The sequence below is a fragment of the Centrocercus urophasianus genome, unplaced genomic scaffold (assembly GCF_019232065.1).
Source record: "Centrocercus urophasianus isolate 14NV4802_14NV808 unplaced genomic scaffold, USGS_Curo_1.0 seq_14, whole genome shotgun sequence".
In the NCBI taxonomy this organism is placed as follows: Eukaryota; Metazoa; Chordata; class Aves; order Galliformes; family Phasianidae; genus Centrocercus; species Centrocercus urophasianus.
The window spans coordinates 44,717,017-44,777,964 of record NW_024884586.1 but is presented as its reverse complement, the minus strand read 5'-3'; the positions used below and the strand labels follow the sequence as shown (position 1 = coordinate 44,777,964).

At 41.3% G+C, this 60,948-nt stretch overlaps 3 protein-coding genes across 3 annotated transcripts; all 3 read right to left on the bottom strand.

Annotated features, from left to right (window-relative positions):
- Window positions 1-3,581: 3,581 nt before the first annotated feature.
- On the bottom strand, window positions 3,582-5,377 carry SIVA1 (SIVA1 apoptosis inducing factor). The gene is made up of 4 exons (XM_042814822.1): window positions 5,246-5,377; window positions 4,966-5,157; window positions 4,309-4,465; window positions 3,582-3,814 (listed from the first exon to the last, which is right to left on the bottom strand). The coding sequence occupies exons 1-4, from the start codon at window positions 5,361-5,363 to the stop codon at window positions 3,757-3,759; spliced, it is 525 nt and encodes a 174-aa protein (XP_042670756.1). The 5' UTR covers window positions 5,364-5,377; the 3' UTR covers window positions 3,582-3,756.
- Window positions 5,378-14,212: 8,835 nt separating this feature from the next.
- On the bottom strand, window positions 14,213-39,407 carry ADSS1 (adenylosuccinate synthase 1). Its single transcript, XM_042814098.1, has 13 exons — window positions 39,219-39,407; window positions 27,924-28,026; window positions 26,758-26,820; window positions 26,348-26,398; window positions 25,978-26,044; window positions 24,751-24,858; window positions 24,328-24,409; window positions 23,407-23,533; window positions 22,169-22,323; window positions 21,066-21,190; window positions 19,022-19,119; window positions 18,373-18,522; window positions 14,213-17,228 (listed from the first exon to the last, which is right to left on the bottom strand). Exons 1-13 carry the CDS (start codon window positions 39,405-39,407, stop codon window positions 17,176-17,178), a joined length of 1,371 nt encoding a protein of 456 aa, XP_042670032.1. The 3' UTR covers window positions 14,213-17,175.
- Window positions 39,408-49,229: 9,822 nt separating this feature from the next.
- Window positions 49,230-58,804, bottom strand: LOC122157669 (inverted formin-2-like). The gene is made up of 11 exons (XM_042813618.1): window positions 58,324-58,804; window positions 56,652-56,788; window positions 56,112-56,173; window positions 55,021-55,123; window positions 54,787-54,872; window positions 53,684-53,784; window positions 52,692-52,762; window positions 52,489-52,596; window positions 51,820-51,890; window positions 50,169-50,289; window positions 49,230-49,439 (listed from the first exon to the last, which is right to left on the bottom strand). Exons 1-11 carry the CDS (start codon window positions 58,802-58,804, stop codon window positions 49,230-49,232), a joined length of 1,551 nt encoding a protein of 516 aa, XP_042669552.1.
- Window positions 58,805-60,948: the final 2,144 nt, after the last annotated feature.

The following is a 60,948-nucleotide window of genomic DNA, read 5'->3' as shown; positions in this document are numbered from 1 at the left end:
CCTGCAGCATCCCCCTGTACCTCTGCGTGTAGCAGCCTCTCTGCATCTGGTGCCTTAAGAGAATCGTGCTGGCTCTGCTCTTGCTAACGCTGCCCAACGCAGCTTTGTGCCGCGTGCGATGCGTCCATCAGGACAGCCGGGTTCTTTTCTGCAAAGCTCTTTGCTGCCGCGCTGCCCCCAGCCTGCAGTCCAGGAGTTGCTCTGCCCCCGGTGCAGGATTCGGTGAGAACCTATGCAAAACTAACAAAGTAATGCCACCGTGTGGACGTAACGCAGAACTTCTTCTGAAAAGCTAAGAGAAAAGCAGCGTCCAACCGTTTCACCCAGAGGCTTCTCGTGCACTTTCAGGATTCTCACCTCCCAAACCAGAGGCCCAGGTGAGTTACATCACTCGTACATCACAAATTCAGCAGGCTTAAAACATTCCTAGACCGCTGCTGTTTCTTGGCATCTCCTGACTAGCAAACATAGCACAGAAGCTGTATCCATAGGCCAGTCCTGAGCAGGTTAGTTCATTTTAAGACACAAAACTGGGCTCTGTGACACTTATTTCACTAGTAATAACATACAGGCTTTAAAAGAAGTTCTGCATCCATCCAGATCATTACTGCAGCCTGCATTCACCCATCCATATGGTAGCTCCTCAAAGAACCACCACTGCTCTGAATGCCACACAAACTACTTTTTAGTACTTTGCATTGAACAAGAGGTGAAGAACATACATTAATAACTGTAAAGCACAGTATAAAAAATGTTTTCCTGTCCAATTATAATAGATTATTTCTCTTTCTCTACCACTCATTGCACAACATCCAGCTCGATGGCCACTGACAACATGAAAGTGTTTCTGAATAGGCATAAAAAAGACAAAGGAGCTCAGACCTTCCAATTTAAGATTCTTCTCCTCCATAATTTGTTGTTGAAGGCAAACAAAGATTAAGAAAAAAAAAAGTCACCAGTCCTACCTCACCTGGTCATCTCAGAAGAGCCAAACAAGAGCTGGAGCTTTCCTCTGTGATGAGAATTTGAATCTTTTGAGACATATAAGCACAGGAAAAGCAGTTTTTCCCCTACATGTTCTGAATCCAGGTAAGTAAATTGGTAATCACAAAATATATATATATTTCCTGCCTGCACAACACATCACTCCAATGCAAAAGCGTCCCTTCTCCTTCCATTCTCTTCCTGGTTCTACTCTTCCTGCTTTTTAATTCTTCCAGCTCCTCACTGGGCATTGGGTACCTGTGCTAATGAACAGACATCCTCCAGAGGGCCACAGGGTAACAAGTTCCCACCAGGAAATCCAAGCCAATGGTTTAGAGAAGACAGCTTTATATGAAACACAGTCGTGACTGAATGAGTCCAAAAAACACAGCCATCAACTCTGCTGAAATACAAATCTCTAAAATAGAACAAAATCTCTAAATAAGTCTCATCTCCCCACGAGCATGGAAGCAAAACACTGCCTTCAGTCTCAGGAAAGGATGGAAAAAAGCAGACACACAGAAAGGTTTCAGCCTGAGAAATATGCCTGACTGAAAAACATTTCTGCCACCGCTTAGAGCTTCAAGTGAAGCAAAGTCAAGGCATAAAATTCTTCCCCCAAACTTACATTTCAACACAGTAGCTACAGATTCTTAGCGCTCATAAAGCTGAACTCTGTATTTTAAGATGACTGCCATAGGAAAAAAAACCACATTTTTACTTGCTCTATGAACGATGACAACTGGGCACCGCACCAGAGTTCTGCCATCATCCTTCATCTGTTACTGTTCTGAAGGAATAGGTAATACTCTGGAGTTACTGCACGTCTGCAAATGCTGTCACTACTAGCTCGGTCAACGGACTCAAACTTGGTTACATTTTGTTTTGAAGGGCAAACACTCCTGAGAACCAAGACTGCAGTAGGAGCTAGTAACCAATCTCATTCCAATAGCTACAAGTTATCCAAACAAGGAAACAAGTTACACCATCAGGAAGATCAATGGGATCCCCTCCAGAGGACGCAAATGATTTCTAAGCCTCACCACCAAGTTACATGAGGTATTTGCACAGAGTCTGGATTGTCACTTCAGGTCTCCCTGTGGATGTCATGTCCAAAGCCAGGCCACGTGCAGCTAGGAAGCATCACTATACAGCAGCTGCTAACAGCCAACCCTGCGTTAGAGCACTTGGTCAGGTAGTTGCAGCGCTTGGAAACTGTGAAAATCAGCAGCACCTGGACTCCAGGGAGACCCTACTGCAGCCTTTCAGTACTTAAAGGGGCCTTCTGAAAGCAGAGATTAACTTTTTATAAGGGCATAGGACAAGGGGTAGTGGCTTTAAACTGAAGAAGTGTGAGTTTAGATTAAATAAAGGAAAGAAATTCTTTACCCAGAGGGCAGAGAGACCCGGGACTGCTGCCCAGAGAGCAGTGGGTGCCCCATCCCTGGAGGTGCCCAAGGCCATGGATGGGCCCCGGGCAGCCTGAGCTGGGGGGCATCCAGCCCACGGCAAGGGTTGGGACTGGGTGGGCTTTAAGGTCCCTTCCAACCCAAGCCTTGTTATGATTTTATGACTGTTTTCAACAGCATTTGAAATAAAGATGCTCCCCGTAAGACCAATAAGTTTTTCAGCTGAGCCAGCATTGCACAGGCTTTTCATTTCCCCAGACAGAAGTAACAAGAGTGGAGGGAAACAGGTAAGAAAAGGTTATTCCATGCAGAACATACTGATCGTAGTTGAGGAGACTGGGAAGCATAAGTGGTAGACTTTGCTTTGGGAATTCAGGGCAAATATTATGGGACATAATATGGAGCTTTAGTTATAAGTCTTTTCTCTCCTACAGCTGTTGCGAAAATAGTAAACAAAAACTATTTTGAGGGGACTCCCAGTAGTGCTTAATGACAGACACACCCCCATAGCATAAACTGAACTAAGCAAGCTGGTCTCTGCTATGACAGCACAGGAAGATGAGGAATGGCAGTTTGTGGAGATGTGACCTTGAGTGCTGAGCACTTTTCAGACCGCTTTCAGCTATTTCTGGCAGCTATTCAGGACAATATTAAATTCACAGGATAGATGATCAGCTCATGCAAATAAGCTGCTTTCTAAAAAGTAACCTTATGAGGAGGTACAGCAAAAGCAGTTTTTGACACTCAACTATTGTGTTTTCTTTAGTCTGTTTTTCCCCCTCAAGAAGTCCATAGTACCACTTCTCTATCAAAGAGATTATTGAAATAACAATTAAAACCATTCAAGCTAGCAGTAATAATAAGATGTGCAACAGTTTATGAAAACCTAACTGGACATCAGCAAGTTCTCTATCTGGAAGTCCTTTCAGGCATGGCTGACTACCCTAACTAGTTCACTAAGTGTTTTGTGTTCAGAATAGACTTACACTCACTCACCTGGAAGCACAAGAGGAACACATGATTTCTATTCTGATCCACAAAAAGAATGTCCTGATACGAGCAACAACAGGAGAGACACTGAATTCTGTGTGACACAAGGAATAGAAGGTAAAAGCACAAAGTAGCCCACTGCAGACAAACATGTCATAACCATGAACAAACAAGAGTTGACTCAAGATAATGCAGAAATCCTCAAAATATAAAAGTTTATTTAACTACAATATTAAAAAGTACAATATAAAGATATAAAACATAGAAATCCCATAATTAATTCACAGGCTAAAAGGATTAACTGACCAGCTGTAAGAAGGAGACTTCATGAAATTTACAGACAGCTTAGTTATAAAGGATATTTCATCAGGTTTCAGACTTGAAATATCGAGCAGCCATTGCAGAGAACTTGCTCACCAACATCACCGTAGCTAGGAGGGGAAAAAAGAAGAAAAAGAAAGAAGAACAGAAGGTCAGAGCGCATCTACTGTACTTGGAACACAAAAAATAATGCTATTCTACTCCGTTGGGAAGAGTAACCACATGACTCCCAGCACAACACTTTCTTTACATCACAGAACCCTTAATGACGATATGGAAATTTTAACATCACTCCTTGGGAGTGCATTTGCTCATCACTGGCCAGAACTGCTGTTGAAACAGCAAGAGGAATATCTGCCACCTGGAGCAATATTTGCCACCTAAAGCATTTAAATGAAAAGCTCAAGTAGGCTTTCATGAAGATCGATTAAACTACCATTTCATTTTCTACATTTCACACAGTTTTACTGCTCCTAATTCAATATCCAAGAATTTGAGAAAATTGGATGTATGAGCTAAGACAACTGCTGAGGCTTCACAAACTACAACAGATCGTCAGGGTGCACTGTGTTACAGGAAGCCTGAGAACTCCAAAGGCACTTACTCAGTGATGGAGCACAAGGAGCAGGTAATGGCATTACAGCAGCTGCAGACCCTGCTGCAGCTCTGGCACATGAACCGGTCGCACTGCGCACACGCTTCCTTCACATCGGCAGCTCTCACGCAGGAGGAGCAGGCTTTGGAAACTCCCACTGGTGGAACTGCTTAGAAAAGATGCAACTGAGAAACTAGGAAAACAGAGAGAACCAGAGAGCTCTAAGAACGGCAGGAACTCGTCATCTCTGCTTGGTGTTACAGCTGAGGGCAGCGGCGCTTTGAAGCAGCTGACACCACTGCTCGCAGCACTCACAGAACGGCTCAGGCTGCCTTACCTATCGCTGAGCTCCACCCCGTGCCTTGGACCGGCTGCCCCCACCAGCTCGGGCTGCCCAGGTCCCCACCCAGCCCAGCCTTCACGGACGGGGCACCACAGCTCTCAGGCGGCAGAGTAAAGCCCTCCGAGTAAAGGGCTTCTACCAAACACCAAACCTAAACCTTCCCTCTTGTACTTCAAAGCCTTTCCCTCTCGCGCTACCGCTATCAGCCCGCGGAAGCAGTCGGTCTCTCTCCAGTTTGCTCCCTTTGGGTGCCGCTCCTCCTCTCCAGGCTCCCTCTGCCCGGATCCCGCCCCGCTCCCAGCTCCCACCCTCGCTGCACTCACCCCTCTCCGCGGCGGCCGCGCACCTCAGCAGTTTCCCGTCGGGCCCGATCTGCAGCTGCGCGCTCCGGCGGCGCCCCGCGCTCTGCCCGCCCGACTCCGGCTCCGGGGAGCGGCTGGCGGCGCGGGGCGCGGCGGGACAGGCGCCCTCCATGCACGCCCGAGCGCCCCTGAACAGCAGCCGCCGGGTGCGCTCTGCCGGCGGACAGGAGAGGCGGGTTTAACGGGCGGCCGCGGCCCCTCACCCGCCCTTCCCTTCCCTTCCCCCTCCTCTCCGTCTCACCGAAGATCTCCCGGCGGTACTCCTCGCCCCGCACCCCGTTGCTCAGCTCCCTCAGCCCCACGCGGGTCTTCAGCTGCAGCGGGGCCGCCTCCCCGAAGGGGCACGAGCGCTTCGGCATCGCCTCCGCCAGCGGCGCCGGGCCCCGGCTGCGACGGCGCAGCAGTCGCGTCACCGCCGCGCGCGCCAATGGAGGAGCGGGGCGGGAAGCGCTGAGGGGCGGAGCGGGCCGGGCGGCGCTGGCGGGCGGCGTCGTTCCGTGCTGAGAGTGCGGGGCTGTCTCACTAGAATCATCGGGTTTCCTCAGGTTTTCTGCTTTCAATGTGCAATGTTGAAGTACTACAATTTATTTCCTATTTCTGCATAAACCCGCTATACCCGTCTACTTATCGCGCTATACGTCGCATTCAGTTCCACGTATTCAACCCTCCACCTGTACACACACAAGGTTTCTGGACCAAAGCACAACCAGAAGGGATTCCTCCTTCGATGAACACCAAAGCCACGCTCCATTGCAACTCAACCGCTGCTAAGCTGCACATCTGCTCACACTGATTCCATACAGACTAACATGGATTGTTTCCACAGAGCTGATCAGCCCAGGCTTGTGGAAAGCTGGAAGCTGCAGCTGTAACACGCAGCAATTCAAAGGAATGCCCTGTGCTGCAAGGCCTGGCTGCTGCCACATGCAGCAGCAAAGATTGCTACTTTGGCTTTTTCTGCATGTACTTGTGAGCGTACAGATATCCAACTGCACATAGCAAACCTGTGGTCTTTTCTTTATTCCTCAGGAATTTTCTTTGTGAACATTCCTTAAGTATACACTGTGATGCCCCTGAAGCTCGCTGAGGAACATCTCATCTGTAAGCTGAGCAACATAAGTCAGTGGAAATGTCAAAAGGGTCATACAGTGTCCCATCAGGACAGAGAGCACTGGATCGCATGTGTTCATGTCAACAGATGGAGCTCAACTGTCTGAGAGCTGGATAAGAAAGAAAAAAAGCACTGCTCTGCTTGGAATGCTCTGAAACTCTAATGGGAAACACTAATGGGAAAGAGATCTGAAAGTGAGCAGCATGTGCAGTGATGGTGCTGCTGCAGCTGTCACCTCATGGTACATTTACACTTTCTCGAGGGCTGTTACATTCGCAACCTGCCATCACCAGCCCATCTCAGGGCAAACACAGAAAGCTGTTGCTGCTGAGTCGGCTGTGGGTGTTGACAGATCTTTAATTGCTCTGTGAGCCTCAACCGTAATAACGTCTGCTACTGATCAGATATTTCCTATTCGTAAGCAATCAAGGCAAAACAATTTGTTATTTTCAGTATCAATGTCTCATAGCATCTTACAGGGAGAAAAGCGTTTCACCTGCTGATCCACTGATGCGCTACCCAACAGGATGGTTCCCAGTACTCCATTAATTTCATAGCAGTTAGCCTTGAGGAAGATCCATTGGTGATTCGGAAGCAGAAAAAAAAGCTGAGGTCTGATCTGGCAAAGATTGTTGGCACTGAGCTTTCATGAAAATTAATGCTAACAATCTCCCAGGTTAGTTAATGACTTTGCATGTTGCTACACAGCTTTGGAATATGAAAAATCAGCCCAAAAGAATCCTAAACCATTAGTAGTAACTGAGAAATATGATAGTTTTGGTTTAACCTTGAAAACACATTTGCAAGAGAAAGCAGAGAATATAAATGACAATATTTCTCTCGCTACTTTGCTTCTGTTGTGTTTGTGTATTACAGACAAATTGCTTGGCTGATAGCTTCCTCTCGTACACAACAAAAATTGCATTTCAATTTCTTCAATGGTTTCCATTTCCAGTAAGCAAATTTAAAGAACAAAATAGAGTAGTAGGCTATGGTCACCAAGTTGGTCTCTTCTAATATTCCATTTCTACCAGCACTCTGAGAAAGTCAGGGCATGCACAGAGGGATTCTGGCCATTGCTCACCTTCACGGCTTCTTGCAGTTTGGAGTCTAGAAATTTTCTGAGCCAAACTTCCCATTCGGATCTTAATACTTAGCAGTTATCAGTGGGCCCAGTTATTTTTCCCCCATGTGTGTTACTGCGTCCTTACTGACATTGCCAATTTATTGTTTGCTAGGTATAGAGAGCGCCTCAGAAATACGCAGCTGGAGCTCTTCCCAATTTGGCTTTTAGATTTGACTTCAAACAACAAACCGACACCTCACTGCTCATCCCCCTTTCTCAGGTTATCTACAAATACATGAAAACGCACAGACATCTTGCCTGAACCTGCCTGAGGTCAGGCCTCAAAGCCACCATCACCTCTTTGTAAAGCACCACGTAAGTCAGTATCTCACATCTGCACCTGAACTCCAATAGACTTTGCCTACGAAACAGGCAGATTGAGATTTTCAGTACTCCTGTAAGCTTTGAGAGATTTTTGTTTCTGATCCATCATAATACAACAAAGGTAAATGTTTGACTGTCTGCCAGTGCTTTCAACTATTCCAAAATACAATTTTTGGCAGTTAGGAACAATCAGGTTGAGTGGAATACAAATCAGTGTAAATTACAGACATTGTAAATAAGGATTACATGTTTTCTTAAACAGAAAAGAACTTTGGTGCTTGGAGAATAACAAATTGAGGAAAAAATCACCTTTTGTTTTAGGCAGAGTGCCAGTCAAAATATTTATAATAGCTGATCTGGATGTGAACTTAAATATTCATCAACTTTCAGTCTTCCTGTCCATGCTTTGTTTTGCAAGCAACCTTACCATAACAAGTTAAACATTGCATTTTAGGAACAGGTGGCAGAAAAATAGCAATCCAGAAGATCACACTAGCTTTTGAGTTGTTCTACATGCCTGGGTAGGCACCTATGTGCATTACATCAGAAGGCCTTGAGAATATCTTATGCTTCTTGTCCGCTCCATTTATACCAAAGGGCTCTTCCCCATGTAACTCTAATTAAAGTTCCTCATTTATTCTATTAGCACATTCTTAGGCCATTCAAAGAGAAATTAGAGCGTTATACCTAGAGGTGGGAATCTGCCTTCTACAGTATTTTATATCAGGAATTTCCTCTTAATTTGTACTGATCTAAGCAGTAGATTATGGCCAATTCTCTCGTTCTGCTCCGTTGTTTTCATGATAAAATAGTGACAGGAAGATTTTGGAGAGTCTTTTAGGTAGGTAACACGTACAGCAGCGGTAGGTGGCTGTATGGCAGCAGGCAGCCTGTTTCAGTGGGTGAAGTATCAGGCTGTCCACACATCCTCTGCTCAGGGCTGAAATACAGCACTGCACCCCATGCCCTCAGTCCCACGGTGCTCTTCTTTCCATGACCTGCAGTATGGGTTCAAAGATAAAAAGCTTTCTTAGACAAACCTGCTTTTATCAGAATGGCTCAGAACTGCTTCCTTTCTTCTGTGCCCTTTGATTCTCTTATTGTACTCCAGCACATCAGCCTCAGCAGATGACACATTTACAACTCCTATCAAAGAGCTGCATGTTACCTGCTAACGAGTGCCAGCACACAGCTGCATGCCATTTCACTATGACTAGTTAGCAACCAATCTGGTGGCCTAATCTCGAGTTGTTTCACACATCAAAACCTGTTTGATAAGCCAGGATTAAGGCTGAAGCATGCTGCTGCTAAGCCAAGGTTTTGCCACTGTGGCACAGCAACCAGTGCCTTCACTTAAGTTAGCATGGTGTGGCTCTTCTATAGCATGCTCTTAAGGGGCACAACAGTTCTCTCTGTAGACCAAAGTTCTCAAAGGTCCCACTCACGCTAGAGGGCACTCTCAAGACTGTAAACAGCTAACGCTGTTGGAAAGATGTGAATTTCCCACTGACAGCCATACACAAAGGGGCTGCTTTCCAGTGTCCCTGCTCCCGGCCTTTCCAGTCGCATGTCTTCCTTCCTGCTGCACACAGTTTACTTTTATTTCTCTTCTGCCCAATTTATTTCAATCTGTCAAGGAAAAAAGCAATCGAAGAACTATACAGCTGGGTATGAAACAGAGTCTACTCACATCAGATACTGAATGAAGTATCCACCAGCAATGTATGTCCATGTGTTTTGGGCAGATTTAATACTGTGGCATACAACCACTCCTTGTGCCAGGTTGAATGAAGGTCTGGATGTGAAAAAACCCCCACGTTCACACCTACCAGAAACAGGGTGCTCTGATTTCTTCCACTATAGGTGACAACGTTCCTATTCATTTAATTCTAAGTGATCATCCAAAAAATTCTGTGTCCAGAAAGTGCTGTTCTGCTACTGAGTGTGGATTTGTGTGGGAGAGGCTATAGGTACCTCTGCCCTTTTGCTAGTTTCACACAGATGAAAGCATCATCTTCCTCACACAGCATGGGGAGCTCCAGGAAAACCCTTCTGTCTCCACACTGCAACTTCATCCAGTCTGCACCCAGTCTTTTTATTTTGCTGTGGAATGAATTCTTGCTACAAGACAGCTCCTAAAACAGCCATCTGGAACAACTCAAGGTTCATCCATTCAGCTCAAAAGGGCAGTGCCAGCATGCATTGGCAAAGAAGCTGCTTCTCTGCACTCACTGTGTATTACAGACGTTTCCACAGCAGCAGCTCACAGAATGTATTTATTTTAAATATGTGCGTCTTGTCAGTCCTGGATTGAGAAGATCTCTGTCTCTGTACAGAAACTGTACAGAGCAAAGTGAATGTGCAAGCAGTGCCAGGAAACATGCCACAGCCACAGCAGCCATCACTAGGGCTAACGTGGAAACTCTCAGTGCAGCCTTTTAGATGGAAATCTGTTTACATTTGGGAGGCCTTCAAAGTACTCCTTCTATCTCTGCACTCTCTGCTGAGCAGCCTGCACGAGTGGTGTGATATAAGCTATAAAAGCAATGTTTGGTACTAGGCCTACCACCCAGGGTGCCAACTAATAGACTTTGCATGCTGTTGGCATGTTTCCTCAGCATGGAAATCATCGGTACATTTTATGTAGGGTTCAGACTACCATCAGTACCAGCACTGTCTTTTAATCAGGTAGTCTAATGCAAATCTATCTCTAATACACAAAAAGTCTCCTATTTGTAACACCTTAGCTAGCATCTCCTGTTTCTTCCCTGTGACTGTGTAAAATTTGTATTACAAAGTATTACATTCTATATATTTTTGCTCAGTATGTTCCTGCCATTTGTATGCATGGAATTTTCAGAGATGTTGACGTGACAGGCAACCCTGCATTCTTCTGCTGCATCTTCTGCATCCCATCCTCGAGATGTGGAAAATCTCCAGAGTGACAGCAAAGATATTCAGTACTGTCTTTGTTTCAAATCCTGTTTCTTTATCGCTACCTACACTCGACAAGCAGCTACCATATTAAATACACGACCACTAAAACCTATGCAAAGATAAAACTGTAAGGTTGACACTGAATAACTGACAGACAGTGGAAGAGTAGCCTGCAAAATTCACTGCCCCCCATCTGCTAGTCCCAGATCCTGGTAGCTCTTTCAGCTAAGTTCAGCACCCAGCACTGTTACGCAGAACATTGCTGTTGTTTTACTCGCACTTAAGTTCTTCTGCCCAATTGGAGATGCTTTTTTACCCAGCTACTCAGTAGAGGCAAGTAGAGATCACTGAAGGTAAATTCTTGTTTGCCTAACGCATAAACTTACAGCCAGTAGACCAAATTCTAACCTAAATCACGGTTTTGATTTCCTTTTTACCTTTTCTAGTAATCTTCTATAGAAGTGATAGAGAATCTTACCACTGTTTGAGAACATCAAGTAATACCTTTTGTAAACTTCAAAAAACTCCAATACATGTCTTCAAACTGTATTTCATCTGACACAGACTTGACTGCAGCTCTGTTAGTATATATATAAGAAGCATTCCAGAATTCTGAAAGAATGAGTGTATGCAATTGCAAGGCAGGAATAAACGTTTCTAGTAAGTCTTTCAAATTTATGTGAGAACACAAAATATAATACTACTAAAGGAGACAACGAAAAAAACTATGCTGGCAATTTGAGGGTTGATAGTCTGGATTCTGTATTCTGCATACGGCCTTCGTGGCTGGAATAAGCGAAGCAGAAGAAAGCTGAAGTACAAAATGCAAAGTTCAGAATTTGACCAGCACTGCCAAATTTTAATGCTGTCGTGCACTAATTAAGCAGTAAAGTTATAACCATAGTCCTGATGTACCGTCACTGTGCACTGGGACCACTGCTACTCTCATCTGCAACAAGGCCGATTCTTAAAATAAGCATGGCGCATCATCCTGCTTGATTCTTCTTTTCTTCTTCAGCCATTTACCCAGGACACAAAACATGTCATTCCAACAAACACCAGTGGAAAAGAGTGGATATTCAGCATGAATGAGTCGAGCAACTCATCAGCACAAGCAATTGGAACTAATGTCCTTCTGGCTCCTGGTGACTGTCCTTCTGGTATATGCCAGAATGCTGTTTGCTTTACTCAAAATGTGAATGCACTGTTGGTTCATACAGCCTGGCATCTGCTGTAAACCACAGGTACTACGTAGTGAAGCTGCTTCTCAGCCAGCTGCGTCCTGGTCTGTTGTCCCATTTCTCCCAATTCAAAATGTTTTCACTTGCCAAAGGACAGGTTCCCATGCATGGCAGAGCACTGTACCACTTCATGAATCTCAGTGGAAACATCACTCTAAGTACAGCAGGTCTGTGACTGGGACTTTCTACTTCAGAAGCAAAGAACAGCATTAAATATCTTTTTTATGTGACAGAAATGGTAATACTCTGTATTTATCAACTTCATGACTTTGTTAGGCGCCCCAAAGGCTCACTTCAGCACCCCTGACCCCTGCATGGGAGAATCTTTATTTAGAGGCCATCTGGGCTTCCACAAACCTCACTGGCAAATGTCCTTTCCACACTCTTGAATTAGGTTCAGTTAGCCCTGCAAGTTTTATCCAATAAAGGAGAAGATGAAGATGCACAGTGCCACCTTTGCTGTGAAGGCACATACAGGTGGCTGTTCTGCACTTCAAAAGAAACGATTTCAATCACTAGAACTTCTGCCCTGGGTATTCTAAGGGTTTCAGCTGCCACCAAAAACGACTCTGTCACTTATCAAGCAGTGGGAAGGTATCTCCAAAACCTAACACCGTTGTTTGAAGCACTATTTGGAGGCCTGCAACGCAGTGTACTTATTCAACTTCCAAAAGGCAGTGCCTGCCAAATGAAGAGTACAGTACCTCAGTACTTCAAGAACATTCAAACACACGAGTGCTTTTTCCTGAGATAGATATCTCTTTGCCAAAGACATTTGTGCAGTGTTAAAGTGCATCCTACTTCCAACCACTGCAAAGTGCAGCTGCTGGCCAAGACCTGATGCATTAAAGGAGGTTATAAACAGTATGTGTTTACAGAATGTCTGCTTTTTTTTCTTTCCTCATCTTCTGGACAGTCTCACAGGGCTGGTGAGCCAATAGTTAATGCAAATACTGCAGAAATGAACAGATACTAACAACGCACAAAGGTGCTTCAACAACTAATTTCTTGTGAGCATATAGATTAAATGGCAGAGTCTTGAAACTGCTCTGCAGGTTTTACTTCAGTACCTCACTATGACTGATACCACATGGACGATACTTCACTTTGGATAAATAAGGAAGAGTTCAGGCCCACACAAGAGTAAAAGCAGCAGAAAGGAATTTCTGCCAGTTGTTCCCTACCAACGCTTCTTCTTCACACACTTGTTTGGAAAAGAAAGAACAAAGTTCTCACCTCCATGAAGTAGGCTGCACCATGCATCCTGTGTAGTACAGTGAAGGCCATGCAGGCTCCACATCTCAGGCATCCTCTTCTGGACTGGCGACATCCACTAACAAATTCATCCAAATTCAGCAGCCAACAATCCACAAGGTACTCACTTAACACAGTGCCTGTATCACAAATAGGGATCTCTTCTATAGGTAACATATCTGAAGCTGTATTTTCCCTCTTGCCTGATGCCTAGCTACAAGGGTTATGTCAGCTCATCATTCTGCCAACATCTGGAACTTGGAATCGGCCCCCTGATGGAAATGAAACTTGTTACTGTACAGGAAGGTGGGCCACTTCCATGAGCTATAGGGAGAGGGCTTGACCTCACATAACTACTAGAAGTGAGTAGGAATAAGGAAATAGTAACTGCAGCACTAGAAAGGCAAGACGTCAATCTTGCCTTTGTTCCCATTTTTACCACCCTGCCTACCTTCTTTCCTCCCTCTCAGCCTCAAGACTGTCCTCCAGCTGACATAGAACAGATGGACCAGCAACAAAACAGGGTGTCTTCCCAGTGGGTAATTTGGGTAATTTCAGCAGATATACATACTTGGTTGGTGCTGGTTTTTTCCCTTTTGCCTTGAGCAACGTTAGTGTCACACGGTGTTCAATCAAACTGCTTCAGACACTTCAGCTACCAATGAAAGATTATTGTACATGAGTTTATATATAACTGATGCAAAAGAAATGAAGAAACATTAGTCAGTAACAGTCCAGTTCTCATACAACTCACAGACACTGCTGTAAATTGTGTACTAACATGCTCTTGCTTATTGGTCAGGCTGCTTACCTGCTGTTCTTTTCTAGAATGGATGAGAGAAAGAGTGATTTCTATCAAGACTTCTGAAAAGCCCTAACAGGACTTGTTTGAAGCTCTTCCACATTGTGAAGGTGATAATAATGCTATCTGAGTCAGGGCCTACCATTCTTTTCTAGTACAGTGCTGTTGAAGAGCTATGTGAGATTACTTTAGTTATTCCAAGCCATCTGTTACGGAAAAAACAGGAGTCTGATACAGTTTACAGAGCACATTAAAAAGTCCAAACAATAAAAACCTTTTGTTCAGAGGCTGAAAGAAAATATCAATTCTTTCAGTAATACTGACAGTTAGTTTTTCAAATCCGTGTAACAGTAAGAAAGGTTTTTCTACGAAGTGCATTTTACTAAGACAAAGAGAGAGAAACAGGGAGCAAGCACTGTTACTTTAAATTCATTTTAATGTGTTTTTCAGGACAAAATAACAGGTGTGGATCCAAAATTCACTTGAAATATCTGCACAGGGGGAAAGATGTGAGCATAGATCGCACGTTACTACGGAAATGCTTGGTTTTCTTTCCTTTCATAAAGTGCATCATGCCAGAACTGTAAGACCATATACAGTCAAATTAAAAATTACAAAAGCTTCAAAATCCTATACCGCATGTATTAAGTCACACACATCTGACTATGAAGGCCATGTTATCAAGGAGAAGTGTGAGTACCTATGTCAAACACATTAATGTGCATGAGTGAATCAGTAATTGCTACCTTTTAAAAACCATGCTGTAGTTTTTACAATGAATTATGTTGCTTTGGCAGACATTTACCCTTAGCCTTCCATCAGGACACCATAGGGGATGACGCATCAACCAATTCCACTCATTATTATTGCACTTGGCTGGGAAGGAAGAAGAGACCAAATTTATCACAGTGACTGTTAATAAAATCAAATTTCAAACAATACAATCCATAAAATAATGGGAAACAGCTAAACTGAATGCAAATTTACATTTAAATGTTCTTACCAACCATTACGTCACTCAGTAGGTTAAATAGCTTTGTGATAAAAAACTGAATGCATTCATGCTTAACGACAACACAAGTAAAATTTAACAGATTTCATTTTAGAAAATCCATGCTGTGAAATGAAATGCAGAGTTATTACTTTATTGCCTACAGTATCAAGTCCATTGACAACATCACTGGGTTTTCAATGAATCCTTGAAAGCAAATACAAGCAATGTGGATCTGACACTTAATGGAAAAAAATACTTAGTGGAAAATAAAAGATTAGATGAACAAGAGACAGTAATCCTGTGAAAATTAAGCTATAAATCCTCATTTTCAATATGCCACTTACATCATTCAGAGTTGATCATTTAATCCAGTTATTCAGTAAACAGAGTGGCTTGCAGTCATTGTGGACTCGGTCGATATATTAACTAAAGCTTAAATACAGTGGCCATCCCCAACACAAAAGCACCCATGAAAGTGGGGCCAAGAAAAGGAATATGTCAGGTTAATCCAGGAGGCAAATGTCACGTGGTGAAGCTACATGAAAATGGAACTATTGCTATATCTCCAAAAACCTTTATGCTTAAACTGCCTCATATAAACGAGGTACATTTCACAGTGCTTGTACTAATTAGCACTTAGCAAGCACCTGCCAGAAGTGCTTCATAAACATTAAATAAGGTCAGAAATCTTTTTCATTTTAACTCTCATCAGTATGAAGGGTAGAGCTGCCTCATCTATGTTAGCACGAGGACTGCAGATTTGAGCCACAGTGCTCCCCACATCGCTGTAAAACAGGTGAGGAAGTTTTACCATGTGACATTTTACAGACTGCAAAACAGTATGCAAAACAGGAAAATTAAATGACTTGCCAAAGACTAACAGAGGAGTTCTGTCTGAATTCAGGATTCACAGCTTTGGGCCATGAATTCTCCTAGGCAAAGAATGTTACCCTTCTGTATCCTTTGAGTTATTATCTCAGAAAAGGGGTATTTTCACACTTTGCACAATGGCACTACTGAGGTTGTGATGCCATTTTTCCACAGCCTATGGGAATGATACAAAAATATTGTTAGAGCTCTCTGAGACATACGTAGGAAAGAAACATCTATTCTGAAGATTTCAGTTATGGAATAAGTTGGCTTCTAGTATATTCTTCCTCTAGGCCTTTTTTGAGAGCTCCTGCTGCTTAACTACTAAAAGTTAGAAGACCCACAAAGAAATCCAAGTGTATTCTTGAAGGTTCTGGGGACCTCTCCATGGCTTCTACATGTCACAAGCCTGGCTGCCACATGTCATCCCCTTCTATAATTAGGTATTACATTTTGCTGAGGAAGGTCAAAATGTGCGAGGGGTGTAAATACCACAGCAGTCATCGTTAAGTCATGCATTGATTTATTCTGGGAAACATGGGAGCTGTAGAAGCAAGTGTGCCACACAGAGCTACAAGTCCCAAGTTCCTCAACAGACACTTACAGTAAAACTCTGGAAATCACAATCACTGCATGAGCAGGAAGAAACGTCTCAGGTTCACTAAACCACTGCACGCTGTTTTGGCTGCACCCTCCTTACAAGTTCTGCACCCTGAGGGCTCTCTTCCACCGTCATTCACTCCTTCCCTACTGCTTAAAACAAAGACTGCACACCTGACAGTCTCTTCAAGGATTGCCTGTTTGTACATGGGATATTTAAAAGAGTTATTAGACAACTTTCTCCAGTTTGGCCCCTCTGCAGATGTTATTTCAGTGACTAGAATAAGCTCTGTGTTAAAAAAATATTTTAGCTTCTCTCCATTCATTCCAGTGGGCTATAAAAAATAGTTATATCAAAATTATAGATAATTGTGTTTGCTTTGCACAGTCAGAAATACCTAACTTTACTGTGTTTCACAAACCAAAAATTTGCATAATCCTACCACTCCAAGAACACTGTATATGTCTTATTGCTGCCAACCCAAAGACCTATTTTAACACTTGAAGTGGAAGAAAAAAATTCAATCTTCGCAACTCTAAAATCACCCAGTAATTACTGGAAAAATCTTAATACCAGTTTCATCAAGAAGAAATAACTCTATTCTGACGTAAAATACTTTCAAATAGTAATGTCTCAAATTTAAAAAAATATATGGATCTGATCTTTTCCTTATTTTGTTATGCACTGTTTTGATTTTTTCTTTCTGATGATGGCCACCAAACAGATTTTACACTGAAATTAGCGAGACATGTAAGATAAATAAAATGTTACAATACAGGATAGGTATTTTGTTTCGATTCAATTCCTAGAAGAACATGTTGGTTTTAAATAGCATCTCCATTTAAAGAGGAAACAGTAAGGAACAAGCAAACACTGAATTGTGCTTCAGATCACTGAACTTCTTCCTTTGCTTAAAACAGCTGGATCATTGACTCTCTTGATTTTCCAACTCCAACCCATTTGACTAGGGAAGAAAAAAAATATTAGAATAATTAGTAAATTGCAGTGTTTTATTGTGCTTCAGTGCAAATCAGCCAACTGTGTGCTGAAATGCACTGCTAGCAAGTTTTGCTATCCAAAATCACTTTACTCCTGCTGTATTACCACACCACAGTGCAATATGCTAAAGTTTCAAAGCACAGAACTGTGTCATAAACACAAAGTACTGCCAATGGAATACCTAACAGAAGGTCAAGCACTTTTACTGTAGGTTTGACACTCATTAACTTCAGTAATAGGACGTCTAGATAAACCCCTACAGAAAGCAAAAGCTCTGTCAGATTGTAAAGGAGATCAGGAGAGAACAATGTGCACACACTATAGTGCTGTTAAATACAAGGCTGCAATGAAGAACTCCCACTATCCAGTGGGAGCAGCCACCCTAAATACTACATCACAACTGTTCACTTCTTACTGCATGGATACTACAGAAATCATGAGGTGTGCCTCCTTGAGCCATTGGCTCCACCAAGGCTGCATGCCTTCACACTGACAGCCGGAGAAATAAAACAGGGGGAGCTCTGCTTATATATCCCATCACCAAATCTGTGCCCATGCACTGAGCTTCAGGCTTTCCTATAAGACACTTTCTAATCTATGACAAACACTGGTATTGCCACAGTTGCACAGAGCTTACACCCTCAGAGGTGACCTTTGATGAGCTTTATGGAAAACAACAGCCCACATGGTAGCCTCTCAAGTTTGCTGTGGCAGAAATTCCCTTCTAGTGCTCATGCCACACCTAACCCCTGGCATCTCGAGATCTCCAGCAATTCATCCGAAGAAAAGCGGATTGATTAACCTTCAGAGATTGATCAGAGATTAAGATTTTCAGTTTCCTAAGTGGAAGAATTGGTTTCAATAGCCATGTATCCAGAGATGCAGTGCAGGAAGTGAAAAGAAGAGATTAGCTAGGGGAGGCATGGTGCAGATTACAACTTCTTGCAGCTTCTTGGCAAAGTGTCGTTTACCATCACCAGCCCAACCACAGATGCTTCCATCATCTTCTGCCCAAATAAGGCCAATTCCTGGCCAAAGAAGTGAGCACTTCTATGTAACTTCTTCTGTGTATTGTCGCATTGCCACAGCTGCATCTGCCTAAGATTTACCTGGCACTCCAACATGGTTTTCCACACATCGAATGTAATTCTGGGCCTTGGCTGGAAGGTCCTCCCATTTTCGTGCACCCGTTGTGTCAGTCTTCCACCCAGGCATTGTTTCATACTCTACTTCCACCTTCTGCAGTATCTCCTGATTCGCTATGGGAGAACAATTTTTAATCACAGTTGAATTTACCTGTTCCACCCTAAAAGAGCACACATATGGTTGCTGACCAAGAATTTTTGTTAAAAATCTGATGGAAGAGGAAAAAAAATGTGAAAAGTAGACACCCACAGTATGTCTACCAATGGGATAATTAGTTTATTCTTAATTGAGATTTATCTATGTTATTTAGGAAGATAACTTCTGATTCAAGGATCCAGTAATTCAGTTTCCTTGTCAAAACTTTCGAATGTGCTTTATGTTGCCAGAAAACTACATCAGTATTTTTCAGAATTGAAATTATTTGAAGTTTATAGTAGTTCCATTTTTGGGTTCAGATGTGCACACAGTATAACTCCTACACAAGATCCAGTAAAAAAGAAATTAAGCCTGATTTAAAAAAAAAAAAAAAAAAAACAACAAAAAAGCAACAAAAACAAAACAGAGTCTTTCCCAACACATGCAAAAAACGAAAATATGCACTGAACAACATACCTGGAAAATATGGAATTCTTTTTCCACCCAATTTGTAAGCAACGCCAATTTTAATCTCATCAAGGACATCCAGAATATCCAGCTTTGTTAATGCCAAGCTGCACAGAACAACATTGGTCAGAGTCACACGCATTGATCTTTACCATTCTCCTCTTCAATCTCTTTCACCTTTTATGCTAGGTTTTTTTCCACTAGTTCTCTATTCAGAGATCCAACTCAAGCAATTCAGTAGCAGAAATACACAAACATACTAAACTATGAACACTGTTAATTGAATTCATGCCTCTGGGATGAATACGTGACTGAGTTACTAGGACACATTTCCAAATGCTTGGCTGCTCATACAGGTGCACAACGTTCAGTTCAGTGCATTAAAATGCAAACTGACAACACAAAGCAAAACTTACTGCATTTAGTTGGAGTATGTTGGCATGCCACTTCACATCACCACTAACAATTCTCTTATTCCTCCTTATTTACAACAACTACAAGACAACTTTGTTTACCATTTCAAACAGATTTCACACAAATACTCTGGTTTATACAGTACAGCAGGGAAGATCTCAGTCTGACATTCAGCACGCCTGCTGCGCTATCAGTGTCATCAGTTTACTGAATCTTTTCCATCTTTTGAATTAACACAATGAAAAACAAAAAAGGAACCTCAAGAAAAAAATAAAGCAATTGCTAATCAGAATTAAGCTGCATTTTAAAACTAGTCACATTCTCCAGATGTAATATGCCAGACTTTGATTGATAAGTTCGTGAGCAGGTAAGGATTTGGCCAGGTATATGCACATATAGTCCATGCTGCCTGTGCTCAAAAAGTCTATGATGAATGCAATGATTGCATGACCACCTTTTGGGAAAGAAGAAACAAAGCCAGTCCTTCAGCTTTTTTTCAGTTTATATCTCCCCCATGTACTAACTGTCAGAGTTATCAGAGATGACAGTTTTAGAAATGTAGCAACTGCATAGAACTGAAATGGAAGGAAATATAATGCTCTCCTAACAAATATTTCCACATTAACGAGAGCTGTTTTAAGAGAAAGCAAAATATAAAACCAAGCAAACAAAGTATTTTAAAAACCCTTCTGATAAACTAATGAACAGAGATCATTCTGGATATTGTTCCATTCTAGCACTACTGGCATAAACAATACCAGTTACGTCTTGGTTTCTAAGATATCAAAATACCCACAGTCACGTGTCTGTATACCTGAATAATGTGCCTGAATGCAAAGAGTACACCTGAACGCAAAATCTACGCCTCATATGAACACAACTGTTATGAAACTTTTGCAGCTTTCTGGAAATATGGACTGTAATTTTAAATTACTGGCTTCTTTCATAGTTACCAGTGTTACAGCATTAGACAAACCAGGCTAATGGCTTTACAATCTTGACTAGTTCCTTTAAAATGTTGAAGTAAGTTTTCAATTACAAAACAATTCATTAACCAAACATGTAATTCACTCCCAATTAAAATAAAAGCAGCATTTATAATGCAATATAGTGATATATTTTTCTAGATAAATGAACCTGTCTGAGCTGCGCCAGTTGCTGTACACTTTGTGTGACCCCATTTATTCCTCTTACAGAATCGTATGTGGAGAAGTGCTCATCCAAGTCTGATCCACTAAAGCCAGTTAAAGCCCCAAACCACTGGCTTCTAGCTAAGACAGCTGGAAAGCACTGGATCAAGAACACCAAAACAATCAGTTTGTGTGAAAACTGATGCACTGATCCAAACTACACCGGTCATCTGATGTAAACGAAGGGAAAACAGTTATGAAGAAAAAAAATCACTTTTACGATGGTGTAAAATCACTGAAAAAGTCTAACAAGGTAAGTTTATTATCAGCATGAAGACCACTTTTAGTTGCCCACTGTCAATCCCTGTATACAATTTTCAGTTGCCCACTGTGAATTAATTGCTTTAAATGTAACACTTTACTGACTTATATTAATGTTACCTACATATTTATTCTGCGAAGCACAAAATAATCACTTCCAAATGTAGCGCAAAATCTGTGATGCTTACGCAGTGAATCCGTTGATCATATGAGCATATTTCAAAATGACAAGATCTAACCAGCCACAGCGCCTCTTTCTGCCTGTAGTTACTCCCCACTCGTGGCCACGGGACTGTAAAAGATCTCCAATTTCCTAAAATAAGACAGAAGGAACACTTCAAACGTGACTTAGTTGGAGAGTGAAGCCCCTCATGCACAGGATTCTTACATCTCAGTCACCAGCATTTGCAAAATGCTTAATAAATATGCCTATCTTTTCTTCTAAGAGTTTGCTTTTCATTTCTTCATCTGGTCTTTTGCCATCTGCTGTACATGTTTGGGGCAGACCAATGCTTATGTGATGTCTAGGATAACAAATGTCTTGTCTGTGCTCAGGCCTCGTAGGTCCTACCACAGTATGAGTTTGCCAACTGTTCCCTTTGATACTGGCAACGTTTATTGTCTTTTTTGTTGAAAAAAAGTGAAGCTAAAGCTTTACTCGTGTGATCCATAAAACTAGAGGACATCATCAATTCATTTGCAGCCATTAGAGAATGGATTTTAGTGAAAACAGCTTTAAATGAAATTCAGATCGCTGACCTGGAGAATGCTGTGTGCATAGCTCATTATCGATACACCGAACTTACTGGACAATATTTTCATTATCAAGAAACCAGAAAACAGTTTCAAAAGAACTGAAAGCTCTCCTCCTCTTTTTCTGATCCATTCGTGCAGACCAGCTGACGCACGCACCAAAATTTTTCAATAACTCATATGGAACATAGGCTGCTAAGCATGACAGTTGTATCTTGTAATTTAAACTCCTTGAGATGCACCAACAGCTTCTATACAGCATATTCTTGCCACTGAAAAACCCTAGATCACAAAAAATGATGAAATTTGTTTTTCACATCATTCATTACAGCAGAGCCATCACGGTAATCTAACAGCATCACACCTGTGTTCCTTTCCTCTGAAGAAAAATGACTGAAATTTATCACGTAACTTCTCTGTCTTCATGAGTGCAACACCCTGGTTCTGTTACAGTGCTTATTTATTTGTAGTATACCCTCATCCCTCGAACTTATTTCTTGGCAACCATGTATACTGCATTTTGTAATAGTAAACCTACATTAATCTGCTCAGTGGGGAAGGCTCCGATTCCCACCCGGGTAGTATATGCCTTCACAACACCATACACATCACCAACGTGCTGGGGAGGAACACCAAGTCCAGTGCATACACCGCCTACAGTGCAGTTTGATGAAGTCACAAAAGGGTACGTGCCTGTCAGAGAAACAAAACAGCACAGCTGTTTCAGCAATGACAAAAACCAAAGAATGACTTTCTCTCTTAGTTGAAAGGAAGCTTTCCTCTGTATGCTTGGCTCTAAAGCTGAACTGCAGCAGCAGTTGAAGAGGGTAAGTTCTCTTTACTGCTTGCCCCCTTTTTGCCTTCAGAAGAACAAATTCAGTAGTTCTTCCCCAAGTTGCTTCCTCCTATAGTTAATTATACACATTCAGATTTCTAAAGCTCCATAGTTAACTCCCACTCCCATCAAACGAATGGTCCTTTCTGCTCATGCACCCAATTTATCTCAGCATTTTGTATAAGCACAGTTACTGATCAACAATTTCACAGAGCCAAATAAGAAAACGTCCTGCTTTATCAAGTATGCATGACCTGTTTCCAACGTGCAAGTTTCCCTGCATTCATCTTTTGTAACTTTCACTGAGGACTGCTCGCAGGGGAGAAATTTAAAAGCATCTCAGTATTACTTCCATCAGGCACTTGCTCTATTAAAGGATGCCTGTCCTTGTGTAAAGCTTTTTTCATTGTCCTATGTATCACATAAAGTATTTCTGCAGCATCCACAGAGTCTCACATAAAGGTCACAGTGTGACATTTCAGTGCCTTAAACAGGCAGCTCTGAGTATCTGCTGAATATTTTCTAAACCTGCAGAGATTACTCATGATGGCTACACTGTGACTGGATTGCAGCACCTCTCTCCTTCTTTGTTTCATCTTCATGGAGAGTTAAGTGGTTTAACTAGACTTTTGGTAATAGAGCAGAGTAGAGATCAACTGAAGAAGTTAAGCTTGTAAGTTATCTGCACTGGTTTAATCCTCTCTCCACTGCAGAGGAAATACTCTCAGCAGCACCACAATGTCTGCCTGGTCTGTGTGGCAAGGTGCACAAACATGCAAGAGTAACAAAAGAATACCTAGGACTGAAATTTCAGCCCCACAGGAATAAACTTCAGTTTATTATTAGTTATTATTTTCCTATTCTTTGCCCAGCAATTATAAATACAAATCAAAATAAAATGAATCTCTTAGGACTTCACTCAAGTTCACAATCCAACATACCAAAGTCAATATCAAGTAATGCTGCATTGGCTCCTTCAACAAGAATCTTCTTTGGGGAGCCATGAAGAGCTTCATACATAAAATACACACCATCTCGAACCATGGGTCTTATTTTTTCAGCATAACCCTGCAAATGTGAGTGTAAACATCAGCCTTCCCAAACAATAGCTGAATTGCTAGAAGAAGAATGGTGATCACTTCTGAAGAGCAAAACATACAGATACAGATAAACCCTAGTGCACCAGCTTCCCTAGATGCATTTTATCTGAAAAAGACACGATTAGCTCATATTTACAAACAAATTAATACACTGAACTGCTAATAAGAGTGCACAAGTTGTTAGGGCATTGGAATGCTGTATTTTCTGCAGCATTCCTATTCACAGAGATGATGCACACCTACCTCATTTTATTGACGGCCTATAGTGCAGACATGCTGAGGAACGTATAGATGAGACTGAGACTTAGAAACAGTGCAAGCTCCAGAGGGAAAACAAACAAAAGAAAACAAACCAGAACACTTCTCATGAACAATAAGGAGGTATCTTTAAAAGTAGGATGTTTGCCCTGAACAAGTATCAGGCAGAACTTGGGAAACAAACGAGATTTTTTCTGTGTCATCTTTTCTTCCCTATTCAAAGATGTTTTACCAGGGGATCTTTGGAATTTATTTAGAAAAATGTCTTTTATGAGTGAAACCTGGATCTTGAAACACAGCTTCCACAAGCATTTCCTCAGTAAGAACTGAAGCAGCCTAGGTCTGGCTGGAATCACACTGTTAACTGACTCACTCTGAAGTCTCTTGACTGCTTTAACACAGCAAAGTAATTTTTTTTAATGAGAAAAATAATTGTATCAATTACAGAATGCATTTAATGCTCACAAGAAGAATATTCAATTGCAAATCAGAGTACTTCCTTACCTTTAGCTTTTTCAGTTGTCCCTCTATGTCTATTTCCAGTGTTGGAAACATTGACTTGTATTGTTGTGCCAGATTTTTAAATCTGTAAAATATTTAAATCACATCTATGAAGAACACTCTGAGTTACTGCTACTGAGAACCTTTGGCAAGAGGTGATGTTATACTAGATACTGCATACACTGACAGCTATGTAAAGAATATACACAGAACTTTAATATCTCTACCGGCACATTTCCTGTTGCATTTTAAACGACAGAAAAGTAAAGGAAATACACATGCATTCTTTCCAGTTTTCTTCTCCTGAATAATTTACATACAAAATTCAGACCAGACATGTTTTGAAAAACATCTCTTTAAAAATAAACCTGCCAGCCAAAACACATCACTCTTTAACATAATATTTAGAAATGAAACTAGTTGTACCTTGAAGAAAATTCATCAAAGTCAGAAAGGAGGTCACAAATTCGAAGTCCTGTTCGTGCAGCTTTGGAAGAGTACGTTGGTCCAATCCCTTTCTTCGTCGTGCCAATACTAATTGAAAAGAGCCCCCCAGATGTCTATTAACACATGCCAAAACATCCCTCATGCTAAGTAGTTTGTTACAGCTCTCTGCTATGCTACATGCTGAGCAGGAGCTCTGAGACAAGAAAAAAAAGCTTTAATGTTCCCTAATAATAAGTATACAGCAGATTTCATGCTTCAGTGGACTTGCATAATATTGGTAATATTCACAGTATGCAGTGAAGTATTAAGCCTTGGATCTGACTGAAACAAGCTGAGTAGGAGTATGTGTGTATGTACATATTTTACATAGAAATGATGGTTACTCTACTTTCTTGTCATACTTATTGAAAACAAAAGAAAACAAATGTATTTTTCACATTTTCATAGCTGAACCACTGCCCATGGTTGTAAACAACCAGTTTGGTGAGGTATCAAACTGGTCTCCTATGGCTTTGAAACCAGTAGCTGAGTCTGAACAAAACTACAGCTAAAGAACTCCTGCTGGAGCATTTACCTTGGATAAAAAGATAAAAATGGAGCTGCTTCCCTACCTGCATGCCTACTTTCATGCGTGTTTTAGGAAAACTGTTATTGGGATCTCTGTCTATGAAGATTAATAGACTAGCTGACAGAATAATCACGTGTTCATATAAACCCTTGTTTTTTCTAAAAACAGAATCATGAAGAATGAATAACTACATACCGTGTTACTGTGCACTATTAAAATTAAAATAGAGACTATTATTCCCATGAAGTTTAACTGAATATACAATAAACAATGATCAGCATGTAACCTAATCCTGTCGACACTTCTAACTCAAGTCAAAAAATCCTTACTAGTCTGGTATGTAGGAACAATGGAAGCATCACTTCAACACAAATAAGATTTAAGGATTTGTGAGGAATTTCCAAGTGCCTTTATGTGCTGCAGAGAGCTGGAAAATAGAATTACAAAGAATTCACATCCCTGGTAATACCCCAATTTAGCATCATTTGTACACTAAAACAAATAGGAGCAGAACAGAGTCATAGAACTATCAAATCAGCAAGGCTCCTTACAGATATATTGCACTTCTGTTTCCCAACATCATGATAGTTGTTCAAATTTGCATAATTATTATTGAAATGAAAGTGCTAAAGACTTACTTTTTTCCTTCTTGGGCCTGACGTTGCACTTCTTGGAGCCCATCTACTGCCTGGTGAAAGTCAAACACTGCAATGGAAAACCAAAGACATAATGACAGACCAAAGGAGGAAAGCATTCTTTAAGTCACAGACAAGTGTGTTTGTTATTAGCTTAAGAACCTCATGTGTGAAAAGAGAGCTAGTACTGCTTTAACGCCACGAAAACATGTAAAGCATCATTCTTTAGCAGATACAAATCCTGCTGCAGGTACACAACACAGAAAAGAAATATTAGATCAAATACATGATCGCACTGTAGAGTGATAACGTAGTTCAGCACCACAAGTTAAGCACTGATTTGAGTCTTCTCCACCCTTCAAATATCACTTACCTATATGTGCTCTATCTGATATGATCAGTCTTTTCTCCCACTCTTTTAAACCTGTTCAAAAAAAAATAAAAATGTTGTCTAAAAAGGAGGATTCCAGCTGCTCTGATTGGTCACACTTTGAGATTTGAGTTTCTGTTCTTTTTTACATATTTTCCCTACATGCTATTGTCACCTTTCTCACTTCAGTATGGATTTCATTTTCTAGCTGATGCAGTTTCAAAGGGCATAAAAATCCATGAGGCCCCGTGAAAAAATTGCTTTTGAACAATCTGCCTTAAGGCTACAACACAGTTCAACATTTTTAATACTGTCCCTTCCATTACTCAAAATTCAGAAGGTTACTGCACTGAATAAGCCAAGGCTCACAAATCCCTTCGTACTAGCTGCTGGCATAAAGAAATGATACAAACCTTTCTTTTCATTCTTTTCAGCTTCTTCAAACAGGCCTGGTAAATGTATAACCACTCCATTACCTTCAGGAAGATAAACAGTTTGTTTTAAAGCAAGTAATAAAATATTCATTCTCAGGGTGTGAAGCATGTAAACGCTCACTGTCTGAAATTTTATTTAAAAAGGAAGACAAGGTTTCTCACATTTCTCACCATGCGATCTTGAGATCTTTGGGGGATAAATCTCCATTCTGGATAAGCAGCTGTAAGTCTGCTACAATCAGACAAAACTACTTGCTTACTGCAGATGTGAGCATATGGGCTGCTGCAAAGTCAGCTGAGTTCAGCAGATTCTTTCCTTTGTTTGTGGTGGACTTTGCACCAGGAATTTAGTCTCAATTGTTCTCGGGTGAAAGCTCAAAGGAGTCTGTTGCCTTACAATACGACAAGTCTGTGTGACAGCATGTACATTTTCTTCAGCCTTCACGAATTTATCTTAAACTCAGCTGACACTGGCACCGTAATACATTAGCAGTGCCTTCTCCCTGCTACTGAGCTACAGTTCAAAATCCACAAGCAGTACAGAACATTACTGATGAGATGTGGATTAATGATTTAGTGGGTTGGAAACAGCTGCTGCTTCCTTCTTGGGAACATTGGAAATATCTGCAACAGTCTCTCTCTGACTAAATTTAGGATAACTCAGTTAAACTCTTTACTGTTTGACAAGAGAATAAGTTGGAAAGCAAGATAATACACCCTATTTAGTGAAAACCAAGAAGTTTCTCGCATTTCAAACATGCATTCAGAAATTATCAAATGCAGCAAAACCGAAATTACAGATCTGTGGCTCACTAGAATGCACTCATTTCTTGCACATATTGCAAGAAAGAGCTATAATTTTGGATAAGTGCAAAGTTTCAACTTAAGCCTATCACTTAAATAAGAGTTTAATGCCCAGTAAGTAAGCTTTTAATGATGTTATTTGCATCGAATATCATTACGGTGAAATACAGCATCAGCTTACGCAGTTTGAGTTTATAATGAAAGCAAGAAGTCAAACAGCTGAAGCTAAAATGAATTTCTAACAGTCACATATGCTTTTCTTCTCTTGTTACTATAAACGATGGTTGCAGCTACCTGCTGAGTAACACTGCTTGTTAAAACAAGCTCCAAATTGGTCTTACCGATAAAAGAAATTGCCTTTGGATTAATAATGCCACTAGGGAACAGGTGGAAATCATATTCTTTCCCGTCGACAACCACAGTATGACCTGCGTTGTTGCCACCCTGAAACAGAAAGAAACAAAGGGTTAACTGCCTTATATCTTCACTCTAAATTCTCAGCAAATAATGTGATATTATAATCTTTTTTTTTTTTTTAATTTGCATGAATGGTCATAATTTTATCCACCTTGCAGTGACTTGAACTACTGCGGTATTGTGCAAAATGGCTCAGACAGGACCAACGTGAGATGTCAGCAGCTCTGTGTAGGTTTGGAAAGTAGAATTACACCATGGATGGAGTCAAGGCAGAAGTGGGTCACAGCAAGAGCGAATGTAAGTGATAGCAAGAAAAAGAAACCTGAAACTTTCTGGGAACAAAACTGAACTTAACATGCACCCATAGGGTTCTGACTCTGATATACCAGAATGCAAATCCACAATACTGGGGCACAACCTGTATTCAGCCAGTGCTATGGGGTTAAGGCTGCAACTCCAGTATTTCCTCTTCACACAATCACAGATTGGCCAGGGTTGGAAGGGACCTCAAGGATCATGAATCTCCAACCTCCCTGCCACATGCAGGACCACCAACCTCCACTTTTAATACCAGACCAGGCTGCCCAGGGCCCATCCAACCTGGCCTTGAGTGGAAGCACTCCTTCCCCACCCACAAAGCAGACGCTGCTGTAACGTTAGGAACATCTCTGCAGCTTCACGCAGTATCCTGGTCAAAGGATGATCATCATCCCACTTCACACCACCACCTCTCAACAGAGTCTGCTGTAATTCCTGACTTCGGTGATTATCTGGCAGACCTGAGAGCAGAGTTTGTATTTTCTCAAGAAACTGATTTTTCCCAAAAGGCTTCAAAGGAGGGCAACGAGACAACTCAGAGTTGGGAAGAGGTGAGTAAGTCAAGAGCGTGCATCGATCTGAATTAAACAACAAAGACTTATTAAAGGTCTAGTTTTAACAAGCATAGTGTTTATTTTTGCTACGATTATCAAGAATTTCCTAAACAAATGATGCCCAAGTGCTGTCTTTCTTCAGCAAGTGCTTAAGAACACACATTAATTTTAACTCCTTTATCAATCAGCTGTGAGAGCATGCATATACAAAACCTGCTGATGCACAGAAATATCAGCAGATACGATGCATCCTGTCATTGCCAAAATCTTTGAAGCCACTTTTAGCCCCCTGAGTAGACATTATAGAAGAATTTCACAACATATCTTCAAAAACAGCATTTTCCTGGTCTAAAGCTAGAATTGACTGCTCTTGAACCGCTTTTGCATGCTGTTCACGCTGGTCTGCCTTTCTTAAAGGAGTGTCTTGAGTATATTTTTTACAGCTGAACTTCATACATTTCTACAAACACACGTGAAGTGGAAGCAGAGCATTGAATTGTCCAATATATATGATTAAACACGCAAAACATAACCAGTCTGATGGGACACTTTCTAATTGTTATCTTTTGTCTTAGTAAATCAGACACATTTCTCACCTTGAGTTTCATAGATGTTCTGACAAGCTGGTACTCTAATAGCTCAGACACTAAAGACACCTACTCCCTTTCTAATGTTACCAAAGTTCTGAGAGTCAATCTAGGGCCTATATGAGCTTTTTTCCCCCCTTTTTTATTAATGAATGGGAGCTTGAAAGCTTACTCAGGCTTCATTGGAACATGAACGTGTTTGGAAGTCCAGAGAACTACTGGGCACAGTACAAACAGCTCTGTGCACAGAGCTTCCATTTAATATCTAGACTCAGCTCACAGAATCCCTGCTGTGAATCACTGTACTGCCCAAAAATCCCACAGGAATTTTATACACCTTTCACAGTTAGCACCTTTCCAGTTCCTATCTGCTTTCTGCCACGATTCTGAAAAACTTTCTCTAGAAATGGGAGTGTTAAGGTGACAACTTTTTAGAGGTTAAACACCAGTGTTACTTTGACATCATCTGCACTGTGAGCAATGCTATGGCCAGAAATAACTTTACATTAATTTCCAAAATGCGGGAAGCATGAGAATTCCCATTCAACCACCCTGGTGTGGAAAGTTCTGTTCCCAAGAGGGAGCCACACAGGGAGCTGCTGAAGCTTCAAAAAGTTACAACTGCAGCTGGGATGGCAGCAACATCTGCAACATTAGCATCCACTTCAAACTTCCTTCAATTACAGCAACAAACACCAGCAATGAAGTGGGATTTGAGAACTACAAGTGTTCAGCGTGCCGAACAATGACAGCAGTTACAAACGCTCCCTTTGCAAGCACTGCCTAGACTCATCAACACTATTTGTCTGCGTGGCCACAGCTGATGTTCTTCATGCCTGCTGTACTTCAGAGCTGGTAAATGATCATTTTTAACAGTACTTGGTAGGTGTTAAAGGTCTCCACATACAAAGCAAGTACTGAGAACAAATAACTTTCACTGAAGTCATTTGCAGCCTGCAGTGGAAAATTAGTATTCAGTCTTATGAAAGCACTGCTTTCATGCTTAACAAATCCATTTTTATTACCTTTGATAACTCTCTAAGTTGAGGTTTTATTAACAGCATTAAATATGCATCACTTCACTGTATTTTGCTAAGGAATGCTTTGTTACCTCATGCTACTTCAAGTTCTACCTCTTTTCTTCTAAAATTCAGAAGGTTTAAACTCAGCAACCTAAAATGCCTGTCATTCCCAGCTGGAAACAAACTTTGATGTAAGGTAAGGAAAGACCTGTAACACTTCTTTCAAGAGCACTGGGAACCATACTAGGCAGACTTCTAATAATCAAAGTCTGAAGGTACATGATGTCCCAGTACCAGGAGCCAAAGGAACTTGAGCTAACAAATAAATATATAATCTTTCTTTTTTCCCACCACATTGTTTTATTCAAAAAATACCTTTCCAAGCTTTTTATTGCCAACCTACTTGTGATATTGTATGCTTGTATAGAAGTGGCATACTTTGATTACTACTCTACAGTATGTGAACAAAACCACTTCATCAATACAACAGATCAAGAAGCTTTTACGTCCCACCAGTGTTAACAATCACATGCTGATACAAATCATATCTTTAAGGTGCAATAATAATTATTATGAACAAATTAGCAGAAGAGAACACACAGTCTTTGTCATTTTCAGAAGAACTTACTAAAAAAAATTAAGAAATAAATTCACCTTCCAAAGTGCTCAGCCATTTCAAGGCTCCTCACTTCTGGAAAGCTGAAATATCCCAAGATGGAAACAATTTCCATTCAGAACAGTCATGCAGTTATGAGGCTGCTTAGTATCTGCAGCAGGAACTCTTTGCTTGCACCTAGATTCACAATATGTTTGAATAGGGATGGATGCTCAAATGCATTTCTGCCTGCTCTTGCCAGGTGGCCAGTGTGCAAGAGAAGTCTTGGATGGGAGATATCTATGCTAGAAACCAGGTGGAAGTGCCTGAAAACAGTTTCAGTCCACTGGCTGCTATGCCTAGTCTGGTATTTGTTCATATAAATGGGAATAGCAGGTAGAAGCAGAGAAACTGCATTACCTTTCCTTTTGGCAGTGGTGCAATTGCTATTGGAATACCGTGTTCTTGGTGGCTGGGCAGCATTACAAAATGATCTCTTCTGGCACTCTAATCTATGAATTTATAATCCATGAATTGGAATGCCTATTCTAAACCATAAGCCTGTGATGCCTGCATCTGGAAGTGGATGAGATTCCTGGCTACCACTTTCTGTAAGTGTCCCAGCCCTACTGATTCCATCAGCCACTGAGCTACAACATTTGCTGCCATACAGCTGCAGCTGGAGGCCAAACACTTTTCATCATACAATGAAACTGACAATAAAAGGCTTCCTTTTTGTTTTTAAACCAAGACCTGCCTGTACAACCTTGATAATCTCCCAACTCAGTTCCAAGAAGTGGATTGTAACTTTTTTCTTAGAAAAACAAACAAACAAACCGAAATGCAATTATTAATAATAAGAGCTGGGTTAGAGAATGATCAGAAGTATACTCACACTAGATCTACAAAGCAAGGGCTCTGCTTTTAAAACTAAGGTGGTGTCAAGGAGCTGGAGTTGCAAGTATTCCCTTCCTAACAGAGAGTCATCAGCCAAACCACAGCTGCCTTGCTCTTCTCCCCTAAGACATCAAAAAAAAAGTGTCAAGTAACAACCAGGCTGTACAGAGCAGCCCTGTGACCCTCCTTGATGACTCCTAAAATTAAAGAAACGCACAGAACTCCACCCTCCCAGTTACAGCAGTGATCTTGAGAAACTCCTGAATTCCCTTGGAAGCAGACCTTCTAAAGCCTGAACGAGAGCATTAGTATGACCACAGACAGAAACACCCCTGACAGCTCTGAACGAAACTTCCGACCTTCTGAAGAAATATATATGAAATATTTCTAACATAAATATCTGAAGCTGAAGCTCGTACCCTATTTTGCAGCAGTAACGTTGTATTTTTCCTTTATTACAAATTAAAATTCCCCCCAACTTCTGAAGAGATCTTGCTCTTCCTAAGTATCTGAAAAATGCAACTGAAAAGCCCAGTTTTCCAGACCCAGAGTCTAACTCAACTCTGCTTGGAAGAACAGTCAATGCAGAGAAACTACATATGCTTAACCTTAAGATACGTTCTAACTGAAACGAAATTGTTGTCAAACCACAAAAGCCATGTAAACAAACCAAAACTACTATGGCAGACCACCACTACAGCAACACAAACTGGACTCCAACAGAACCTGTACCGAAAATGATTAACTCAAGGTATACTGACTGAAAACAGTAGTGGAAAAATTATTCCCACTCCTGTTATCAGAATCCTAAAATGAAGGAACACAATCTAGACACGTCTGCCAATCTTTAGCTTTCTCTTTTGAAGAAGTGTAGTCATGTCCCCAAGGGAAGCAACACGATCCAAGAATATGAACATGACTTTGCTTATATCTGTAAACAAGTTAGCAACAGCTAGTGACTTACAAAAGGAATGAAACAGAACAGATGTCATTTCATCTTAATTTTCGGCTGCTTTCTTCAATGCTTGTAGAGGATAATAAATTTATCAGGTTTTATGAAGGGATTGGAAATTAAGCTAGCTTTCTTATGGAGATTGGGAAACATTAAACCTGACCTTCTCATCAGTATTTATAATCCTGGTGGTCCTGAGATGATCTCGCTGCTACCCAGAGGAGCGGCTAGTTTAAAATAGCGGTGTCATCACGTTGTTCTAAATCCTAAAATGATATAGTGTAGCAGGTAATCAAACGTAAGTAAAATGAAATACAGAATTTGGATTAAGTGACTTACAAATGACAGTTTGCTACGAAAGAATTTCAAGCTTTGAAGGGTGAACTTCTTTACTTAAATGTATGCGTGCCTGTAAATGGGACTGTCAACCTTCACAAACATTACCAACATAAAAAACAACACTTCTGCAGTCACACTCAAGACTCCAAGGTCAATTCCTTTGCTGATGATCATTAAGCACTGAATGATCAAGAGATTAAAGTCTTTGCATGCTGCTTCATCCTCTATGAAGACGTTATGCTAAATATCACAGTTACATCTCACCAAAAGGAGAGCAACACAATACAGGCACACAAACACAGAGAAAAACAAGCAGACAACAAGCACTGCAACCGCACGTATTCATCACATAAAGCCGACCTAATTTAAACCCTGATGCAAACCATTCCAGCAGCCCAGGATCAATGGGGACAGTCAGGGCATGTGGCTGTTTTGCCCTCTGTCAGCAGCTCAATAGAGAAAGAGAGGAAGCATTCCTGTCACAAACATAAACCACTGAACAAAACTCATTGCCTGGCATTTCTGTCATGTTTGGTTTTCTTTATTTGACCATTTGCCCACAGTAATTCCTTTGTGTTCCTCAAAGTGCCATTTCTAGCACGCACGGTATTCACATTCATCACCAGAACACTAGAACAAGAAAATAAGGAAACTTACAAATAGACAACAGATGTTGCTTGGATACATCCTTTCACCCCTTCCTACATTCTTCTTTGATTTTGTAATGATCTCAACCTCAAAAGTTTCTTAGGCTTTCCTTACTGCTTTAGCCCTTCTCAACATTATTCCACATTTACTGCACTGAGAAAACCAGTCACTTCCTCTCCCTGCTGCACAAAGATGTGGTTAGCTGCAAACTGCTCGACCACAAGTGACCTTAACAGAAAAGGCTTCTATCCACGTTTCAACTGCCTCTGTTCTTTAGTAGAAGTATCGATTCTACCTTTCGTTACCTCTGTCTCAAAGGATCGATGATCCTCTTCTCAAATTGAAGACACTCACTGTAAAAGCATACTGAGTTGGACCACATGAAATGCTTTAAGAAGTGACTACACATTTAGAAGCACGTTAATATGGGAAGTTCAGCACAATACTAACAGCTCTTCTTATGGCAATGACATTTTTACTATTTGGTGCATCTTCTTTAATGCCTGCTCTGAAGGCAGCACTGAGGAAATTGTTTCCAGACTTCCAGAAGCTGCAGAAGTCACAGGCCTGACACAGCCAGTCTGGGTATAGGCAGCACTGGAACACATCTGGTGCCAAATGACTAAAAAACCTTAAAAACACCTGGACTACACTGTGCTGCTGATTCACTGTTACTGCTTTCACTATGAAATGAAGGAAAAGTGTGCATTTGTACTGCCACTATTTTGCTTACCTGTTCATTAACTGAGACCAAACCCACTACAGATCACAATTATTATCATGGGTCTCTATTTACTAGTAGCATTTTTTGTATCTTCCACACTGAGCTTTTGGAAAACTGCACTCTCTTTCCTCCCCTTCAAGATTTTTACAGAATTATTTATGGAGTGCTCTGCCCCAGTGCTTTTAGACATTCTGCTGTAAGACTATTTATTGCACAGAAATACTTCACCACAAAAGGTAAAACTGTTTACTCTCCATTACAGAGGGAACTCAGACATTCTTGGCACACACCTTTGTTATAAAAATGAAAGCGTCTCATGAGCTTTTATTGTTATTGGCAAAGACATAACACACTGCATGCCTTTTTATGACAATGCATGCTATTTCCTTTTCCATTCATAACCACACAGTCCCATGCAGTAAATACGTTCAGTGAAAAGTTATTATTACAAGTGTTCCTTGCATAATTTCAGCTTCCTTAAGGAAACAGCTACAACTGCATGGCTGACCAGCTGCCTTCAGTTAACTGTGACCTTATCAGAGTAGTTCAAGGCAGGATTTTATGGGGAACAGATCTAATTTGAGTGATGCCTCTGGATCTGTAGCTCTGCAGCTGTGACAGTCAACTGTTTGCCTGGTCATGTTTTAAAGCAGCTCTGTGAAATTACCCAACCAAAAAAAAAAAAACCACCATAGAAAATCTGCCCACAAGATCTAGCTTTGGAGGCAGCCACAATGAAAAGCTTCCGACATTGCGTGGCTGGGCTGAGAGCTGTCACTGAAGAAATCTGGGCCTGCCCAGCCTAGAAAAGACTGAGAGGGGATCTTATCAGTACGTACAAAACTCTGAACAGAAGGTATCAACAGGATGGGGTCACACTGCTTTCTGCAGTGATCTGGCAGTGGGCCTAAACCTGAGCACAGGAAGTTTCATCAGCACGAGAGAAAAACTTCCTCACTGTGAGGGTAACAGAGCACCAGAACAGGCTGCCAGAGAGGTGATGGAGTCGTCTTCTCTGGAGATACAGAAAGCCTGTCTTGATGCGACCTTGGGCAAGGTGCTCCAGCTGGCTCTGCCTGGAGCAAGGGAGGTTGGACTGTAGAATCCCAAGGGGTTCCTTTCCAACTTCCATCACTCTGGGAAATCACTATATAAAGGCATGTTAAAAATGAAGTAGGCTGTGCACCAAAATCTGTTCATACTTGGATTGCAGGCAGTCTAAGCACTGAGCTGACTCAACATGATCACATTGATAATCTTCCATTCAAGTAAAATCCCGTTCTAAAAACTCAGGACAACTAAAGATGCTGAGGTTTTAATGTTGAATTTTCTTCATTTAGCACCATTTCAAGTTTCACTTGTGTCTGTGAAGGACTGACTCCCTATTCCCATACACCTAACCTGCCCTTCCTCCAGTGTCCCAGGAACCACGTCATTTCCTGCATGGCAATCCAGCTACAAAATATTTTCTTCATTAAAGCAACGAGCTAAAAATACTTGAGAAAAGTTTGATGAAAATTATACTTCCTTTGGTAGAACCGTCAGGGAAATACTACTCCGAGTAAGGTCTTTCAAATCCCATTTGGCCCTGAATCTAAATTCTGTTCAGGAAGGAAAAAAAGCTTTTTTAAAGTGTTAGATCAAATAGTACGTAATGAAGAATTGCCCCACTGAGACAGTGTTTTAAAAGACAAACATTCCCCCCTCCAGTTATTAGCTTTTTAATCTTGCCACTTCTATTTCACTGAGGACTAAACCACACTGTTTAAATCAGTGTCTCAAAACATGAAGCAGACTGGACATGAGGAAATAACCCAGTGAATCATCCAATTCTAAAACACAAACATTTCCTGAAGAAACTTCATTCTGAAGTCTCTTGAAGGCTTCAGAAGATCTTCACCATGTCTAATTTAAGCAATCTATTGAAAGGCTCTTCAGTTTCCAGGAGGGATGGGAAATATCAAGATTCTGGTCCAAATGCTGAGGTGTTTTTATGTCAGTATAAGCCACTAATAAATCTCTCTCAAACTGATTACTTCTGCAAGTTAATCACTTACCATTACCCCACTGGGAGAATAGTAATTAGTGCTGTTCAAATGCTCAGACTCATGCATATCCTTAATAAATCTTAAGGGTCAGAGTAGACAGTTATCTACTTGCATGACCAACTTCGAAAGCATCAAATATTATTAAAACAGCACATTTAAAAAAAAAAAACAAATCTTCTATGTTGTCAGATGTGTAAAAAAAGCACGTAAATATTATAGGAGTTGTATAATTTTTGCTACTCTAAAGTAAACAATTACTCATAATTTCTCTTCAAGTGTTTCATATTTGCCCTCAAGCTCTAATTCTGAAGCCAGTTCTGTTAAATCTCATGCATGTGTGTGTACTTGTGTCAGCAAATACTGTTCCGAGAAGAGTCCAGAGGCCTTCTGGATCCACTTGCCTTCCATCCATCCGTCCATCCAGGTCTCATCAGCATGCAACAGAAAGCAGATCTAGATGTGCCCTGCAGCATACTGAGCCACTCAGCCTGCTGCTAACACACTAACCCTTGTGGCACGCACATACTGAGTCCTGCATTCTCCCAGCTGTTCTGCAGCTGCACCTGGGGCCATGCTTGTGCATCCATCAGCTCCCTGGATGGACAGAGAAGTCTTGAAAGCAGCCTCAGGGCATCACAGTGAAGACTGTCCAGAGGGAACCTGTATGACTTCTTGCAGTAATAATGCTAAACACATGACTGGCCTATGGGAAACGCTTTGCCTCAGGTCTAGCTTCTAAACTCTGTTTCCTTCCCAAAGCAGTTACGGGACCTGTGCTTAGATTCTCAGCAACAAGCTAAAAAGAAAACAGAACAGAAAAAAAAAAAAGGAAAGAAAAAAAAAGATGTAGAAGACTACTACTTCTGTCCTAATACACATTCATCAGCTAAATTTCGCAGGGAAATATCTCAAGGTGACTCAGGACCTTGGGAGCTCCATGTTCCCACTCAAAATACTTCCTCCACTTTTAAAATGCTTAACTCCCATGGCAATATTTATTTATACAATATGCTTAATTGGAGAAACATCCTCAAATCTGAGACGATGATCCCAAGTTCATCCATAATTTCTCACTAGATGTAATGCACTCTGAAACAGTAAGTTTCATGCTACATAGCAACTGAACTGAACTAAAATGCTGGTTTATGAATGTAGTCACACAATTTACCAAAATCTTTAGTGTGATAGTTACAAGCATTAGTAGCTCTATTGATCCAATATGCTAGAACCACAAGATGGCCTAGAAGGGACCTCAAAGCAGCCCACACACTACCAAATCCCTGTTGTGGGCTAGTTGCCCCATACCAAATCGGGCTGCCCAGGGCCCCATCCAACCTGGCCTTGAGAACCTCCAGGGATGGGGCAGCACTCACAGTTCATGATTAATACTTGAAAGCATTACTTTAAAAAAGTTATTGCAATTATTAGCGACTGCCTTAGTGTCTAACTGGGCTTGTATTAAGACTAGATTAAGGTTTTAAGATTCTTTGCATTATGGAGCATGTGCAAAGAAAGGCAATGAAGCTGTAAAGGATCTGGAACTCAAGTCTTATGGGAGCAACTGAGAGATCTGGGGTTATTCAGTCTGGAGGAAGCTCAGGAGAGATCTTGTCATTCTCTACCATAACCTGAAAGGAGTTTGTAGCAAGGTGGGGGTTAGCCTCAGCTGCAAGGTAACAGCAACAGGACAAGAGGTGATGGGCTTAAATTCTGCCAGGGGAGGTTCAGGTTGGATATCAGGGAAAACATCTCAGGAAGACTGGCAGTGCATTGGCACAGGCTGCCCGGGGTGGGGTGGAGTCACTGTCCCTGGAGATGTTCAAGAAAAGGGCAGATGTGGCACTGACTGACACAGTGCAGAGCAATAACAGGCAAGGGCTGCTGGCTGGACTAGATGACCTTAGTGGTCTTTCCAACCTCAATGATTCTGTGATTACGCATACACATAAAAAAGCCTCACTAAAGCCCTCACGGACTTGCACTACGCAGCAGCTCTCCGAACCGGTTAAACAACGCTATTCTCCAGGATAACAACGGGGCGGGAATACCGGCCCCATGACACGGCGCTTCCACACGCTGAACGGAACGGACCGAGAGGCGCCGCGAACCCGGGTCCCCAGCGCCGAACCTGGGGCAGCGCCGTGAGGGGGCAGCGCGACCGCCACCCGACACTCCCGCGGGCAACTCCCGGCGCCGGGGGATCTTGTGTCGCTTATCGCGAAGGGTCAGCTGTTTTTATTTATAGAGCCGAGCTTTTTCTTTCCGAGTGGCATTTTCATGCGCCGCCCGGGAGGGAGGTGGGGGCGGGGAGGGGGGAAAGAGAGGGGCACGGCGCTGCCCACCCCGCAGGCCGAGGGAGAAGGAACGGGGAGGGGGGAAAGAGCGGGAAGGGGAACGGGAGCGAGCGAGGAAGCAAAGCAACAGCGGGAAGCGGAGCGGAGCGGCGCGGGGGAACGTACAGAGGAGAGAGCGGGGAAAGCAGCGGGAAGCGAAGGGTGAAGAGCGCACGGGGGAGCGGCGGGCACAGCCACCCACCTGGCAGCGGCACACGATGTCCGACTCCGTGGCCAGCAGGTCCACCACCTTCCCCTTGCCTTCGTCCCCCCACTGCGCCCCCAGCACCACCGTCACTTTGTTACCGCCCGGCTCGCTGCGTGCCCGCTTCAGCCCGCCTCCGGCGCCGGGGTGGCTGGTGCGGTCGTTGGACGCCCGGGTGCCCGACATGGTGCCGGCAGTGTAGCCGCAGACCGTCGCCTCGCTCTACCTCGCCCGCCCCCCGCCGAGCCCGGCCCCTGCGCACTCCCCGCGTCGACCCGCCGCCTCCGGCCTTTAACGGCGCCGCCGCCGCCCGCCCTCCCCGCGCGGCGCTCTGACGTGCGAGCCCGGCCGCCCCGCCAGCCCCGGCCCCGCCAGGTCGCCGCTCCCGCGCTTCCTCAGTCTCCCGAGTCCCTCCCCGTGCACGCACCGAGCGCTGAGGCGCGCCGCTCTGCCGAACGCGTGCCTGCGTGCCCCTCGCACACACATAGCTGGGGCTGCGGCACCGACGGACGGACTTTGGCCGGGATCACGTGGGGCTGCGAGGCACACCACGGGAGCGTGCGGCGATCGCCGTGTGTCGGCCAGACGTGGGGCTGTGGCACCGGGGTACGACGCGCTCATCTGAGGTACATCTCGGGACACCGGAGTCCCGAGAGCGTGTGGCTGTCGCCGTGAGGCTCACGCAGCGCTCTGAGCTGCGTGAGGTCGGAGGCACGCAGGGCTGAGTTACTTGGAGGCACACACAGGCCTGAGCAACGTGCTGAGATGTGAGGGTGCCCCGTTCCTGGAGGAAGGAGGGCAGCCTGGCCTGGTGGGGGATCAGCACGCGTGGAGCCGTGGAAATGTTTCCCGTACCGCAAGGCTGTCAGCAGGACAGGCACGCAGACTGCTGCAGTACACAGGTACACACGCTGACCTGAGAAATGCACCCTGCTGCACTTTGACAGACACACACGCCTAAAATATCCACGCCTGTTGACACTGACAGGCACATGCCCTGTGCTGGCAGCCTGTGACACCTGAGACTTGTAGTGACATGCAACCGCACACGCCTGAAAGAACACGGGGCCGTCAGTGTGAGACCAGCATAGACCATATGTTTAAAGAGGAAAAAAGACTGGGACACTCAGGTGCTGAAAAATAAAATGGCAACAGTATGTGTAACCCATTTGAAACATGCGTATGTGCGCTCTGTGTGTGTGTGCATATGCAGCTTAGATGTGCATGTGTGAATTTACGTATGCACACGTATAGGAGTGGAGAGAATATATTGCAGCCTCCAGCACTTCGTAAGCATTCATGGTGACAGAGCAGACATTTGCTCTACTTCATTTCTGGCTTTTGCAATATTTTCTCAAGGAAAAGGAAGGAGGGAAGATGTGACACTATGCTCCAGCAGAGCATCTGGCATTGATCAGCAAAGGTGATAAAGTGGTGACAAGAGGAGATTGGGAGCGATCTCCTGATGTTTGGGTCTACTTTCCCTCGTGATTGCTGTCAACCAAATCATACAACACTTTGCTGTTTCTTCTGAACACCTGTTGCAGAGCTGTTCTAGTTAGAAACATCAGCTGATTTCTAGCCTTCTGGCTAATTTATGTCCATATGTTCTGTGCTAACACTGTCATTTAGTTTAAATACTTCATTTTTCACGTATGTATTTATAGAAGGAATCACACCCAGTTTCTGCCTTTGTTTTGCTGGGCTGTAGAAGGTAGATTTTAGATGGCTCTCAATTCCCTGGTCGTTTTCATCTGCCTGCCAGGCACCTGTTTTGAACTCAGTTCATATTTGTTAAGCATGGGTGGCTTGAATTGTGCACTGTGGTCCATATGAAGTTCCCTAGCCTACACAGGAACTAATGTTTTCTCCTTTCAGCTGGAAATACCTCACCTAAGTCATTCCTGGACATGTCAGGTTTCACAGACATGATGAAAGTTGGCTCCTCTCCCAGACTTCTCCACACACTGAAGAACTGCTACCTCTTTCTGCCATTTGCATTTCACATGCAAGATGCAGCTACTTGACATTTCACATATGGGCTGTTCCTGCTGTGCAAAAGGAATTCTTACTGACTTAAACTTCTCTTTTCTTAAAGCCCTCTTCATAATTGTACCACATGGAGTAGCTTAGTGAAATATATGACTACCTGCATTTGTTTTGTCTCAGTGGATGGCAAAAGAAGAATTGCCAGCATGATCTGTTTCAACTTTTGCTCATCCTTTTTGTGCTTTATCCCAGTTTTGTTCCCCTCCAGTCCTTTTTTTTTTTTTTTTCCAGTGTCACCTCACCGAGCAGTAATTATTTGTCAGACATTACATTTATTCTTGTTTGTATGGTTTGTAAACATGAGCACTGAGGACAGCAAAACCACAGCAGTGCTGTCACTCGTTTGTCACATACTCTAATTCTCTTTGAAACTGATGGCTTGTTAATCAGCTCCACACATCTAGAATATAAAAATACCCTTTGCTACAAGAAATACATATTGCTGGTGCTGTTCTTCTGCATGAGTGTACAGAGCTCTACTACAAAGTCAGAGAGGGTTCCAGAGCTATCCCTATTATTTGTATAGCAATTAACTTTGCCATTGTTGCATAAAGCCATTTTCTCTTTTTGTCTTACCATCTAATCAATACTGTAGGAACTCGTATCTTTTTCCTGAGTAATTTCATTGCTGTTCTTTTGTTGGGTTGGTTGGTTACGATCGGGTTTTTGTTGTTTTAAGCAGTGATGAAGAATTTTTTATGCTCTTTGGCACTTCTGTAATCATATCGACTGTATTTCTGATGTGCTCAGAAACTGAGAAGTTGAATGTTCTTCCCAGTGTCAGCAGTGTTAAACATACCATGTCTAGGAACTGTTTCATATGAAAATAGTACAGAACATGTTATGAGCAAACTAACCTAGCAGGGGAGCAAATCTTTTAGTAACGGTTTAAGACATGTTACTCAGCATAGAAGCAATACGAAGCAGTGAGTGACTGGTGCTAGGTCTTAACGAAGAAGGTAATGAACCATTAGCTCAGGAATTGGTATCAGGATTTCAGGAGAACTGTCTCTTCCTGGGAGCTCATCTGTTAGGACCTGTCTACCTGACAACACTTCACTTAGGGATTTCATAAGAAAAACTTTCAAAGTTCTGCTTACTCAGATAAAAAACGTAATGCTTTTAACTTCTAGCTGAGTATGCCCACCATTAAAACAATGCACTTAACATTTACTGCAGAGTACCTTAATCAAAATCATTGTTTTTACCACTTTTTTTCTCGCCCTGATAAAAACAGAATGATGGTGCAAAAGCATGTGAAGAACCATACTTTGAGAGTAGTGAATAATTTATCTGGACCAAGTGCAGATCAAATTGCAAAGGCTCTACATGTGGTTCAGATTTTCTTCTGTCTTTTCATGAAAGGCTTAGAGTGTGCAATAGAGAGTGCACTTATTGAATCTGCAGATGGTACAAAGCTGGAGGCAGTGAGATTGCAGCAAGAGAACAAGGGGCAGCGGGCAGAAACCAGAACACAGGAAGTTCCATAATAATCCAAGAAAGAATGTCTTTGCTGTCAGCTTGATGAAGCACTGGAACAGGCTGCCCAGAGAGATTGTGGAGTCTCCTTCTCTGGAGATGCTCAAGACCCATCTGGACACCTATCTGTGCAATCTATTCTGGGGAACCTGCTGTAGCAGGGCTTGAACTCTATGATCTCTAGAGATCTGTTCCAACCCCTATAATTCTGTGACTCTGTAAGATCACACTGGAGACCAGGATGCTTCTCTGCACAGGAGTCAAAACACTGTCTGTTTGTAAAAGAAGGCTAACACCACGCTGAGATGGAAGAACAAGCAATAAAATAGAGGAAGATGTCCTTTGCCCTGCTGAACCATCCAGCTGGAGACTCTGCTGAAGAAAATCAAGAAGAGATTCACAAGTACATTACACAGATTTGGAAAACAAGCCCTAGGATGAAAATCTGTAAGGGCTGGGGTTGTTTAGTCTAGGAAAAAAAAGACCAGAGGTGCTGTGATAACAGCTACAAAATATGTAAAGGGTTATTGCAGACAGATGGACAGGATGAAATGAAAAGGGCTTGTATCTTTTATTCTGTTTGATCTGAGTAACACGTACAGATTTTTAGGCATATAAAGCTATATTAAGCTTGAGGCTGTGAAAAAGGCCAGCTTTGCTCCAATACTGCTAACACTGGAGCTGATTCACACTCTTGTACAGCAACACTTTGTCCAGACTGTGGAGTTCCTTTGTCCTTAGGCAGTTTTAAGAACACATTTGGCAAAAATGATTCGGTGTGAACCCTTAAACTAACTTCAGTAACGTGCTGAATCTCAGTGCTGTAGGTCTCCTCTTTTGCCCAGACACTCAAAAAGTACTTCTGAGAGTGGATGCTTTTACTATTGCAAGACCAATTAATGATGATGGTTTCTGATCATATATCAGATTGTTACAATCAAATAATTAAGTCCTGTGTAAGTAAAGACAGTAAGAAGTTTGCCAGAGAAAAGCTCTTATATTTAACCCTATATAAGATACAAGAACATAAGACATTGGGCTCGAAGTCTGCATTTGCAACTGATTTCTATATGTAAAGGTGATAATTATGTTGTAAAACTCCAGTACCGTTCATGAAAACTTACTTGTTTTTTGTCTTTTAATAACATTTCCCTCTCTGCTGCGGTTACAGTGTCACAGTTCCATACATAAGTTCTCACCAGTTGTTTAACATAACCTACTCTGCATGTTTTCATATTTTGGCCCCAAGGGCTTTTGCTCTGTTTCTTGTTCTGATCAATAGCCGTGTCCCCAAACTTGCATTAGAAGCAGCTGTTTTTTTCCCTTTGATTAATTAAAAAATCCAGTGCTTTCTGGGGAAATAATATGAAGTAGTGCTGTTTGCATGTAACTGCTACAATTCTGAAGAATGTAAGCGTCCCACAACAGAGGCTTCTGTAACAGAAGCTGTAGAAAGTAAAGCTGTTTTTAATACGTGCAGTCAAGTAGTTCTGAGATCTGTTCCCTAAGTCGTGCCATACATTGGAGTTTTGGTAACTATTCAGACTGGTTTCTGGCTCTTTTGAGCAGCTGCAAACCTTTGCTTGTAATCTATTAATAATACATCAATGACATTTGCTTCTGCTTTCATATCTCCTTTTTGAACTAGAGAGAGAGATTACGGCCTGCACTGAGACCTTGCTGCTGTGTGCTTCCCCTGGCACGTCTGTCAACTGCAGAGAAACGATCCTCAGACAACTGGATAAACCAGACATTGACACTAACAGAGCATGTGACTGGAGTTAAGGTCAGAGATTAGGAGAGCGTGGGATTGGGGCCTCAAAGATTTATGCACAGGGTTACAAGGGACATAACAAAGTTAAAGGTTCGTGTTATTTCACACAGTACCAGGCCTTTTATTTCACTAAATTTTCTATACTCTCCTTCAGCAAATAGTTATTTCATTTGCTAAGTATGCGATTTAAAAAAAAATAAAATTGCACATAGGCTAAAGAATCTGATCTCCAGCCCTCTGCCACATCTGATCCTGATAGATAAAACAAGATTGCAAAAATGCCTGATTCTCATCGTCCCCTGTACTCAGCACAATTTTCTAAAACAAATACTGAATAAATTTACATCCCAAGAAAAAAATTACCTTTCAAAAGAGACTGAAAACTATGACACTTCCAACTAAACTGTATAGTAAAGGCGTATTCTGGTCTGGTGCTCTTATTTTTCATAGGGTTGGCACATGCCTTTAACTCTTACATCTGAATGTTGCTTTATAATTCTATTTTACCACATATTAAGTTGCTTGTCTGTATTTACATCAGAAAAGGTTTATTATTTGAATCCGCAGCTTTACAGTAGTTATGCAAAGTAGATAAAACATTTGCAGTACAGCTTGTCAAGACAATATGGAAAACATTTTAGTCAGTTTTCAATGTATTTGCACATATTTTTAAAATGCATTTCTAAAGATGAGTAGTTTTGATGGAGAAACTAAAAGAAGGCCATGTAGTTAGACAGCAGGGAGAAAGGAAAACAGTCTTCCAAGGGGTGAGCATCCAGTGCAATATTTATGTGAACTCCTCTCAAGTTTACTAATGCCAGTTTTGCAGTAGTTCACTGAAGAATAAAGAATCACAACTAAATGGTACCAAGCAGAAATCTTTAAGAAAACTGCAGGTCCACTATTGACCAAAATATAATGTTAAAATACATACCTGTTAATATTAACACTAGAAATACCTCACACCCAGCTCAACAAAAGCTTTTCTGGATTTACATCAGACTGCTGTTTTTCAGCAAGTCATACTATTAAAGTGCACACGCATCCACTTAAAGGAAGCAGAACTTCAGTCAGAAAAAAGGGAAGGTTGAGGTAACAGTGATACATAGCACAGCTTGCCTGGCTCAGTGACAATGTGGCAGTTTGAAGTTCACGTTTGCCAACCTCATTGTGTTCCCTAAAAGCCTTCAAACAGCTGTTCAGAGCAATACCAGTATGTTACCCAACTTTAAGAAAAATAGAGTAACGTGCTCACTGGGAGTGATATTTTTTGGAGCATTTCTGTCATGATTTCTTCTGATCATTCATGAGCCCTTGAAAATTGTTGTTTTACTAAACTTTCTGTTTAACAATAGCATCAACAATGGCTACATCACTCTTACTCTGATAGATCACCCACAGCTAAGCACATAATCTGCTTCTAATTAATAAAAATATGACTAATAAAAACAGAATCATTTTTTTCTAAATATACTGCTCTTTCCGTGCTCTGCCTTTAGCCTTTTCGTGTCTTCTACTTTGAGTTCTTTCTTCCTTTTCTCAGACTTTGCAGCTTGCTCCTTCCTTTCTTGGTTTTCCTGCGTTGAGATAGAATGACAAGAAGAAAATTAAATACTAAGGGTTACAAGAGGAAAAGCCAGTTAGTATACTCTGTTTGCAATTAACAGCTATTCTAAATATGCCCTATATACACTTACAATGACATTGCTCAGCTGCTGGGGTTTGAGGGTAATTGACACAACTGAGCTTCTTGGTCAATGCTTTCACCATCTTATGTTACCAGCAAATGAGTTCATAGCTTTAACTGCAACAATTCAAATACAGACTGAAATACATTCTTCTTAATGAATCTTTTTGCCCACAAGACTCAACATTTGTTCAGTTTAATTACATTCTAGATATTTATCCCACAGCAACCTTGGTTTTATATTGTTTGTACTCAGAGACTTCTACCAGAAATTCCAACCATGTTAAACAGTAATTCAGTTTTACTTCAGGCATCCTTTAAATTTGCCCACTATATTTATGTGGTGGTGTTCAGCAGCAGAGTCCAAACCATATGGCTGGTACTGAGAGGCATCCAACTGTCAGGACGGTATAAATCTTTGGGCCTGTTGCAGACAGGTTGTATTCTGGTTTCCTTAGAACTTTTGGATCCAGGACGATAAAATTAATGTAGGAAAAGAAAGATGTTGAATGATTACTTCTAGTACAGAAAGACCTTTACTCAATGGAGAAGTATTTCTGGGTTTTGACAGACAGCACAATCATAGGGGAGAGTAGTTCTGATCAGCTACACTAAGTACAATGGGACATCAAGATGAGAAAAAGCCATTTACTTAAATGCTTGTGGAATCCTTGTTCCAGAACTACAGTCATCATCAGAACGCTGCCTTCACCACGTGGGAGCTCACCTGCTTTTAATTGCAACCAGTCCATAGCTAATCTACATGTAGGTATCTCAGTAGTTGTTGGGTTGTTGTCATAGAGACTTGTACTGCTTTATCATATCACAGAATTTACTAATGTCCTGGAAGATGGTGATGGGTGCAAATAAGATTCTCAGTGAGACACATCTGGTCTCCTTTGCAGGGAGCTTAGCAGCGGAAAAGACTTTTTCTCATAGTACTGATAGATACAGTTAATAGCTGCAGATCACCTGCCACTATTTCTACGAGCCAGACAAAAGTCCCAGGAAATGTGCATAATTTCCTCAGATCTTTTACAGAAGGTAAAAGCTGGGATCATTTCTTCCACAAAACTTTTAGACCAGTTAGTCTAGAAGTGTTCCAGTTGGGAACACTGCAGGTTCAAGGTTATGGGGACCTCCTCTGGATGCCTAAAAAAAAAAAAAAAAAAACAACATACAACAAAAACCAACAAACAGTGCTTTCTTGGCAAAGAAATAAAAAGACATTTGTCCTGAGGAGAAAGTGCTTCCAAAAGAAAGATGCAGTTGGTGAACTTTTAGGGTGAGGGTAAAAGCCTTTCATCTTTGTATGCCTCCTACGTGCCTGCCTGATAAATTCCTGCTGTGCCTTAGCATAATGTCTTAGAGATCTTATGGTGGCTGAGAGACTTGGAGATCTGCAGGCCCTGGGAGAATGCCTGCATGTAACACACCACAAGAAATAAAGGAGATCAGTTCAGGGTAGATATGTTGTCTAGCTATTTTGAGCAGCACACACTGTACCAAATACAAACCAAAACACTTCAGGAAAAAAAAATATGGATTGAGCAAGCCTAAACTGAATTGTACAGAGAAATTAAAAACAAAGCCATAGAAATCTGACACAAATATGCTGTTAACAGCGTTACTTCAACACAAGAAAGTCCACTTAGGCAGAGGAATGCACATTCACAATCCTTTCTCCATCTCCTGGATTACTGAAGACAGCTGTATGGATGATATTAAATAAAAAGGGTTTCCCTTTGGATTTACACTATGAGATGTCAGATACATATTTGATCTCTGAATTTGAAGATGCTACATTGACAACTCTATATCCTCACACTATCTAAAGCACATCCTGTTCCAACACCCTACTGAGGAGCAGCTGTTTCAGCTTGGTTATCTGGGAGCACTCGGAACCTATCCCCATGCAGAGCTGTTGGTGTAATCTTTGTAATGATCTGGGTACTTCTTAGAGCAGATTTGGTTTAACTTTTCTTCTCCTTTTCCTGAAATTGAATGGCTTCTTTGTAGGGAGCTCCCCTCTTTGAACAGCTGCAAGAGCTAAGAGAAATCAAATGTTTCTCCCAGCCCTCCATAATCAAACTGTTTCGTTCTCCCCATAATTTTACAACTCAGTTCTCAGTGTAGCTTCAATTCTGAGTTTTATCTTTGAGCAGAATGAAAATAGTCTCCCTGTCTCCTTCTTCCTGCCATCTGCTCCTTTTATCTTTTGAGAAGTAGGGAACATTCAACCCTGTGTGAAGACCTGCTCCTTTCCATTGTGTCAGTTGTGGTGTTTGAAACACTTTTTTTCCCCCTCTTTAAGTAGATGGAGATCAAGTAGTTTCATATTATCAATTTCCTATGTGTTGCTCTGTTCATTATCTGACGGATAACAAAGAGCCCTCAGGGAATGAAGAAGCACTTTGTTTGAAAATAGTAATAACAAAAAATTTCCAGACTGTCTGGGGCACTATACTTTGCTTCTGAGCCTGGTGGTGGCATTGCTTGCAAAACTGAAGCCCAGTGTCTCATAGAGGAGCAGGTTGTAGAAACATGAAGATAATCTTCTCCATCCTTTGCCTTCAGACACTACTTAGAAGCTCTCTCACTTTCACTAGAAGCTCTGCTTTGCCCTGAAGGACCTCTCACTCTCTCTTGCCCTGCCTTTGCCCAGAACAGATACTCCTCTATTTTGGCAATACTTGTTGAAGGCAATTCTATCCTTGGGCTCTGCTGAAGTCAGTAAAGCACATCTATGAAGCCACTGTCATCTGGCATTAAGAAATCCTTAGACAAAGTGCATTAATTCAGATACTGCATAATCAGTATGTTATGCAAACCTTTATGGTGAATTTGTTTTCTTACCTCCTAATGCAAGGAGCGAGCCAATGGAACAAGCCTATAAGCCAATGGGGTGCCAAATGCAATCTCTTAGGGAAAACAGCGTTGTAGTGGACATAAAGCTTGTAGGTTTGAACTAATGCAGTAAAATGCCAACATGTAAACATATTATCCAGTTAGACTTTGCCTAAGAAAAGTTATCCATTTCTAAACAGTCACAAATGCAAACCACCTGCAAGGCCTTGAGGAAGAGTTCCCTGAAGGTTTTCATTGTGTTAAATACATCTTCCAAGGACATTTTTTTTCGGTCTTCACAAAGATAGTCAGCTAGTTCTTCTTTCTTCTTTTCGATGTTGGCCAACTCCTCCTGCAGGTCCTTTGAAGCACTGACACTGCTCTGAGACACAGTTTGCAACAAATTTATGCACCTTAAGTGATACGTTTTGAGCTGCCCAGAATTGTAGAGTCATTGGAAAAGACCATCTAGTCCAACCCAGTTAAGAGCAGGTTTGATAAACCTGACAATTAAGACTCAGTGACAGCATGCTACGTTTTCTTAACTGAACCATGTGCATTTCCCCCAGTTCCATTTGGACCAGGGCAGCTCATTGTATGCTGCCACTTTTATCATGTAACCAGGCAAAAATTTGGCACAAACTGGGATGACTTATCTAGGGTTACACAGAACCAGAATTTACCCCTTTTAGTTTTAGTTACATAGGCCTGTTTTGAGAAGTTTTAAAGCTAGGACGTCTGGAAATAAACACATAAAAACATACTGTAAATCTGTTCACTCACTTTTTTTTCCTCTAAGAGCAGTGAGACAGAACATGTTACTGTCCCATATATATTTGTAGCTGGATCACAGGTTTCATTTTTAGCGTCTTCCTTTCTTTTGCCCACACACATAGCTAACTGCCCCTCAGCTGTTTCCTTATCACAGTATCACTTTGCAGAATTGGAGAATGAACAGGACTCTTCCTCCACCCCAGTGCAGAGGGAGGTTGTTAGGACCCCTGCCCACAGACCCCTGTGTCCATCGCAAGCTGAATTTTGGAGCCTTTGAGAAGAGATTTAAAGTGATTGGGAAGCAGGGTGCAAAGAACCTCGTGCCCCCTTTACCTACTTGAACAAGTTTTGTGTGCTGTATTTTTAAATCCTCTGTTGACAAAAATAAACGCTTCTCTATTTCCAGCAGTTTCTTCAGATTGTCACCTGCTTCAGCCCGCATAGCGTCAAAGTGGAACCTGAAAGGCTCACAAAAGGCACAATGAAAATAAAGGGGTGAGTCTTTTGTTTGTTTGTTTTTCATTTAAAAACAATTATAAAAACAGTTCTGCAAAAGAATGCAGGATTAGTTGTCTAGCAAACCCTGCTTATGCAGGTAATTTTCCTCTATGTAAGCCCTTTTCTCTGCTGCTCAAACCCTCATCTGAGAAAGCAGCTGTGCTTCTGCCCTCACCATTTCCTGGGGCAGCACAGGGAAGAACCTCTCTGTTCAAAAGCCTCCAAAATTTTCAGTCTATTTTTATTCATAGGCAACACACACTCAACTCTCGTGCCAGTACTGTCAATAATTAAATGGTTCTTTTCCTTGCTGTTTTTCTCCATTGTCTATTTATAGTCTGAAGGGTTATCTCAAAGTTCATTTACCTCACATGGAGGACCAAACATATTACAGTGCAAACATGTTTTATACCTCAAATATCCACATTTACCAAAAGAAAATCACTGATTCATCAAAACCTGATGTTGTCTAACAAGGTGCATCCAGATATGAACAGCAATAGAAGAACCCTGTGCAGGATTTGCACTGTAAGCACCTCTCCCAGGGCTGACTAATAAAACAATTTTATAAGTTTGGGGGTTTGGCTAAATTTAAGAGCAATTATTTTACAAAAAAAGAGCACATTTATTGCATCAGCAAGGTTTAAATTCAGATAACAAAGGTACCTCTATTATTGCACATAGAAGAAAGAAATTTGTGCTTCAGAACAACATCCAACAGAAATTCTGCACAGATATCAAGGAAAAGCCCTGACACTTCATATATTAGTGCTTCCTGCATAATCAAATCAAAATACTTCTACCTTATTATTTAGCAGCTACTTAACAATGTCAATTTGCCCCAGATTTACAAGTTACACTTGCTTCTAGTTACAAGGAAGATTAAAACACTTTGAGGTTCCTATGAATTCATAACAAGATTAGAACTGTTAATCCTGCTGCTATACATCTGTATTTTGATTAGTGCAATTCAGCATGTCCCTCATGTGATTCTTCTGAGCTAAACAAATTCAGCTGGCTTTAGGCTCACCAAAACCAGACTTTTTTTCTTTTCACCCACTTGTACTGTAGAGAAGTGCTGATATTTAACTCAGGTCCCTGCTTGCTAGTAAACTGCCCCATTCTGTTTTCACTCCAGCTTTGCACACATAGTCCTTATGGCCCGGCATAAGAGTATGATGGAGCAACTTCAGGAAATATTTATTTTACAAGATATAGAAGAATACGATCCTTGAAATCAAGTTCACTATTTACTTAGTTTCATTTCTAAGGCAGTAGAGGAGCATCTGAAAGAAGAATCACACAGAGCAACACATGAAAAGTTGTAACCAGATTGATTTACAAATCTCAGAACTGTTTGATTTTAGAAGGGAAACGCTCTCACACACTGGAGAAGTCCTGTAACCTTATTACACCACCATAAAATGACTCAGCTTGTTGTTAGCTTAAAAGAGGCAATTCATACATGACAAAAACAAATAATGTCCTACCCTGCTGCCTTGGAAACAAAGTCAAGATCTCTGGGAAGCTGCAGCAGGTCATTGTGGTTTTTTTCAACCTCCTAAAATTGAAGTAAAAAATCATTACCTTTCACTGTTTGTCAAAGGGCAGGAAAGTCTTTTAAGCTGGACAATATCTGGATTGAAAAATGAATGCTTCAGTTTTTGTCCTTATAAGTGCTGGGGTAAGTTTAGCCTTGTTCATTTCTTTCTGTCACAGTTGGCAGCCGTAGGGAGGAAAGAAGAAGGAAAAAAAGGCTCTTAACTGCTCAGGCTTACATCCCATGTGCTGCCACAGCACGCAAGCTGACCTGAGATTTTGTCTTCATAACACTAAAATTAACCTCATCTGACAGATGCATTTGGAAGGCACGTCCCCATGAGAGAGCAGTTGCAGAAGAAAAAGAAAACACAAAGCAGTCATGTTAAGCAAACCTGAGGAAGAAAGCTAACACTAGGTTTTCTACGCATTGCTGTTAATGGGTTTCATCTTTATTTTTGCCCAGGGAGCGGTGGCAAAGCGCTCATTGTATTTCAGATACAGAGGCTCACTCTTCTGATGTCTTTGGTGGGTAGTGCTGAAATTACAGCCCCTTAGCTTCTGGGGAATTAATAGTAGAGAATAACAAACACAGAAATTATTTTACAGTTTTGTTCTACCTCCAAAATGTGGTGAAGCAGAGTAATGTGGCTTTGGTTTGCTTTTGTATCTGTTAGTTTGAGCAAGGCACTGATTTTAAAACCTCCAGCATCTCCAGTGTGATGCCCCTGGAAGATACAGAAAAAAAGTTCCTTGTGTTTGTATCTGAGGCTATATTTGGAAATAGAGAAATTAATTAAAGAAAAAATACCAGCCTACTTACATAGTTGAGAAAGTTTCCAACTTTAAGAATCAACTGACAGAAAACCGGCAGTCGACGACTGGTAAGAAGTGCTGAGGAATAAAAAAGCATTCTCAGTAAATTACATGGAGCTGTCTGAAGCAGGGTTTTCCTTACATTTGACAGTGAGTTAACAAAATTATCATCCAAGATTGTGTAAAGCCTCCTTTATGAATTTGGAAATCAACCAGTACAGAAATAATTCAACTTAATGAAAGTAGAATGAATGAAGTTTCTGTTTTAGTCTCTTTTCTACAAGTATACGGAAAACCAGTTTTTCCATCAAGTATGGATGTGTCATCACTGCAGCTGCTTATAAGGGAGACCCACTAAATGAGGCAGTGCTTAAATTGGCAAAAGTTGATAGCCTGCATTTTCAGTACATTTATTCTAGGTTAAGAAAAGCATAGCGTTTTTTTTCTTTGCCTCAATGCCATCCTTTAAGGCATAACTGGTGTTAAAACAAAAACCAAGGCTAATTTCTTGTGAAGGGAGTTTCTGAAATGCTGTGAACAGGGACATTTGTTTTGGAAGCCAGTACAGATTGTGATGCATCAACCAGCATGCAACCAGCATGGATGGAAGGAAAACTGGAACCGATTTGTTGTTAGGGACAAAAATCATTGCTGTGGACAAAAATTCAACCTCTACTCAAACAACATCTGGCACTGACACGTAGGAAATTTCCTTCTTCTGTACAGGGGTCACTGATGGAGAGAGGCAGTGTGTTTTATTTATGTTGACAGAAGCTCCACTTAAAGCACAGCAGCACAAATTGCCATTCTACTGAGTGAACTCTAAGGGGAAGAATCTGCTGTTTTGATTGTTAACTACATTTTCTGCAATTAAAAGGTTAATTTTTATCAGATCATAGCTTGTAAAATCACTGATGCCATTTCTAATAGCATCAATATTAGAAATAGAAGCTCCCCGTGACTGAGCACTGGCCATAGACACATCTGTGATACACTTACTTTCACAAGCTGTCCTGATGGCTTGTGCTTTTGGCCACAGACACTGCAGAAGAATTTGTGTTTCCTCACAAATCAGCATACATTCAATTCGCAACTGGTAGCTAAAAGAAATCAGCAGGGGAAAAAGAAAAACAAACTATGCACCTAATTAATCAAATTCAGCAGAGAATAACCCATTTTAGGCAAAGTGCAGTACCATCATTGTTATGTTCACTTTAATGTTCTGACACAACATGCTTCTCACTGAACTGCATTATAAATAAACCAAACACTGAGGCATTTCCAAAGATGCCTCTTTCAGAAAGCAATGTTATGCTGAAATCTGGCAGTCGTTTCCTTGCATAACAAGGCAATAAGTTTTGATGATTCCTGGGCAGTGCTAGCTAGGATTTTTGTTCTTCCTTTTTAATTCCAAAATAGAAATTCTGATTCTATTTCAGTGATGCCCTTTAATGATATTTATGCCTAGCCATGGATTAATGTTGTGGAAGACCCATAAAAACATTCTCTAAAGTAATTTTAAAGCTAGCTGTAACTTTGAGAAAAAATGCCACATTTTAACTACTGCATTTTCAAAAAAGGCATCTCAGGCTATGGGACAGGCAGCTTCTCATATTTATGGAGGCTGTTCCTATGATTTACAACAAATTACACTGTTTTTAAGAGCAGCACAAAGATATGTATGCATCTCATCTGACCTCATAAAAGTCAGGAAATTCCTGGAAGGTGGTCAAAGCACAAGCAGTGCTGTGATTCACCCTTTGGTTTGTGGGATCCCTTTGGTGTACCAGTCTCTGGAACAGAGATGGAGTAAGATCCTGGTGGCTGGGTTCCGTCTGCAGCTTTGTGTCATGCAGACAGTGCAGCACAACAGTCAGAAGTTTTCTCAGTAGCTTATTAATACCCAGGTTAATTTAACACTAGTTTTCCAAATATGTTTGACCTTTGGGAAAGAAACGTTTCTACAGCTAGCTGTTCAATTTACAGTCAGATTATTTATCTTGGGCACTGACTGTTAGAAACATCCCTCTAGTACAGGAAATGGAGGTGTTGATTCTTACAAGTCAAACTCAAGGATTGAAAACAAAGGCAATTTTGCTTACCTAGGAACCTCCAAGAGATGGAGATAAAACTGGTCTGCATTTGTTAGTTCTGACCTTTCTTCTTTGCAAGATTTCAGTTTGTTTATCTAGCAACAACAGAAACAGCAAAATACCCATAGAGTTATTTCTGGTGCCCAGTGCAGGATCCAGTCACAGTTTCTTGCTCTACCAGTGAAAATATTTCAAGCCAAGCAAGCACAACCAGCTCTGATATGGTAGCAGGCTTCGTAATACCTCATGGCTTTCAGGCAGCAGTTTAAGTAGCTGTTTCAGTATCCCAGCATCAAACCTGGATCTGTCCCCTTTCTGAATCATGTTAGCAATCTCTTCATTGGAGCTGTGAGAAAGAGAGATGCTGTGAGCAGAAGAGACATTGAAGCCTGAAGGAAATTTTCTAACCATTTAGATGTGCTTTCTGAACTTTGTTCCTCTTCACGCAGCAAACCCAGAGGGCTCTCCTCTTACTGCATCCAACATCACTGAGGAGAGATTTACGCTTGAATCCTTCACCACTTCCAGCAAAGCTCAGGCTAAAAACAGATAGCTCTCCTCCTGCTGACAGATAGTTAAGAGTATCTCAGAGAGCCTTACTCCAAATCTTTGCCTGTAACTTTGGCAGTCCACATGTCTTTGAAATGAGTCCAGACTGCTCTACTTTGGGCTCAGATCTGGCTGTAGGGCAGTTCCATCCGTCATGGTGGGGCTCAGCTTGCTGAACCACAGCCACTAACTGCCCTGAGGAGAGCTTCACAACTACCCAGGGAATCATGCAGAAAGAAGAAATAGCAACTGGGTTAGGTTATTCACAGTTCTTCCCCACTGAGAAGAAGAATTTGTAATGGAAAAAGAATTTGAAAAAAAATCCTTCAGACAAACTGTGGTTTATTCTCAACATAAAGGCTGAATTTCTTTTCAAAGGCCTTCTAATATGGGCTGTTGCACAAAAACGCAGGCATCCATGGACTTCATCCTGCAGTATTTCAGGGCATCTGAAAATAATTCTATTTTACTAGGAACTAACACAGATTCCTTTCTTCTGCTTCTTTTCATTCCAGTGTGAAGACTGTCACTTACCAGATTTCCATTGATTAATTATAGAAACTCTTTTCTATTAATAGAAAAACCGAACAAAAATTGTGAATGATTTTTGGACCTGAACTTCTCAGGATGTCTCTTTCCAAGTTACTTAATTTTTAATGTTCAGTCAGGAATCTTGACTCCTTGCTAAGAAAAGATAGTGGTTACAAAATGTTCCTGCTACATTTCATTTAATGTCTGAAACATACGTACGTACATCAAACAAATATACTTATCTCCAACCTTACCACTTAAATTGCTTCAGAAATATACTCAGAAGGAGACTTTTCTTTGGACTAATGAATGTGACCTGCCAAAAAAAAAAAAAAAAAAAAAAAAGAAAAATGCAGCCACCTGCCTTAATTTTAACAGAAATTTTAGAGCTTCTCTTGTTTGTTGGGCTAGATTCACTCTTCTCCAGCAATAACATTATCATCACTCTTAATTGAACAATTTACAAAGCTAACAGTTTACAAAAGTACATGTAATAACATTTGAGAAAGGCAGAGGCATAGAGAAGGGCACAGATTTGTCTAGAATAATGCATTTTTTTAAGAATTGACACTCTAATTCCCAAGTTCTTCCATTCTAAAGTACTGTACTGTACTCAGAGTTACTGCAACAAATACAATTCTGGACCTCTCCTGTTTCTGTTTCAAGGCAGCTGTAGGCAAAGCATACCAGAATATCTCAGCTTTTCTACTTTGTTATAGAAAATTGCCAACAATAAAGAGTGAATAAGCTTTTCACATTTGCCAAGCTGTACAGAAAGTGAGCAGTCCAAGTACCTGTTTTGACTTCTTTGCTGGTCTTGTCTCCCTTGGTTTTGTTGGTGAGGCACAGAAAAGTAGCTCCAAGCTTGTGTAGTCAGGCTCTACAAGCTCCTTGCTGCCATTTGGTACCACAGCCCACATGGAGCGGCTTTCTAGAAGAGATCAACACTTCAAGATGGATTAACAGAGAGAGGAGCGCTTTCAAGGCACCGTGATAAGTAGAAATAAAACAGAAGGTAAACAAAACGTGACCATGGAGGTATTTAAGAGATGAGTGGACTTAGCACTAAGGAACGTAGTTCTGTGTTGGGACTTTGGAGGTCATTTTAATGGATGGATTTGGTGATCTTGAAGCTCTTTTCTAACCTAGATGATTCAGTGACACTCATTAGCCCTGGTCTACTGTTAATTATTGAAGATTTGCATACACCAAAGACAGCCTCCCAAATGTTTGAAGGACAATTAAATCTGGAAGACTATCTCCACATGTGATTCACTAAAATGAAGGCAGCAGATCAACTCAATTGTTCTTTTTACTACTACTACTACTACTGATGGACTACCCAGTGCAGAATTGTGAGAGCCACACAGGGGATGTTGCATTAGTTAAATAAACTTAAGTATCTCTGGACAGAAAATAAAAACTCCAAAACCCTGGGTTATTATAGGATCACTAGAAGCCACCTGAATAACACACAGCAATTCAAAGTATGAACTTATCTACAACACTGGAATCTTTAACAAAGGATCTCACCTCCTTTTTCTTCAGGAGAGATTGCAATAGTATAACTGAAGATGTTAGATTTGAGTCTGAATTTGGATCATGACCTAGAGAAGACGACTTGAGCCCAAACTGTTTTTAGCATGTGTATTTATATGTTTTATCATAACAGCAAGTTCTTATCTCTCTGATTTCCCCCTTTCTTTGTGACAATGGAGAACTCTTACAAGATGTATCATGAGTTCTAAAAGCTGCAGCAAAGTGGAAACTTTCAGCATTCTCTTTGCTGAAAGGGGAACAGGCCATGCAAAGCCCTTTGTCAGATCACATTAACCACAAACCTTAGTGTTATTTTTCATGGAAAAAAAAAAAAAGAAATTAAAAAAAAACAAACACACATAGCAGTGGTCAGAACAAAATGAAGTTGGAAGCTATATCCTGCCCTGAGCCTATGTGTTCCTCAGCCCTATTGAGGAGGGTTTTCCTGGATGATGCATCTTCTGGCTGTGCAAGGGAAAAACAAAACAAAAAAGTAGTAAATGCTTCAGCTGAAACAGCAGTCAGGGATGGCATGCCAGGAGTTCGTTAGAAAAAAAGCTCAAAGAATCTCAGGGCATTGCTTTTCCACACATCTTTCCACTCAGTGCAATTCAGTGTGTTTTGAAAACCGTAATTAAACTTCACAGCATCACCTAACAATGCTGTGGAAATTAAGAAAAAGAGAAAAAGACATTTTAGTGGCCAACAGAGCCTCAATTCAGTGCTTTGCCCAAACTATTATTTCGTTCACTTTGTCCAAATTTAGTGAAGAATTTGGCTTTCCCTATCTGTGATTATTGGCTTTTTTTTTTTTTTTCCTGTAGGACAGAGGTTGAGCAATAGGAGCACTTGTATGACCTGACGTGCTGAGCCAAAGCCTAGCTCCCAACATTAGCATCAGCCTGGTTGTTACAAATAGGCACGTACGTCTCACCACGTCAGAGGGGAGCTTCTGCCAGTGAAACACCTTCATCCTTAGCTTCGGTGTCTTCTTAGGGCAGGGCTGCTTGCTGTATCCACAAGTAAAATGGCTGCACTCAGGATTACTGCAGAGCTGGGGAGGTGGGAGTGATGGTGCATTTATGCCAGGCATGAGAAGGGGTGGGGGAGGAATCTTACACCTAGGAGGAAGGAATGGAGATGGTGGAAGCAATGGTAGCAGAGCTGGCATAGCAGGCTGCCCTTGGGAAGGTGAGGAGACACCTTGCTGGGGTGGTGACGTGTTCCCTGGACGTTGCTGAGGCTTCTTGGAAAGGCTGATTTTTGGAAAAAGAGTCAAATCTATACTAGGATTCTCCACTTCCAAGTCCATGTCAACCTGAATGCATTTGTTCACCTTCTCAACAGATCTTCTGGGTAGTGATTTGCGGTGATTCAGGCACTGTGTGCTTGTTAGCAGGTTCTTCATGCTGTCCCTTGGTTCCATATTGCTGCCCTATGAGACAAGGAGGAAATGCAGAAATTAACAAGGTTCCCCACAGCTGTTGGTTACTGCAACATCTACAGAAAGACAGAGAATTAGCAGTCAACTTCCTATCAAGACAGACAGTATTTTTTTTAATCCACCAGTAGCATTTCACAGTTGTTTCAGCTCTGTGAGTCAGTAGCAAGACAGTACTTCTAAGATAAGGCTCATTTGGGTCTTTTGATCCTTCTACTTTCTTGTTCTGACATAGAAAGTTAGGAAGAGCAAGTGCCATCAGCACTATAAATCCCTACCTGGTTGCTTTTTTGGCCCTGTTACTCAGCCGTTCAGTGGAGTTCCTCTTTTGAAGAGGGAAATGAATTCTTCCTGCAGGTGCTGTGCGCAGGGGACTTCTCAGGCAGCAGGGACAGAGTCACTTATTCCTAAGAGACCACATTACCACAACTTAGAATGACTGCAGAAGGGTGGGGATTTTGAGAGAAACATTAGCCTAATAAATTAAACAAGCTGCAGCTGAGGAGAACTCAGCTGAACTGCTTAGAGAGTTGTGATCCCCTAGGGAAAGGACTGGGAAGAATAAAAATAAATAATATTGTCTTATTTTACCCTTTAACCATATTTTAAGCTAGGGCAACTTTTTATTTTTGCCCTGAAATTGTAGAGTTTTTCTCAAAGCTTCTTGTACAATACTACACAGAAGTCTCTATTTACTTGCATGTCTGGTTTTAGACATGGAACTGGACCTGCTAAGGTTAGCAGGGCTACTTGCTGGTTTGTGGTCATATTTTCTTGACTGAATTATTCTTTCTTTAGCAAACAGTTATATATTTTATGCCTAAATAACTTCCTAGGATACTTACACTTAAGTAACTGAAGTTGCCTTGTGATTTCTCTCTTAATTTCCATAGTAATGGCTATCAACGCTGGTAGAAACACCCCATGTTGATAAGGGAGTGATGAGCAAACCATCAGCGTTCCACAAGCAGCACAATTAGAGGCTATATGTAGAAGGAAGCCAAGTCCTCTGTTACCCCAGTCCTTGCACAAGTCTTTAACAAAACAAATTTGAACAGTATAAGCAGTTCTGATGGAGTCAGCTGGATAAACACTTTCACTTTTACACTAAGCACAGGATCAGTTGGGAAAATACCATGTTTATACTCCCAAAGGACTAGATTAACAATTATGAATGACCATTTTCTTCCTGGCCCAGCAATTCTAAGTAATGACTTCTACGGACAAAATTATCTTAAGGGAGCTGCGTTAAAGCCTACAATTGAGGCTTCTCTATTCTAGAGTGCTCCTCTAAAGCATCTCCTGTGATTGAAATAGTTTGTCTTGAAAGCCTAGCAATTTGTATTGATGATAGCATCCAGCCCTAATGACAGCCTCGGTAAAACTGTGAACCAGTGAATCCAATGCATAAGGAAGATAGAAATCTTTCGCTTTAAATTTTAATCATAATTTGGTGATAAACGATTTACACTAAGAAACGTTAAATATTAAATCAACTGGAAAATAGCTATTGATTTACACATGAAATGGAAGGTAGATGTAATAGCTAAGCCAAGGAGATATAATAGAAAATGAGAAATAACTGTATTTTCTGTTTACTTGAATTAATTTTAGTTGCCATTCATAAACATATTTTTTTAGCACAAATAAGCACTAACACTTCCCCAAAGGTAAAGCAGGATTACTTTTAATTTATGTCAATGACTTAATATATCCCCCTCAAGGCCTCACTATTTTTCTGCTGAACTTGTGCAGATGTTTGTTATTACATTATCAAACCTCGTCCCCAAGGGAGAGATTTGGTGCTACGAAAGAACCAATGAGGAGCTACTCATTTTCTGCCAAAAATATTAGGAGTAAAATGACAGAAAATCTGATTAGAAATAATATAGTTAAAATTTTGCTGCCTATTTATATTAATTAAGCCATTAGAAGAATCAATAAAGCACCACTAATTAGGAAGGTTTTTCTTCCTTCTAACTAGACCCTTCCTCTAAATCACAATAGGCATTGTAAAGGAAACCTTTGTTTTGTAAAATAAAAATATTACACAAGAAACAACAAATATGCTTTGAATGTAAACAGGTTTATAATAATGTAATAAAAGATTA

What these genes read in the sequence shown, in the direction of transcription:
- LOC122157669 (XM_042813618.1), bottom strand. Translation starts at nt 58,804, where the DNA reads ATGAAGAACCTGCTAACAAGCACACAGTGCCTGAATCACCGCAAATCA. An exon ending in CATCTCTTGGAGGTTCCTAG is followed by an intron (nt 53,785 to 54,786) that starts GTAAGCAAAATT and finishes GATTTCTTTTAG; the next exon opens with CTACCAGTTGCGAATTGAAT. An exon ending in TTTGTTTCCAAGGCAGCAGG is followed by an intron (nt 50,290 to 51,819) that starts GTAGGACATTAT and finishes TGAGCCTTTCAG; the next exon opens with GTTCCACTTTGACGCTATGC.
- SIVA1 (XM_042814822.1), bottom strand. Translation starts at nt 5,363, where the DNA reads ATGCCGAAGCGCTCGTGCCCCTTCGGGGAGGCGGCCCCGCTGCAGCTG. An exon ending in GTACCGCCGGGAGATCTTCG is followed by an intron (nt 5,158 to 5,245) that starts GTGAGACGGAGA and finishes GTCCGCCGGCAG; the next exon opens with AGCGCACCCGGCGGCTGCTG. An exon ending in TCCTTGTGCTCCATCACTGA is followed by an intron (nt 3,815 to 4,308) that starts GTAAGTGCCTTT and finishes TTCCCCTCCTAG; the next exon opens with CTACGGTGATGTTGGTGAGC.
- ADSS1 (XM_042814098.1), bottom strand. Translation starts at nt 39,407, where the DNA reads ATGTCGGGCACCCGGGCGTCCAACGACCGCACCAGCCACCCCGGCGCC. An exon ending in CAGGCCCAAGAAGGAAAAAA is followed by an intron (nt 24,859 to 25,977) that starts GTAAGTCTTTAG and finishes CTTTTCAATTAG; the next exon opens with TATTGGCACGACGAAGAAAG. An exon ending in GACAACTGAAAAAGCTAAAG is followed by an intron (nt 23,534 to 24,327) that starts GTAAGGAAGTAC and finishes TCACATTTGCAG; the next exon opens with GGTTATGCTGAAAAAATAAG.